The sequence below is a fragment of the Arachis ipaensis genome, chromosome B10 (assembly GCF_059453495.1).
Source record: "Arachis ipaensis isolate K30076 ecotype BB chromosome B10, ASM5945349v1, whole genome shotgun sequence".
In the NCBI taxonomy this organism is placed as follows: domain Eukaryota; kingdom Viridiplantae; phylum Streptophyta; class Magnoliopsida; order Fabales; family Fabaceae; genus Arachis; species Arachis ipaensis.
In genome coordinates this window covers 100,935,294-101,007,382 of record NC_142435.1, presented here as the reverse complement: position 1 = coordinate 101,007,382, position 72,089 = coordinate 100,935,294, and the positions used below count along the sequence as shown (strand labels likewise).

Below are 72,089 nucleotides of genomic sequence, written 5' to 3'. Positions count from 1 at the left end.
CCACTCGCTCCAAGTATAAGTTGAGACTCCGAGTAAGAGGCGATGGCGTTGCCCACTCGGTTCAGGTAAGAGTCAATAAGCCGGGTAAGATGAAGTGGTGTTATCCACTTGCTCTCGGGAAGAGTTCGAGACTCCGGATAAGATGCAAGGGTTGAGTTTTGTCACCGCTTGCTCCAGGTTGAGAACTGTAACACTGCCTGGGTAAGAGGCAAGGGTGAGGTTGTCCCTTTGCTCCAAGTACGCGGGTAAGATGCAAAGGTTGCGACGATGTCCCACTTGCTCCGTGTTTGGTGTTCTGTCCAGAGTTAGCTACCGGACATGTCGGGTTTGGCTTTATAACCGACAGATGAGACTCATCGGCCATAGGGCAGGCATACATCATATGCATTTGTTTATTTTATTTGAGTTTATATTATTTGGGTTTGCCAATTTGATTTACTATGTCTAATTGCTATATGTTCTACCTGCTGTATCTACATTCTATTTGTATTTTTCTTGTCTGTATTGTATGTCTATGCAACTAAGAGATCCCTCGTTTGGCGGAGGACTGACAATGGTTATTCCACCGGAGTTTGGAGGGTTGGAGGAGAGTGAGGTTGAGGTGTTGAGTTATAATTGGATTAGAACCTAAGTACATTAGATAGTTTACCTGATTTTTTGTATAAACTATAACTCTAAGTTTTTAATCTGAGTGTCAGAGTTCTAGGATCATCTCTGGCTTTTTTTGGGACCTTTTATATTAACTATGCGAGTACCTTTACCATGTTGAGAACCTCCGGTTCTCATTTCATACATATATTGTTGTTTTTCATATGCAGGTCGGGAGGCCCCGCACTGAGCATTTTGGAGATCTTCTAGAAGCGAAGAGCTATATTTTGAGTTTAGCATTATGTTATGCTTGTAAAAATATTTACACAGTTGTTCTCCGCACCTTGTATTTTGAAGTTTGTCCCTCTTAGAGGTTTAAATGGAGAAGTAGGTGTTCGTTCGGTAGTTTGGGTTGTATTTTGGATAATATACATGAATATATATATATTTTATACTCCGGCCGGCCTTAGCTTCATAGGTAAAGTCTGGAGCTTGTTATTTGTATCTTTGGAACTCTGGTCCCATATATATTATCCTCCCTTTAAAACTTTATCCGTTTTAAGCTTATCCAATCGTGAGTGAAGCGATTTCTGTTTCGTTTTTTATTAATTTCTCTTTCAAGGTTTCTAGTTACGTTTTCCTTCAATTATATTATATACGTACTTTTTTCTTTTAGAGGTTGTAGCGCCTCGCCACCTCTGATTTACGTGCTAGGCATAAAGCTCTGTGTGGTAAGGTGTTATAGTAATAAATCCTTAAAGACAGTGCCTAGTACATTTCGTGGTAAATTTGTTCTAATATTCTTTTAATTTATTTGTCTACAAAATTTTATTTGTATTTAAAGTAGCTAAAATATTATTTTAAAAATCCATTTTTCAACAATCTTAAGGATTGATTAGCGCTATTTTTTTTATTATAGATCATAATATTTTAGCCGCTACAAAAATTATTTTCGATGCTTTAAAAATTGATCATTTTGATGGAACTAATTTTAAACGGTGGCAAAATAAGATTACGAAAGTGTTGCATTTTTCTAAAATCAATTCCGTCTTAGTTGATCCTAAGTCGGATAAAGACATCAAAAATTATGATCAAGCTTTGAAAGATTGAAAAATGAAAAATAAATTATATAAACATACAATTTTAAGAATATTAAATAATGACTTATATGATATTTATTGTCATTATGTTCATGCTAAAATAATTTAGGATGTGTTAGTATAAAAGTATATTTATGAAGAGGAAGGTAGTAAAAAGTTTCTAGTTCATAATTTTAATGCATTTTAAATGGTAGAAGATAAAAATATTTCTTCTCAACTTAACGAGTTACTAAACTTGTAGATGAACTTGCTAAGGAAGAAGATGTTCTACCCAAAAAGTTTGTATATCAAACTCTTGTTGATAAATTGTCTGATTCATGGAAGGATTATAAATTAAGTTTTATGCAAAAGAGAAAAATCATGAATTTGCAAGATACCATACTGCATATTAAAATAGAGGATAAAAATAGAACTATACTAGTGAACAATATAATAAAGAAGTATATGTTAAAGTCAATACTGCTATAATGGTGGACAAAACCATTCGAACCATGAAAATAAATTTTATAATAAGGTCATTAGGCCTGATTTCAAGAAGCAAGAATTTAACCCTAAAAAATTATGCTTGTTTTATTTGTGACAGATTTGGACATTTTGCATTAACTTGTAGAATGAAAAAGAATAATAACCAAGGAGACGGAAGTAATAGTAGAAACAGAAGAGGAAAGGCAGTTGTAAACGTAGAAAATTATAAAGATAATGATGTCATAGTGGCAATGGTATCCGAATGCTATCAAGTGAAGGACTTCAAGGATTGGGTTGTGGACTCTGGTGCCACAAAGTACATTTGTGCTGAGAAGAAATTATTTTCTGAATTCCTTTCGATAAATAATGGAAATGAAGTTATTTATCCAGGGGATTCTATAGTAACGTTTCCGTTTTAGGTAAAGGTAAGGTGTCAATAAAAATGACATCTGAGAAAATTTTTGTATTGTCTGATATACTATATCTGTCAGCCATCAAACATTGACTAGTATCAGTCCACCTTCTCAACAATGCCAAAGTCAAGGTAAGATTTGATCATGATACTATCTTGTTGTCTAAAAAGATGCATATGTAAAAAAATATTACCAAAATGATGGTCTATTTATTTAAATAATAATAATAATAATAATAATAATAATAATAATAATAATAATAATAATAATAATAAAAAAGAAAAAATTTTAGCTTATATTATTTAGTTAATTCTTTTGATATTTGGCATATTAGACTTGAACATGTTAATGTACCGTATATTTTGAAATTAAAAGAAATGGGTTCAATTTACTAAGTTGAATAACTCTAATTTAAATAAATGTGATATATGTGTTAAAACAAAAATGACTAAGAAACTTTTTAAATAAGTTACTAAGCAAAGTGGATTATTAGAATTTGTGAATATTAACTTGGGTAATTTGAAACATACTCCTACTAGAAGTGAAAAAAGATTTTATGTTATTTTTGTTGATGATTGTTTTAGATATACAAAATTTTATTTGTTAAGAACTAAGGATAAAGCATACAATATATTTATTAAGTATAAAGGTGAATAGTGATGTCACGAAAACTTGTCTCTCAATAAATTTCCACCGGCAAGTGCACCGGATTGTCGTCAAGTAAAAACTCACAATAGAGTGAGGTCGAATCCTACGGGGATTGATTGGTTGATCAATTTTAATTGGAGGGGTGTTCTAGTTGAACTAAACAGATATGAGTGTGGAATTGCAGAAAAATGAATGGCGGGAAAAGTAAATTGCAGAATGTAAAAGGGCAGAAATTAATGTGCAGAAACATAAATGGGAATGAGGTGATTAAACATAAAAATGAATAAAAGAAATTAAAGAGAATGGATAGATCAGAGATGGGGAATTCATTGGGTTTAGGAGATGTTGCATTCTCCGGATCAAGTTCATTTTCATCTCTTCCTCAATCAAGACACTCATAGATTTTCTTGGCAATCTTAGGTGATTGGATTCCAATGTCTTGTCTCACCAATCTCTCTAAGCTTGAACAATTGCCCAATGTCTTTATTTAATTGTTCATGGAAAGAGATGAAGTATGGTCACTGATTATACCACACAAATTCATAGACCAAAGTATTGGTAGGATTACATGTCACGATATCCATCCAACCCCAATCTAATCCAATGTGAGAAAGCATTTCTAGCATGATCTCCTCATCCCTCTCTCAAGGATCCAAGAAAACCCAAGTATCAATAGCTTCTCTGTCAAGACAACTATTCAATTGAATTAAGATCTAAAACTTTCTAGCAAAATCAAGAGAAAAGAAAGAAGAAGAAGAATGAAAACTAGTATTGATCCATTGAAGTACAACAGAGCTCCCTAACCCAATGAAAGAGGTTTATTTGTTCATAGCTCAATTCAAAAAAAAAGAAAATGGAAAAGGAAAGAAAGTACATGAACTAGAAAGAAAATTACAAAGAAAAAAATAAACAGAGTTCTGAACTCCCAAAGCCCTTCTCAGGGCCTCCCGAGAGCTTTGGAGTCTCTAATCCTCCATGCTTCTGAGACACCTATCATCAACCAAACACATGCATCAAAGCTTTGCTAATTTCACAAGATTTTGCATTATTCATAATAAAAAAATAAATCTAGCATAAATCTCATGAAAATGCATAAAATTAGCAATGTTTGATTGAATCAAGGCATGCATGATATTCTCATCCAAATACTTACTTATAGCTCAAGAAAGTGCATAAAACCTAATGAAAACAAAAGAAAAATGGCTTGTGAAACTAGCCAAGATGTCCTGGCATCACAACACCAAACTTAAATCTTGCTTGTCCTCAAGCAAGTGATAGAACATAGGAAGAATGAAATGAAAATACAAGAGATACAAGTCTTTATTCAGAGAATTCAAATCCTTGGTTTGTGGAGTTTCATGCATGGCAATTTAGGTTCATGTCCTTACTAGTTTTTAGGCTCTTATACGCTCTTGAATTCTCACTCTATTGCCTTCTATGAGACTCTTATTCTTGATCCTTAACTTAGCTCTGTTTTTGTTTTCTTTCCTTCTTTAGAGCTTATTGCTTTCTGTAGCTAAGTGTTCTGTGTTGAGACAACTCTTTAGGATAGGCTTTCAGCCAACACTCTCGAACCAGTTGGTTCAAGGTGCTAGGTGTTGAAACACCCCTATGGACTTAATCACCTAAGTCTCTCCTCAGCACATACACACTACATGCACATGGTTTGTTATTCATTCCTTAGACCTTGGTGTCCAGCACCTCTTTGGGTTGCTAAATATTTTGTGACAAGGTTGCTCTTGATAGTGGACTTTCAGTTGATAATCCCGGGTTAGTTAACCCAAGTTATCAAGTGATAAAGCACTCCTAAGAACTTACTCATCCAAGCAGATCCTTGCACAAAAACACCATAGACACATGCCTCAAGGTTCAAACTATTGGTGTCCAGCTTTATTTTCTGCTCTTTTCTTTTTTTTTTCATTCTCTTTTTCTCTTTTTGGGATCTTATTAATTCATTTAAGTCTCATAGAATGCACTTCAAGCTCATAATTCAAGAGATATCTCAGCCTTGTACCTATTTGATGATCCAACTTAGCTAGCAAATACCACCACAACACTAGGACTTTATTCTACACATTGGATTTCACTCTTGTATTTCACAGCAAATTCTCATAAATTCTTTTATTGAGCTTAAAGACACAGCATACAATTTAGGCAGGATGAAAATGAAGCAGGTATTTAGACTAGCAACCCAAAATGACAATAAAGAAAGACACACAGAATGTAAAGGTTCATGCAAACAGGGCACAATACAACCTCTTGGTGTCTTCTTGTTTCTTCCTTATCATCATCATCCATAACTTTTGTATCCTTCTTTGTCTCCTTGGATAATGGTGCACAGTTTTTTCAAGAGATTGATTGAATTCTTGCAAAGTTATTGGAAGTTGCTTGATCCCCAAGTACTTGAGAGATGGTTAGCATGCATGTATGCTTGTGATTTTCTGAACTTAAGTTGGAGTGTGAACACCAAACTTAGTTCTTTGCCTAATGCAGCAGATTGAATACATGCAGAGAACCTCATGTGCTTATTAAAAAACAAACTATGAACTAGAAATTAAACAATTGTTAAGTAGTTTCTCTGATTGTTTGGAGCTAGTGACTAATTATGCTAAGGGTTGAAATGTGTTTTTTTAATGAAATTCTTTAGTGGAACACCAAACTTAGCATCCCACATTCACCCTTGATATGTTTTGGTGTGCAACACCAAAGTTAGCTCCTTGCAATACAGATAAATCTACTTAACTCTTTTTATTGAACTAACTAGGAAAAGAAAACTACCTCTAGTTGGGTTGCCTCCCAACAAGCGCTATTTTACTGTCATTAGCTTGACATTCTGTTCATGAATTTCTTCCTCTTCTTCCAATTTGTTAAGAGGAATGACCTCAAGTGGAAAGAGGGACCAGTTACCGCCCCATGTTTTGAGTTTCTCCTTCCAGCAAGCTTTCTTTTGTGATTTGCTTGATTGAACTTGCTTGCTAGATCAGGGGTTGGATTGCTTGTGGTTGACCTTTTCTTCTTCCTTGATATGGTCAATTGTAGCTTGGTCACAATCCTCTTTTCGATACTTTTGTTGGTTGCCTTCATTTCTTAGATATCAAGACTTGGGGTGCTGTAAGAGGTTTGGAGCATCCTCTTCATCAAAAACCTCTTGAATTGGTGGTTCAATAAACTCACTCTTTATGCAATTCTCTGTTTCATTGGAGTGTGGACTCCCTTGATTGACTTTCTCCCTTTCTACTGTATGATGTTGCATTGAGTCCTTTGGGAGTGAGTTTGCATGTTCTTTTGTCACCCTGAGTAGCCTCTGTGGGTATGGAGCCCTAGGCTTATATACTCTCACAACCTCCTCCTTCTTCATAGGAATCTGTTCTTCTGATTCCTCCCTTGTACCCACCATTTGGTCCTCATCCTCCTTGCTTAGCACTACTCTTCTTGTGGTATTATTTTCTTCCTTTAGCGAAGGAAAGAGATCAGTTAGTTCTCCATCATAGGGTTGTGCTATTTGTCTCATCTTTTCTTCATGGCCCCTTTGTGCTATTTTATCTTCTTCATTTATCCTTATCATTTTTTCAAGGAGGAGTTCAATTCTAACAAGTCTATCTTCTTCTCTTCTTTTTTTGAGTTTTTCAATGATGAGTTCTATTCTAGTAAGCCTATCTAAAGGAGGTTGTGTAGGTTGTCATGGTTGGTTGGGGTTGTCTTGTGAATGGAATTGGTTGATTTGTGGTTGTGTGTTCTGGAAGTGGTATGACTCTTGTGGGTAATGGAATGTATTTTGTGGACTGTGAAGAGAATTTTGTGTGTAGTGGAATGAATTTTGTGAATGGTGAAATGGATTGTATGGATCTGGGAAGGAATTTTGTGCTGAGGCATACTCAAATGATGAAGAATTTGGATATGTAAAATTGGGAGGTGAGGTTGGATAATTAAGAGGTGATGGCTCTTGATGAATGGGGTATGAATGAGTGAAATCTCTTTGATTTTGATCTTTCTAGCTACAATTTGAGTAGTGATCAATTTCATCAAAATATGGACTAGTTTGTGGCTCTGGAAAGTACCCCATTTCATGTTTTTGATACTCCCACCCACCATGAGCATAAAACGTGAATCATTCTGTGGTGGTGGAAAGTTTCCCATGAAATTTGATTGACCAGAATATGAGGGATGCTCCTTTCTTTCTTGCAAAAAGCCCTGTCTCAAACAATAATCACCAAAAGAAATTAGAATCTCCATTGTCATAAATGAGGGATTCTTAGTGAGGCAATCTCACAAACAGCTAGTAGATAAATGAACAAAGAAAAACTACTTAAATTGCAGAGAACGAAAATACACAACTGAAATTAAAACTAATCAACAAAAGAAAAAAAGTGTTCAATCTAGTTATCCTCCAATTTAATCATTGTCAATACAAAATCAATCTCCAGCAATGACGCCATAAACTTGATGTCACGAAAACTTGTCTCTCAACAAATTTCCACCGGCAAGTGCACCGAATTGTCGTCAAGTAAAAACTCACAATAGAGTGAGGTCGAATCCCACAGGAATTGATTGGTTGATCAATTTTAATTGGAAGGGTGTTCTAGTTGAACTAAACAGATATGAGTGTGGAATTGTTGAAAAATAAATGGCCGAAAAGGTAAATTGTAAAGAATATAAATGACTGAAAGTAAATTGCAGAATGTAAAAAGGCATAAATTAATGTGCAGAAAAATAAATGGGAATGGGGTGATTAAACATAAAAATGAATAACATAAATTAAAGAGAATGGGTAGATCAGAGATGGGGAGTTCATTGGGCTTAGGAGATGTTGCATTCTCTGGATCAAGTTCATTTTCATCTCTTCCTCAATCAAGACACTCATTGATTTTCTTGGCAATCTAAGGTGATTGGATTCCAATGTCTTGGCTTACCAATCTCTCTAAGCTTGAACAATTTTCCAATGTCTTAATTTAATTGTTCATGGAAAGAGATGAAGTATGGTCACTGATTATACCTCACAAATTCATAGACCAAAGTATTGGTAGGATTACATGTCACGATATCCATCCAACCCCCAATCTAATCCAATGTGAGAAAGTATTTCTAGCATGATCTCCTCAGCCCTCTCTTAAGGATCAGAGGAAACCCAAGTATGAATAGCTTCTCTGTCAAGACAACTATTCAATTAAATTAAGATCGAAAGCTTTCTAGCAAAATCAAGAGAAAAGAAAGAAGAAGAAGAATGAAAACTAGTATTGATACATTGAAGTACAACAGAGCTTCCTAACCCAATGAAAGGGGTTTAGTTGTTCATAGCTCAATTAAAAAAAATGGAAAAGGAAAGAAAGTACATGAACTAGAAAGAAAAGTACAAAAAAAAAAAAAATAAACACAGTTCTGAACTCCCAGAGCCCCCCTCAGGGCCTTTTGAGAGCTTTGGAGTCTCTAATCCTCCATGCTTCCGAGCCACCTATCATCAACTAAACACATGCATCAAAGCTTTGCTAATTTCACAAGATTTTGCATCATCCATAATAAAAAAAATAAATCTAGCATAAATCTCATAAAAATGTACAAAATTAACAATGTTTGATTGAATCAAGGCATGTATGAAATTTGTAATACCCGGTCTAATCGAAATTTAGTAAATAATAAGTTAAATAGGAGCGAATATGGTTGGAAGATTTGACAATCGGAATTTGATAATTTAAATATGATATTTGGATTCAGTGAATTTTTCCGAGTCGGAAAATATAGTTTTCTGCGTAAAAGTGCGTAGTGGAATTTTGACTGGTAGTACCGGCTGAGATCTGTCTGGTACTACAACTGAAGAAATTGATTATGGGTAACTAAGATTAAGAAATGAGGAATTATAATTAGGGAAGGTAGAAATATTTAAAGTGCGATTTAGAGCGCTAATCTTAAAGGTTTTGGCCCAAAATTGGGCCAATGGGCAAAAATAAGTGAACCGGGCCTAAGTGGGCCCAAGACCCAACATATATAAACATTAGTTGTGAGCATTTCAGCTCATTTTACCCTAAAAAGAAGGGTTGGGGCGCTGATTTGAGAAGAGAGAAGAGAAGAGAGAAAACCTAACTCTCTTTGATCTTCAAACCACCATAACTTGAGCTACGGAGCTCCGATTGACGAGCCGTTTGCGGCCACGTGCTGCTCTTCTCATCCTCTACAATTCTATCTAAGTTTGGTGGTGAGTATTTCATTCATCTCTGCCCAGTTTTCGAAATTCCCCACTGCTACACGTTTTTGGGTAGTTAGTGTTGAAATCTTGTGATTTTGGGTGTTTAGGGATACTCCAACATGGATTCTAAGTGGGTTCTATCCCTACTTCATATGGGCTGAGGTAAGAAGTGCTCAAACCCTTGTGATTTGTCATTTTTATGAGCCCTAGGTTGATGTATGTATGTGACATTGGTTATGTTAGTGTATTTGGTGATGTTGGTGCACAATTGGGAGATTGGTATTGCTTGAGGAGCTTTGGTAAGGCTTGGAGCTAAGGTTGGTGAAGAATTCCAAAGAAGAGGCTCAATTGGTTTGGCTACAAGAGGTACGGTTTAAGTTTCATTTAAATACCGTGTGTTGTGATGAGAATTCCTAGGCTAGATGCCCCTAGGATTAAGTTTGGATTGTGTAAATGGTTGGTGCTAATATGCATAGTTGATATGTAATGTGAATTAATGATTGGGTTGAGAATTGTGTGACCTTGTATGCTTGGTGTATTGAGAATTTGATGTATTGGGTAATGAGTATTGATTTGTGGTTTATGCATTTAAATTGTGAAAATTGGGCCGGAGGCCGTGAATTTTGGGCCGGAGGCCAGAAAGAGGTAAGAAAGGTAAGTCGATGTGTGCATTGTATGATGGCACAAGTGATTGGATGAATTTCAGATAATGAATATATGAATGATTAGGTTGGTTATTGAATAATAAGGTTTGAGAAGTTGAAGTGTGGAATTTGGTAATTTTGGGTGAAATTATGTAGACGAGGTATGTTTGGTTCGGTTGAGATATATTATGTGATCATATATGTGATTATGATTATTGATGCCTTGATGGTATGATGATGCATTAGAGATATGTATGTTGTGATATATGCTTGGGGAATGATTAAGGTTGATTTGTGGGTGAAATCACGTGATAGTGAGTATGATATTGATTACGTATATGATGGTTGATTGGAAATGGTATTATTGGAAATTGGGATGAGGAAGGATGTATGACATGATATTGTGTTTGTCCTTTAGCCATTTAATTGAGAAGTGTTAAAATGGTTAGATGTGGTTTTGGGAATTTTTGGTAAAGTGTCAATGTGTGAGTTGAGGATGGCTTGATGTGGATTTTGGTACATTTTGATTGATTTCAAAAAGGGTTGAAATTGGCATGTTTTGGTTGATTTTGAAAAGAGTTGAAAATGGCTTGTTTTGAAAATGGCACCTAGTGGTTTTGTATGAAAACATGGTTTTTGGGCATACTTTGACGGGACATAACTTGGACTACGAATCTCTGTTTTGTACCAAATCTGTTTAGAAATGAAATTGGATCCGGGATGTCCATGCCGTTTGAAGAACGGGTGAAAAATGATTTAAAATGAGAAAGTTATATCCATCGGAAGATTGGGGGTTGAATTTGTAAATTCTGCAGCTTTTAACTTAGAAAATTTTTAGCTGAATGACCCTCCACGCGTAGGCGCACTTGGCGCGTACGTGTCGTTCTTCACGAAGGCACTATCCACGCGTGCGCGTGGTGTGCACGGGCGCGTCGATGCGCTGCACCAAATGCCCAGCTATTTTCCCGAGAGTTGTGCCAGCGTTGTGCCAGTTTTGTGCCTGGGGCGCAAGAGCACCCACGCGTACGCGTGGCTGACGCTTGCGCGTCGTTTGGCTATTTTTCAACCCGCGCGTCCGCGCGTATGACGCTTGCGCGTTGATGAGTTTTGTGGCCATCCACGCGTGCGCGTGGAGTGCGCGTACGCGTGGCCCTGTTTTCATGCCAAAGTTGATTTTTGAGTTTTAAAAGCCAAATCTCATACTTCTAAGCCTCCGATCTCACCTCTTATGTATTAAATCATTCTGATATACCTAGCAATGAGCTAGGGGATGTGGTAACTTGCGAGTGAAGCAAGGGAAAAAGTTATGATCAATGATGATCAAAGATGATTATATGAGATATGGAGGATGACGGTGGAAGTACCGTGTATGCCATGAGCCGGAGGGCTATATTCATTGATAAATGGCCCGTTCTTGATTGGACCATGATCCGGATGGCTGAGTTATTGCCGGGTTACGGCAAAGCCATTATTGTTTATGGCTGAGTATAAATGCATATATGATTAATGAATGAATATGTTAAATGGATAATAATGAAAAAAATATTGAAATGTGATGTGCGACCCCGGGTAGTAGGCAGTGGCGTTGTCCACTTGCTCTGGGTATGAGACGGGAAAGGAGGATTATGATAAACGAGTTTAATCGTGGGGTTTTGAATAAATGTGTATTTGTGATACCTGGGTAGTAGCAAGGGTCGTGGTTCGTCCCGCTTGCTCTGGGTCATTGTCTGAGGATTGATAATAATGAAGGGTGATTATGAATAAATGTTTATTTGTGATACTTGGGTAGTAGCAAGGGTTGTGGTTCGTCCCACTTGCTCCAAGTTAATGTTTGAGATTTGGTAACAATGAATGTTGATAATATGAATTGAGATTGAATGAATATATGTTTGAGATGCCTGGGCAGTAGCAAGGGTTGTGGTTCGTCCCACTTGCTCCGGGCCAATGCTTGAGATACCTGGGTAGTAGCAAGGGTTGTGGTTCGTCCCACTTGCTCCAGGTTAGAGATTGCGACGCCTGGGTAGTAGCGGCAGTAGTGGTGAATCCACTCGCTCCAGGTTGAGCTTTTAGACACCCGCCTGGGTAGTAGCCGCAGTAGTGATTATTTCACTGGCTCTGGGTTGAGCGGGCAGTAGCAAGGGGGTTGTAGCTCAAACCTACTTGCTCCGCAAGGGGTGTTTCTGTCCAATGGTTAGCTACCAGGACATGTCGGGTTGGCTATATAACCGACAGATGATATCATCAGCCATAGGGCAGGCATTCATCATTTGCATATGTTTGAATTGTTTGGGTTTGCCATTTGTCTTGGATTTCTACATCATATATGCCATGTTACCTGACTATATGCTACTTGTTCTACTTGTATCATGTTTGTGTATTACCTGCCTGTATTGCTTGTGTTTGTACAACTGAGAGGCCCCTCATGCTGGTGTCGGTGGGTGTGAGGGTTGTTCTTGATGGGATGAATTGATGATGCGATTGCATGATGATGTATTGATATAGAACTGCTGAGGCAGAACAACTGGTGATGGTTTTGCTTATGATTCTGAGTCTGATTCGTGGAAGAGTCAGCGAGTTGGGAAACATGTGAAACATGAATTGAATTTAGCACTCCCTTATGACAGTTGCCTATTCATGGATTAGCGAGAACCTAGGATGAATAATTGGTGAAGAAGTTTAGGATGCTTAGTGAGTTTTTGTTGCAGTACATTGAATTTATTTGGCACTTTTACCGTACTGGGAACCCATGGGCCCGGGGTTCTCATTCCGTATATATCTCTTGTTTTTCAGATACAGGTCCAGATGCTCAGAAGTGAGTTGTGGGTCGTCTGAGAGACGGCGAAGATCTTTATTTCCTCTACTTTGTGTTTTGATTAGAATCTCTCCACCTTTGTTTTGGAAAGTTTATATTATGTATTGAACTCTTTGAATTTGCCTATAGAGGCTCTCATGTTTCCTTCGGGAGAGATTAGGATATACTGTTGTCAACTAATTTTATAATGTACTCTAGCCGACCTAAACTTCGCGGGTCGCGACTAGTAGCTATTTACTTATGTTATATATATCTATCTGTTATCTATCTCTTAATCTCCTCTACGCCTTGTCCGTATATCGTTTTCGGCTTCACGGTTTATCTTTTGTTGTCGAAACGTGAGAGATATGTTTTCGCGATTTTATTTCTACTCTTTTCAGGCTTCTCGATTAATACTCCTTTCGAAATTACCTATATTTATTTATTAAAAATCCACCTGAGAGTCGTACCACCGTAATATCATTGACTTATGACTCGAGCATAAGGATTTGAATATTAGGGTGTTACAAAATTCTCATCCAAATACTTACTTATAGCTCAAGAAAGTGCATAAAACCTAATGAAAACAAAAGAAAAATGGCTTGTGAAACTAGCCAAGATGCCTTGGCATCAAATAGAAAACCAACTTCGTAAGAAAATTGAAAGGTTAAGAATTGATAGAGCTAGTGAATATTAATCTAATCTTTTCAATGAGTTTTGTGAAAAATATGTTATAATACATGAGGTAACTCTACCATATTCTCCCGAATCTAATGGCAAAGGTAAAAGAAAAAATAGAACTTTAAAAGAAATGATGAATGCATTGCTTATTAGTTCAGGAGTACCTCATTCCATGTGGAAAAAGATACTATTTACATGCTATATACAAAATTGGGTACCACACAAAATGTTTAGCAAAATACCCTATGAACTTTAGTTTAATAAAATGTCTTGTTTAAATCACTTAAAAGTTTGGAGTTATTTATTTAAGGTTATGTTGCCGGATCCTAAGAAAAGGAAAATAGGTTTAAGAACATGTGATTGTGTGTTTATTGGATATCTTCAAAGTAGAAGTGCATATAGATTTCTTATTAAAAGTGATGTACTTGATGTTAGGAAATTATTTAATTTCTTAATTTGTTTGTGGGCAATACATATAATAATTATAATCACAAATTATGCTATTTCAAATTAAATGACTTATATAAAGGTGATCTCATTTATTGCTATAAATACTAAATTGAATAAGTCATAATTACTTTTGATTTGTAATTAAATGAGAATAAAACTGAATATTATCTTTTAGACTTAAGATATATTATCTTTTGGACTTTAGATACTATATTTATTTGGGTTTTAGGGTTTAATGGGTGCCATACTCAAATATAAATAATGCCTTCAGGATTTCGGTCCCCAACATACCAAAAGCTGCCTTTGTCGCCATTTTCTCATCAAAAGAGTCACAATTCATCCCTATTAGGGATATAGAAAGCTTTGGTTGAGGGAGATAGAAAGAGCCACAAGGTCCGAACTCTTTCAATCATGATTCATGTTTATGAATTCAGGTACACTTTTGCATTCAAGTATTTTCTTTTTTATAATGATTCAACATGGATAATCTTTAGGTTAAGGAATTCTGAAAAAATTCCAACAAGTGGTATCAGAGCCATTCATTGTTGAATTATTGAGAATAATTAACTAAGTAATTAATTTCTTTGAATCAAAATTCTCTTCTTTTAATTCCTGTGATTCAATCCTTTCGGTTTTGTATGGATTGAAAAAGGTTCATAACCGTTTTGCTCGGTTTTATATCGATTAATTCGTGTGTGTTTATGTTTATTTTGAATATATATGAATCCTATCTTTCATTATTCAATTTTGTGCCTAAATAAGGAGAGGATTCAATTTTTCAATAAATAATTTTGTTTATGCATTTTTTACGCTGTGGATATACACTTTTTGGCGCATAAATCTTAAAAGGTTCCTTTTTTATATACTAGTAGATGTCCTTGTATTATCTTTTGTGTTATTGTTGATCAAAGAACATGTATCTATACTAGATATATGTTATGAGGTTACATTGTGTATGAAATTTTATTTCTTTTGAGTTTTTGGTTTAACCCTTAAGAATTAAGGATTAGTTAACTCACATAGCCATATGATAAAAATATCTAAATCATATGTTTATTAATCTGTGTAAAGATGTTTTATTTTTGTGTGTGATATATATGCATACTAAAGCTCTTGTATAAGTCACTGTATATCACAAATATATGAAATTTGGTTTTGGATCGAAAACTAACCTCTTTGAATTCAATGTGGATTTAAGTTTTATACATATATAATTTCTGTACGTCGATATGTATAAAGTTAAATAATATTAAAGATTAAGTTTTCTTTTATTATTATTGTTTTTGGTGTTATACATATTTATTTTATTGAAAATTTAATTCCTTTTATGATATATTGTGAATTCAATTTTGTTTCACAATGATATTAGCAATTTTTTATATTTAAGTATAACTAAGGAGGTTACACAATATTCTATGGCTATTTTATATTGTCTTATAATTTTATGCTATATAAGCATTTTAATTTTGTTACATAAATTATTTTTTTATTGTTACATAAGGAAATTAGTAACAATTTAGATTATTATACCATCTATTTTATAAAGATTTGATTTTTGAATAAATTGATTGAACATTATGCTGCCAAAATAGCTTCTTTTGTGAAAATTTATTTATTTAAAATATTAGAAATATGGTGATATGTAATTTATGCGAATATTGATCAGTCCAAAGGAAGGTTTATATTTGGCCAAATTACATACACATATTAATCGTAAAGATATATTTAGATAACTAATTAAGAATAAAGCAATACTTATTATTTTTGCAGACAATAATCGGCTAAAACGGAAGGTCCAAAGAAAGGCTTAATGTATGATAGGAATTTTGTCAATATTTGATTACTGCAATGAGAGTGTCAGTTACAGTTAATTTTTTTCTATCCAAAGATTGAAAATTAATGTTGTTCTAGATATCTCAATATGAATTTTTTTTCCATTATTTAACTAATATTTATTGCGTATTTTCTTTGTTCTAATCCAGAAACTATGGCTTCAGCTGCCAATGTTTCTGGACAAATTAGCAGTATTCCTATGCTGAATGGTTCAAACTTTAAAGTCTGAAAGGATACCTTGAAAACTGTTCTCGGTTGTATGGATCTAGATATAGCTCTTCGAGAGGAGAAACCCACTTCCACTCCAGAAAATCTCAATGAGGTTAAAATAGAGAAGTGGGAGAGATTCAATCAAATGAGTATTATGATCATAAAACGCTCAATTCCTGAGGCGTTTTGGGGCTCAATTATTGAGGATAAAGATGCCAAACAGTTCCTGAAAGATGTTGAAAATTTTTTTTGCTAAGAATGAAAAGGCGGAGGCAAGCAGCCTTTTGAGAAAACTTGTCTCCATGAGGTATAAAGGTAAAGAGAACATAAGGGAGGACATTATGAAAATGTTTCATCTTGCTTCTAAATTGAAAGCACTAAAGTTAGAGTTGTTTGGAGATTTACTCGTGCATTTTATTTTGATCTATCTTCCTGTACACTTTGGGAAATTCAAAGTGAGTTATAACACTCTGAAGGACACTTGGTCTTTAAATGAGCTTATATCTCACTATGTGCAAGAAGAAGAGAGGCTGCAGCAAGATAAGGCTGAAAGTGCTTACATGGTTTCATCTCCTCAGTATAAAAGAAAGCATGATACAACTGTGAATGCACCTTTTCAGTAGAAAAAGTTTAAGAAACAGGTTCAACCTTCAACCTGTTTCTTCTGTAAGAAGGTAGGACACATGAAGAAGGATTGTACCAAATATGCCACTTGGCATGTAAAGAAGGGTATGATTCTTTCTTTCATTTGTTCTGAGGCTAGTTTAAGTTATGAACCTATTGATAATCGGTGGGTAGATTCTGCTGCTACTACTCGTATAAATGTTGCTATACAGGGTTGCCTGTGGAGCCGGTCGCCAAGTGATGCTGAAATATACATCTATGTGGCAGACGACAATATAGTTGCAGTTGAAGTTATAGGAACCTATAAATAGTGCCTTTAGAGTTTCGGTTCCCAACATACCAAAAGCTGTCTTTGTCGCCATTTCCCCATCAGAAAAGTCACAATTAGCCCTATTAGGGATACAGAAGGCTTTGGTTGAGGAAGATTGAAAGAACCACAAGGTCCAAACTCTTTCAATCATGATTCATCTTTATGAATTCAGGTACGCTTCTGCATTTAAGTATTTTCTTTTATAATGATTCAACATGGATAATCTTTGGGTTAAGAAATTCTAAAAAAATTTCAACACTTGAATCTAACACCATAATTGAATCTTATAATGCATTTTTCTTTGAGAATATATATCATAGTAAATCTAAGGATAAAAATGTTTCTAGCATGTCTTGTTTGATAATGTTATTGATGAACAAGATAATGAGATAAGAAAAAGTAAAAGAGCTAGAAAAGAAAAAAATTTTGGGGATGATTATGTTACTTTTCTTGTTTCTAATGATCCTTTGTCATATAATAATACTATGTCTTCTCTTAATGTTCTTTTTTGAAAAGATGTTGTAAATATGAAAATTGAATCTATTATGTTTAATCATACTTGGTAATTAGTTGATTTATCTCCTAATGAAAAATCTATTGGATACAAATGGGTATTTAAGAAGAAATTAAAATCACATGATAGTATCGATAAATATAAAGTTAGAGGAGTATTTAAAGGTTACAAACAAGAAAATGATATGGATTATTTTGATACATATTCTTTAGTTGCTAGAATTACATCTATTAAAATTTTATTTGCTATTGCATCTATATTTAAATTTGTTGTGCATCAAATGGATATGAAAATTGTGTTTCTAAATGAAGATCTTGTTGAAAAAATTTATATAGATCGACTCGAAGGTTGCATGGTAAAAAGTAAAGAGAATAAGGTATGTAAACTTGTCAAATCTCTTTATGGTTTAAAGCAAGCTCCAAAATAATGGCATGAAAAATTTGATGAAGTTATATTTTCTAATGAATATGTGACTAATGGATCTAATAAATGCATATATAGCAAATTTAATAATAGTGTTGGTGTTATTGTTTATGTATATGTTGATGATTTGTTAATATTCGGAACATATTTAGAAAAAGTAGATGAAACTAAAGTTTTATCTTCTCAATTTGATATAAAGGATATGGGTGTTGCAAATGCTATTCTTGGAATAAAGATAATAAAAAGAAATGATAGTTTTATACTATTTCAATCTCATTATGTTAAAAATATGCTTATGAAATTTGGATATTATAATTGCAAACATATATCTACACCATATGATTCAAGTTTACATCTATTTAAGCATAAAGATGATAGTGTATCTCAAATTGAATATACTCGTATAATTGATAGTTTGATGTATTTTATGAATTGCACTAGACGTGACATTGCATATGCTGTAAATAGATTGAGTAGATATACTTGTCATCCTAATAAAAGAAGTTATGAATTATGGCTTATTATATTCCGGTTATCCCTCTATTTTAGAAGGATATACTGATGCAAATTAGATTTCTGATTCTAATGAGATAAAATTTATAAGTAATTTTGTATTTATGTTAGCAGGAGGTGCAGTCTCCTAGAAATCTACCAAGTAAACATGCATTACTAGATCAATTATGGAATTAGAATTTATAGCCTTAGAGAAGGTAGCAACTGAATCCGAATAGCTAAGAGACTTGCACTACTACATTTTTAACATTTAGTAACATTTACTTCTTAACATTTGTTAAAATGTTAGTAATTATCATAAAATTAAATTTTAGGTAACATTTAAACTCAAATGTTAGTAAATACGTCTAAATTTTTAAAAAACTTCAAAAAAATGTTACCTATTCTCAATTAGCTAACCACGCGTGTTCTTACCCCTTACTTTTACTGTGAGTGTTCTAAAATGGTGAAACCACCTCTCCATCCTCCTCAATTTCTTGATCCGCTCTCTTCAATCTGCCGCTCCCCTCATCGATCTCATGGTTCGCAAATGGAAACCACAATCACGTGTTCTGTACTGAATTCACCTCTTAATCCTCTTCAATCTCTTCTTCCTCATCTTCGATCTCTCCTTCACCACTGTCATCGAAGCTTCCATCACCGCCATCATCATCATCAAGGTGAGATCTCTACTCTAGGATCTGAATTAGAAACTCTCAAGGTACCTAGAACTTAAGCTATTGTTTTATGTTTGTGTTCTTGTGTCTAGAGTTAATCTCATTGAATTAAATCTATGTCTTCTGAAAATTGTTTTTGTTAATCTCATGCTTTACTACTCATTTCAATCATTTTGAAAATGGAAAGGTTGATTTGATAGGTTTACAAGTTTTTCATGCTTCTTCACTTACCTGATTTTACAATAAGCTATTCATCAACATCATGCAATGAAGTTTCTTGTTGTAGATCGAAGAGAAACTTCAATTGCGCAGGTAACTTCTCTTATTTTTCATGAAATTTGTTTTTTTCATTTGGCTTCTCAATTATAGCTAAAAATTATAGTTAATGGATTTTCATTGTTATGGGAATGAATGCATATGTTGTGTTTGACGAAGAATTCAAATTTTTTTAGGATCAATTTTTTTACGAAAGTTCTTCGTGCCTTTGGGAATGCATTTAAATTGTTTGATGAAATACCTCAAAAAATTTTATGTTACTATATATCTTATATCTTATAAGTTTTCAATGGTGTATTTGTTTGTTTTGGTGGAAAGTTTCATGAATAAACTATATGTATAAAATTACACCTTGTGCTTATCATGAAAACTTCCATATCAATTTAGCCCCAACCAAATGTGCTCTCATTGTATTCAGATAAGTGTGCTGCCTAGTTAACTAACTAGTCAATTAATGGTTTCTAGCTTTTATGTTAACTCAAAAATATGCCAGTAGATAAATGCTAAACACAATTATTCTTAGTTTTCTCTCCTATTTTGGCAGAAACCTATAAGCCTATCATTGCAATTTTTTAATGTTAACTAATGGTGACTTACATTTAATTAATTTTGGCAATATTGGCAAGTGTTAAATGGTTGCAATTCTGAATTAGAGACTTGTTTATTAACATCAATGACTTATTGTTATGTCTTGATTGATGGCATAGAGAAATTTTATAGAGATTTGTAATATAAATTGAGCTTAAATTTGAACTTCAAGATATATGCACCCCACAATGTAACTTAATGTAATACAGTACGTATTTTTAGTATTTCTTTGTGTTTATAAAATTGTGCACTATCTTGATCATGCCTTGTCTTTTGAGAGAATAATTTGATTCTCTATTGTTGCTATTATCTATATAATTTGTAATCATTTTCTTTTTGTTGTTCTTGCATAATGGAGTGGAAAGTGAAAACATTAGAAGGCTAATATGGAAACACAAAGAGAAGTCAAGAGTTATTTGAACACCGCGAGCTATATTCCATTTCTCCTACCGGTATCGCATTCAGGTTGTTTACAAAATGTTTTGTATTTTTCTTTTTTCTTTCCTTTTTTATATATATTTTTTATATTTATAGTATTTGCAAAATATGTGAATGAATTCTAGTTCTCTTGTTCAGTTAGCTTCTTACACCTTCAATCCTCTTTAATCTTTACTTAATAATTAATTTGATTTATAATTATTAGTTGATTTAGGGTTTTTATCAGCTGCATCTGTTGTAGGAATTAATAAGAAGTTTTGGATCCCTTTTTGGAACTACTAATGCTGCTTATTTGATATAGCACGTAACTTATTTTCTCTGTTTGGCTAAAATACATTTAAGTTGGACAAAATTGACCAAAAAATGTAAAAATGAGGGTATATTGAAGTGGAAATTATTTTCTTGGATGATGCCACTAAGTGTCTAAGTGAGGTCTAATTTAGAGCAGCAAAAATGACAAACAAGAAAGATAAATCAACAGAAAGTTTAAGCCAAAAAAAAAAAAGCCGTGAATTTGGGACTAAATCAACATTAAGTTTAAGCCAAACAGTGTGGTAGAAGATGCTCATGAAGTGTTTGATATAATGCCTCAATGATTTTCAAAGTTATACACATATTTTTTCTGTAAAAATGTTGCTTCTGTTGTGTTGTGATTTGTGAGGCTGTGATAATCTGACCTAATAGCATGATTTCTAAGTAAATTTATTTGTAAGAGAATGTGAAAGGAAGCACTCATGTCTTTATACTTATGCACTATTTTTTCACCTTAGCTCATATTATGCATCTGAATAATATAAGAAAAACACGACGCTAGTTTATAATATAAAGAATTGTCCTCGTATTATTCCACTTGAACATTGGAAGATTCTTAATTTTATTCCTAGCTTCTTGCGAATTCCTCCATATATATAGCTTATATATTAAGCTCCTTTTTCTTCTTTATTCTTTCTCCCTTCCTCCTTGCTAGATACCAAGTTTTCAATCCGAATTGTCTGAATTAATTGGCACATCATCATTAGCTAGTAGAGTGAACAAACTTTCCCATAATCTTTTATTTAATTATCTTTCACTCTTGTATATTTTAATTGATGCATCATTTCTAGTTGTTGGGTAGTAGTAGTAGTAATGTTGATAAATTAATATATAGGCTTGTGAATTATTATAGTGCTATACTACTTACATATATAGTGACGCACAAAACTAAATATAAAATAATGTTTGGTCAACTCTTGGGCATATTTTAGATTACACGAATCTAATTAAGAATTAAAAAGATGATTATCTCGATATCAGTCAATCATACAGAACCCAATGGATATGGCTACTGTGCTGCATCATGTTGATAATGGTCATTATAAAAAGAAAAATCCAAAGAGAAGCATATAAAAAGAAAAGAAACTTACCATTGCATTTGAAAGCAAATTGAGGGCAAGCCACATGTCTCATGCTTATGATTTTTACAAGCCTAATCTTACTAGTGAATATCCAGTAAGCTTATCATTTTTTGTCACAAGATTTTACGTTTGGGATAATGTAATTTGAAAGATAATTTCACTTTGTTCCTTATTATTGTGATAATTAGATTATCCTTAAAAATTCATTAGTGTCTAAATATGACATTTGAATGAGCATCTAAGGATATCCATTGCAATAATACTCTTTATAATTTCTCTTGTAGGTTGTTGATGGAAAACTTTCTCAAACTTACTATCTTATGGCTCTTGATTCATGCTATAAACAACTCAGTCACAAGTAAGTGTCTAACTAATTTTATTTCTAGTGGTCTCTTGATTTTCTATGCACAGTATTTGCAATTTTTGTTATCAAAATATTAGTAATTAGCAATCACTTAACTCTATTCATCTTCAGATATGAGAAGCTCATTTTGGCTTTCTAAAATTTGGAATCTTCTGCATCCTTGCAGACAAGCCTTATCAAGGGACAAGTTTACAATGACTATATTCAAGTATTCATCTCTATATTCAAGTATTGAATAAAAAAGCTGTTTTATTGTTTGTGCCAAATTTCACTTTTTGAGTGTAGGTTGTTCTTTTGTTGAACTAATTTACCTTGTTATGAAAATAGTTTTTGATGCTAAGTGTTGCATTTTTTATTTACTCTTCTATTGGTTTGTGCATTTCTTGATGCCGTAGATTTAGTATTAAATATGTTTTACCAATGCTCAAAGTTCATATATAATTCTGATTTGATAGATGATTGTGTGTCAGAGGACTCTAGTACGGGTATTAATATTCATGATACACTTTTAGAAGGTTGTGACAATGTATTACTTCCTCCAGAAGTTTGGAACCAACTTAATGCATGGTAAGCTAGCTTGCTTAGTAAACATGTCAACTTTGGTTAATCTAAAATTTGAAAAAGTTTCTGGTTATCATTTATGCTCTTTCTTTTGCTATTTTATTTTTCTGGTTTGTTGTAGAAGTTTGCAAATGGTTACAAACTTGAATGCTTGAAGGTCAATAAACCTTTATCTAGTCTTTAATGTGAGCTTCTTGACTTTGTTTTTGCCTTTTGCTCAACTAGGTATGGTGGTGGACCTACATTGCCAAGGAAAGTTATCAGGGCAGGTCTTTCCCAAATAGAACTGGCAGTAGAGGTTTATCTTTTACGGCTTCAATTACTCATGTTGCCAAGAAATGATTGTATCAACATAAGAATAAGCAAGAAGAAAACATTGCTAATTACTCATGTTTTATGTACTGTGTATTACTTTTCTTTTTCTTTTTTATATGGAATGTTTATAGAGTTTAAAGTGCTATAAGTATTTTTTTTTCTCATTTTATTTGCATCACGAAGCAAACTTGTACAATGATTATTGATTAATGTAAGAGGCTATAAAAATTTCATTTTGTGAATTTAATGAAATATTTCATGTTGTAGTAATTAATTTTAGTATATTTATATTGTGTATAATATAAAATAAAAAATAGTATAATATAACTAAAAAAATATTACTAAAGATCTTTTGTAACATTTTTTAAGTGTTAAAAAAATATCTATGGTAACATTTTTTTAAGTGTTACAAAAAATATCTATGATAACATTTTTCTAAGTGTTACATAAAATATTTATTGTAACATTTTTTAAGTATTAAAAAAATATCTATGGTAACATTTTTCTAAGTGTTACCTGATGAGCGGATATTTTATACGCTTTTTGACATCATTTTCATATAGTTTTTATTATATTTTGTTTAAGTTTTATTATATTTTCATAGGTTTTATTGAAAAATTCATATTTTTGGATTCTACTTTGAGTTTGTGTATTTTATGATGATTTCAGGTATTTTCTGGCTGAAATTGAGAAGTTTTGGCAAAGTCTGATTCAGAGACAGAGAAAGGACTGCAGATGTTGTCAGATTCTGACCTCCATGGACTCGAAAGAGCATTTCTGGAGCTATAGATGTCCAAATGGTACGCTCTCAATGGCTATACAAAGCTAACATCCAGGGCTTTTCAGAAACATATAATAGTATATACTTTGCTTTGGAAATGAAGGCCCAAAACTGGCATTCAACGCCAGCCACCAACCCCATTCCTGGCGTCCAACGCCCAAAAGGAAGCAGCTGGCGTCTAACGCCCATTCAGAAGTCCAAAGCTAGCGTCCAATGCCCAAGAGGGAGTACCAACTCGTGGCTTCACTCAAAATCAGCCCAAACACTCACCAAGTGAGTCCGGAAAGTAGATTTTTGCACTACAGGACTAGTTTATCTTATTTTTATAATTCTTAGTTATCAAATTAGTATATGTAGAACAAAGATCACCCTTGTTCAGGACTTTTAACCAGATCTTCTTCCCCCACTTTTACTTTCGAACATTATTGTACAGTATGAATCACTAACCTCCTAGGTTAAGGTTAGGAGCTTTACTGATTCTTATGGATTAATAATATCACTATTCTATTTCAATCTATGCTTGATTCCATTCTAAGATGTATCTTCGTTCTTCATCCTAATGAATTGGGAGTGTAACTTGACCATCATCCTTATTTCACATGGGTTATTTTGAGTCCTTGACGGGATAGTACTAAACCACAAGCTTGATTATACATCTCTTAAACGGCTAATCCATGACTTCGTTGGGTACTTGGAGACATTAGTGCAGCTGAGGTATGGGGGGATTAGGGCCTTTGTGATATAGGCTAGAACCAGGACACAGCATTCTCTGATTCGAAAGATCCGACCTTGTCTGTGGCGCTTTAAGTAGGATCACCAAGGGAATGGACTGCAGGAGCTTCACCCCCGTTCAGATTGGATGACTGCTGACCGAACGTTTGATCTAAAGCAGAGGAGGCTAATGACCACTGACCTGGAATTAGTGATTTACATCCTGCCATAGAATGAATCATCAGAAGTTGGAGTAGATGGTGAGAAAGTTGATCCAGAAGGAAGAAGCATCTCCGAAGCCTCAACCGTTCTCTCATCACTGATTTCACATCTATCTAGTAACGTTTTATTTATTTAGCTGTTTTATGCATTTTTCACAACAACTATCATCTTTTCGAATCACCTGACTAAGATCTACAAGGTAACCATTGCTTTCTCAAACTAACAATCTCCATGGGATCGACCCTCACGCACCTGAAGTATTACTTGGACGACCCAGTGCACTTGCCGGTCTATCTGTGCGAATATTGCAGACTCAATTTCGTGCACCGAGTTTTTGGCACCGTTACCGGGGATTGTTCGAGTTTGACAAACCACTAGATTATCTTGTTGCTTAGATTAGGTACTTTCAATTGTGTCTTTTGTCTTATTTTTCAAAAACTTTTTCAAAATCCATCTTTTCTTTGTCTTTTGTTTGAGTCTAGTGTCAGTTCTTAAGTTTGGTGTCCTTTGTGTGCTCTTTATTTTCTTTAGAATTTTGAATTTGTTCTTGAGTGTTCTTATTGGTATTCAAGTTGTTCTTGTTTCTTTTCTTATTTTGATCTTAAAATTTTTAAAGTTTGGTGTCTTTTGCTGTTTTTCTTTTTAATTTTTGAAAAACTAGTTACTTTGATCTAAAAATTTTAAGTTTGGTGTCTTTTAGTTATTTTTCTCTTTCTCCATTAATTCGAAAAAAAATCAAAAAATATTTCTTTTATCTTTATTCAAATTTTCAAAAATCTTGCTTCATTTTTCTTATCTTGATTTAAAAATTTTAAGTTTGGCGTTTTCTTGTTAGTAAAGATCAAATTTTAAATTTCAAATCTTATCTTTTTAAATCTTTTCAAATCTTTTCTTTTAATTTGATTCTTTACTATCTTATCTTTCTTTTAAAATTTTAAAATTCAAAACTTTTTCAAATCTTTATCTTTTCTCTGGTTTATCTTTCTTTAAATTTCAAATCATTATCATATCTTTTCTTAATTTTAAATTTCAAATTCAAATATTTTTGAAAACTTCACCATATCTTATCTTTCCAACTTATTTTCAAATATTTATCTTATCTTGTTTCAATTTCAAAATTTTAAAATCAAATCTTTTTCAAATCTCCTATCTTATCTTAGTTTTAAATCTTTCTTAATTAGTTACTTGTTTTATCTTATTTTAATTTTAAAAGTTTGATATCTCTTTAATACTCTTCTTTTCTCTTCCCTCTTTTTCAAAACTTCCTAACTAATTCCTCTCTCTTCTTTTTCGAAAATCATCTTTCAATTTTCAAATCTTCTTAGTTAATTAGATTTTAATTTCCTTCTTGTTTTTCGAATTCAATAAATAAATAAAATAAAATAAACAAAAAAATTTTACTTTTAATTCTCCTTTTTAATTCTTTTTTGAGTTCTTCTTCCCATTCCCATACTTTCATTCTTCTTTCTTCTTCAAATCTCACAGGGAGTTCTCTATACTTTGACATAGAAACTCCCATTCTCTTTCTTTCTTGTTTTTCTTTTTTCTTATTTATGAGTAGGAACAGAGATAAAGAACCTATCTTTGATCCTGATCCTGAACTTGGGAGGACCATAAGGAGGCGTTTACAACAAGTTAAAGCACAACACTCCGGAGAAAACCTCACAGAACTTTTTGAACAAGAAACTGAAATACAAACATGGCAGCCGATCAGAATAATGGAGGAGATGCAAGGAAGGCTCTTGATAACTTCACTGCACCCACTTCTGACTTCTATGGAAGAAGCATCTTCATACATACTATAAGAACTGCAACTAATCAACCGGTTAATTAAGTGATTAATTGCCCAAAGTAGATTCCAAAAAGTTAGAGTGAGAATTTGAGGATTTAAAGGTGATTTTTGGACTCAGTGGGTTTTTCTGAGTTAGAAAATGTGCTTTCTGCGAAAAACCGTAAAAAACTGCGAATCGGTAGTTAAACCGGTTGAACCGGTTCAAGTCTGCCTAGTACCGTACGAGAAAAAGTAAAAACCATCAAAAACCTTAGAAAAATATTAGAAATAGAAAACCGGGCGTTAATTTTAAAGGTTTGGCCTGAAGTTGGACCAAACGGGCTAAAAATGCTAATGGGTTGGACCGGACCCAAGTTGGGCCCAAGCCCAACATATAAATACACTTAAACGAACCCATTTCAGCCACATTCACCCTCATAACATAAACACAAAAGCAGCTGAAGTGAGGAGAGAGGTGAGAGCTTTCCACCATTGTTACTATTCACCATCTTCTTCTCAAGCTCATATCTTGAGCTACAGAGCTCCGATCGCCGCACTATTTGCAGCTACGCGTTCCTTGTGAAGAGCTCTACAAAACCCATATAAGAAACTAGCAAGGTAAGCTTGAAATTCTCTCAGCTTCTCTCTTCAAAATTTTGGGTGTTTAGGGCTTTGGGTTAAATGAGTTTTTATGATTTTGGATGATTAGGTTTGCTCTAATCCTTGCTTAGCATTGGATTCTTGCTATCAAATCTGTTGGAAAAGATAAGAGACATTACACCCTTGTGACATTATGTTTAATTGGAACCCTAGGTTGATTTGTTGTGATTTATATGTATATAGCTTGATTATTGTGAGTTTGGAGCTTGTTGGTGCTTGTTAGAGTTGCATTGGTGGTTGGAATTTTTGGTTGAAAGCTTTTTTGGTGCTCAATTTTGATTTAAGGGCATATTAGAAATCGGCCAAGGTATGGTTTTGGTTTTCTCTATGTAGTATATAATATTCATGGACACTTAGGCTAGTGACCTATAGGATATGTTGGATTTATATGGTTGTTGATGATAGTTGATTGATGTTGTATGTTGGATTGATGTTGCTATGTTGAGAAATGATGATATTGAGATATGATGATTTATAATTTTAAATGATTTCATATTGATGGATATTAATGTAATGTATGAATGAGGTTGAAAATGAGAATTGATAGATAGATAAAGTGATGATTGGTGAATGTGTTGATAGAGGATTGATTTTAGAGTTATGTACTTGAGGTTTGGTAGTTGAAAATGGTGAATGGTAACCCAAGAGGGTAAATTGTACTGTAAATGGACATTTGACATTGATCTAGTTGGATGTGGCTTGTGGATTTGGTAGATTTGGGCATAGGTGAAAGTTGGGTAAAAGGGGATTTTTGGTGAACTTTGTCTGTTCATAACTTTTGCCTCAATTTTCAAAACTTGATGAAATTTATTTAGAATTAAAGATATTTGAAAACCCTTTAAATCGATATAAAGTTTGTAAAAATTAGAATTTTGCAGAGGAAATTATGATCAAACAAAGATTGGTGTTAAAAATCTGAAATGCTGCTAAGTTGCAGAATTTTATGATTTCTGATGTGTGCGCACGCACAAGGCTGTGTGCGCACAACCCTTCGAAAATCTTACTCTGTGTGGACGCACACACCTGTGCGCACGCACAGGCAGGGAAGTGCCTATTGGTTGCAGCGCTAGCATAGCTGGTGCGCGCACATATCAATGGAGAATTGCGACCTGTGCGAACGCACACACCCCTGTGCGCACGCACAAGTCGGGAAGGGGAGTTTGTTGGGGGCACTAGCACACCCTGTGCGAGTGAACAGACCTTATGGATTTCAGTATCTGTGCGTACACACACACCCCTGCGTGCATGCACACTTTTAAAATCTCCTGGGCGTGCGCTCGCACACACCCCTGTGCGGCCGCACACGCCCTGTTTCTCAAAATTTTCCTTGTTTTCAACTATTCTACCTTCCCAACACAGGTGTAAGCTTCTATAACACCATTTTAGGACTCTTGGGCCTAGTTTTGAATATTTAAAACATGGGAAAGAATTTAATGGATTTAGATGATATTATTTGGAAAACTTAAAAGAAGGAGGTCTAGGTTTCGGGTGTACTGGGGATGGTTTGATGGTATGTGACGAATGGTTGATGTATGAGATGAGAATTGAGGAACTGATGAGTTCGAAATGGAAATGTGAATTGACAGTGGTAGAGATGAGTCAAGGACTCGAAATGAGATGGTGGATCCATGACATACTGAAAATGTTTTCTAAAAACCACTGATGTATCATTTTGATATTGAGACTATGAGACGCTATGCGCCCAGCAGGGGCTGTGGTTGGATCCCGCCTGTCGAGGTAGCGGCGGCGGCGTAAGGGCGGTGGTTCGTCCTGTTTGCACTTAGATGCGAGGTCAGTGGCAAGAGTACCCCGCTCGCATCCCTTCGGATCATAAGAGCGTGCAGGCGCCGGTACCTGGACAGTGATCCGAGCACTATATCTCGGGGGTTCCCATATGAGGATTCCAAAGGGCGACGTTTCCATGTAGATGTGTCGGGTTGGCAGTGGAACCGACAATGTGATATCACAGCCAGTAGGACAGGCATTTATCATATGCATTTTCTATCTGTTTGTATGCTTTGACTATTTGAAATGGCTTGCCTATTTGTATAACATGCCTAATTGCTATTTGAATTAATTGCCACATATGCTTCTACTTGTGTTTTACTTGCATTGTATATTATCTGTGTTTTCTACTGGGATTGAGGAGGTTCGGAATGCGGTGGCGATGGGATCGCATGGAGGGTCGGTTGGTGAAGGCTGTGGGACAGCGGTATTTGGTTAAAATAGAAATTCTCCTAAGATAGATTACCCGGTTTATTTATATTAAGGCTTATATAATCATGCTTATTTGTTTTAGTATTCCATAAAGATTGAATCTTGTGATGGATATGGAGCTTAGGATTGCCTTTGGCGTCCCGGGGTCTTATATCCTACATCACTGGGCACTGTTACCATACTGAAAACCTCCGGTTCTCATACCATATTTCTGTTGCATTTTTCATATGCAGGTCGCAACCCACCTCGGTGAGTTGTCTAGTTGGTGACAGAAGTGGAGGATCCGGATATCTTTTCGAGTCTTTTTGACTTATTTTATATATGTCTCTCACTTTTGTATTTTTGTTATGCCCAGAGGCTTGTATTTGGGAGAACAAACTTGTATAAGTTGTTTTTACTGTCAGGTTTTGTATGTCTGTATATATGGCTAGCCCGCTTAAATTCCGCGAGTCGTGGCTAGATTATTATGATATTACACTATTATATTTTGATATATCTTATCTATATCTTGTGCTTTAAGTTAGATGCTTCGTTAGTACGCTTTGCGCTTTGTAAATCCTGTTTTTGAGCTATATCTTTCATCAGGCTTCTAGATTATACCATTCTTTCTATATATGTAATATGTATGAGCTTAGAACTGTCGTAATCTCTGATTAACCTTTGCTTTACGACGCGAGGTAAAGTTTAGGCTAATTAGGGTGTTACACCTACCATTAGAGCAAATAACTTTGAGCTTAAGCCTCAGTTAGTCTCTCTAATGCAACAGAATTACAAATTTCATGGACTTACATTGGAAGATCCACATCAATTCCTATCTGAATTCTTGCAAATCTGTGATCCTATTAAGACCAATGGAGTGGATCCTGAGGTCTACAGACTTATGCTTTTCCCTTTTGCTGTTAGAGACAGAGCTAGGATGTGGTTGGTATAAGAACCAGAGTTTTTCATAGTAAAATCATTTTAATAAAATAATTTTTAAGTGCCCAAAGTAGATTTAAAATTTATAAGTTTTAAATTGAAATTATAAAGGTGAAATTTGAATTCAATAGATTTTTCTGAGTTGGAAAACGTATCTTTTTCGAAAAGTTTTGTAAAAATGCGTACTGGCGCTTAAGCCGGCAGTATCGGCTCTAGTCTATCCAGTACTGCGTATTTTGGAAAATAAGATTTTGAAAATTGATTTATTGTTTTGAAAGGACAAAAATGATTTAGAATTGAAAACCGGATACTAATCTTAAAGATTTTGGCCCAAAGTGGGCCAAACAGACCAAAAACGCTAAGGGGTTGGACTGAGCCCAAATCAGGCCCAAGCCCCAACATATATATGCTCAATAAATGAGCATTTCAGCTTATTTCCACCCGAAAATAAGAAAGGGGGCGCTGCATAGAGAAGAGAGGAGAAGAGGGTGATGTTACTATTCATCATCACCTTCCGGGAGCCATAACTTGAGCTACGGAGCTTTGATTGACAAGCTGTTTGCGGCCACGCGAAGCTCTTATCGAGCTCTTTGATTCTATCTAAGAAAATCTGGTAAGAAATTATGTCTCAAGCTCCATTTTCTTGCCCTAGTTTCTGTGCATTTTTTGTTATAGTTTTTTAGTAGATTTTGTAATTTTGGTTGTTTAGGTGATCTCTAATAGCGGGTAACCGTTAGGCTTTGCTTCAATCCCCTTTTGACAAGGTAAAGTTCCTCATATACCCTTATAGTGTTGTATGTTGTGGTTTCTAGGTTTTGATTTGGTGATATATGTGTTGTTAGTTTGAGCTTTGGTGCTTTTGGAGTTATCTTGGGTTTTTGGTGGTTTTATGCGTGGAGGATAATTGGCCAAGGTATGGTTTCGATTTCCTCTATGTAATATATAATACTTCTGGAAGTTTAGGCTAGTGAACCATAAGATATGATTGAATGATGTTGGTGTATGCCTAATTATTTATGAAATTATGTTGTATGATGAAGAGGATTATAGGGAATGATGGAATGAATAACATATGTTTATGATACTTGTTGAAAGATATTGATGATTATGATGTGTGATGATATATTATGATGATGGTTGTGGGTTTTGAATCTTGTGGTTGGTGATGATATTGGATGGTGTTGATTTTGAGTTAATGTTGCATGAGGATGCATTATTGATGTTGAGCTATGATTGATGGTAGATTACTATTATGACGATGATGAGTGATAAGTGAAGTATTTCTGTATGAGGAATTATTGATGTGTGGTGTTGTTGCATATGGTTTCAGAGATTAATAGAAGGAATGATGATTAGGTGTGAAAATAGTAAAATTGTGAATTTTAGGTGTGGAATGAATTGGAAGACATAGGGATATAAATTAGACACATTAGGTTTGGTTTGGATGTAGAGCAATTGATTTTAGATTGAGAGGTTTGGTGAAATAGAGTTTTAATATTTTTGGTAAAAACGAATTTTTGGTGAACTTTGATGGATCAGAACATGAGCCTCAATTTTCAAAATTTGTTGAAATTTGCTTTTAATTAAAGTTCATTGAAAAATCTTTAAATGGATATAAAGTTTGTAGGGAATGGATTTTTGTAGAGGAAGTTATGATCATTCAAAGTTTGGTGTCAAAATCTGAATTCCGTGAAGGCTGCAGAATTTGTGATTTCTGGTTTGTGTGCGCACGCAAAGCCTTGTGTGCATGCACATCCTGTCTATTTTTGAAAGTGTGCACACGCACACATGAGTTTATGGCTACTGTTGGGAGCGCTAGCACGCTCTGTGCGCACACACAACCAACAAAGCTCTGCAAGCTGTGCGCATGCACACATTGGAAGGTGCACTCTGTTGAGGGCGTTCACACGCCTTGTGCGGATGAACAGAGTTGAGATTTTTTCCCTTGTACATACGCACACCTCTATAAATACGCACACGTCTTGAAAATTTTTCTAGGCGTGCGCACACACACCCCTGTGCGTACACGCACTGCCCTGTTTTTCAATCAAAACCTTGTTTTTAACTGTTTCACCTTTCTAGCAAGCTTGTAAACTTTCGTAACACTTGTTTAAAACCTTTTTTCCAGTTTTAGGATCTTGAATCAAGGGAAAAAATAATAAAAGGATAGAAAGGGTATCTTAGTTATGAGTTAGAGCCAATGACCTAGGTTTAGAAGGTTTGTGTAGCTTCTAGTTTTGAGTGGGGCGTGTTGAGTTGTGAAGTTTATGGGTGAAGAGATTTTTGAGAAGTTAGAAAATGGTGATGGGTATGACGAGTTGACGGCTTGGAAATAAATGAGGAAATTATTGGATTATATGGGAGTGTGCGGAGCCTATATCTCTGGCGTAGCAGATTTCTCTGCAGCATGATTAGTTGTTATTAAGAGTGTGCAGGGCCTATATCTCTAGCGTAGCAGATTTCTCTACTACATGAGTAGTTGATGCTTCCTTCTCTGCTGCATGAAGTGTGCGGAGCCTATATCCCTGGCGTAGCAGATTTCTCTGCTCCCTGAGTAGTTGTTGTTGTTTCCTTCTCTGCTACATGAAGTATGCAGGGCCTATATCCCTAGCGTAGTAGACTCTCTACTGCATGAGTGTGTGGGGCACCATATATATGGCGTAGCAGATTCGCAGCTGCATGAGTGTGCAGAGCACTATATCTCTGGCGTGGAAGAAAAGGCTACATCTGGAAGGATATGTCGGGTTGGCATTTACGAACCGACAAGTAATACCTGAGTGAGTCAGGGTCGATCCCACGAGGATTCTTGGTCTGAAGCAAGCTATGGTTATCTTGCAGGTCTTAGTCAGGAAAAATCTGAAGGTTGTGTTTTCATGAAAAGGGGAAAGTATTCATAATTTGTATTTGTAAATTGTAGTGGAGTCAGTTGGATTGATTTCAGGGCAATCAGTAATAGGAATATAGTTGAGGATTGGAGTTACTTTGTCTTTCTGAATTAACTCTGGCATTACTGTCTTCTTTGCTTGTGAGTGATCTCTTCAATGGCAGGCTGTATGTGATTGATGCAGGTTTGAGCAACCACCAATACTCCTCCGGATCTGAATCCTAGGGTTAGTGCGGATCCATCTCTGCTTGAGGGTGAAGCTCGTATAGTCCATTCTCCTTAATGATCTTTCTCGAAGCGCTACAGACAAGGTCAAATCTTCCGGATTGGAGGAATGCTGCACCTTTGGTTCTAGCCTCTACCACAGAGACCCTAATCTCCCCATAAATCCACTGAACTAGTGTCTCGAGAAGTCCCCAACGAAGTTGTAGATTAGCCGTCTGAGAGACGTATATTCAAGTTGGTGGTTCATCATTGTCTGATGAAAGACGCACTCTGAACCCATGTAAAATGTGATAACCTTATGCCATTTCAACGCATTCATATTGATGAAGAACGAATATACATCTTAGAATTAATCAAACACGGATCGAAGAAGATACAGTAATACTTTTATTAATTCATAGGACTCAGCAGGGCTCCTCCCCTCAACCTAGGAGGTTTAGAAACTCATACTGAAAGGAAAATACAATGTAAAACTCGAAATAATGCTGAATGATAGGCGTCCTCTCTTAAGAGAGATGTAAAATAAGTCTTGAATACTAAACAGATGACTAGTAAGGGTAAAACAACCTATCTAGTGCTAAAATCCACTTCTGGGGCCCACTTGGTGAGAATTTGGGTTGAGCTTTGGTGAGATTCACGTGCTATGAGGCTCCTAGGGTGTTGAACACTGGCTAGGGGGTCTTCTCTAGGTGTTTGGATGCTGGGCTCTGCTCTTTGGGCGCTGGACGCTTGGAAGGGGGTAGGAAGCTGACGTTGGATGCCAGTTTTGGGCCTTCTTATCTGAAGCAACATATAAACTATTATACATTGATGGAAAGCTCTGGAAGTCAGCTTTCCATATATGTTGAGAACTTTCCGTTTGGATATCTGTAGCTCCAGAAAAGCTCTTCCGAGTGCAAGGAGGTCAGATTTGGACAGCATCTGCAGTGCTTTCTCTGTCTCTGAATCAGACTTCTGCTCCAGCTCCTCAATTTCAGCCAGAAATTACCTAAAATTGCACAAAAATACAAAAACTCATAGTAGAATCTAAAAATGTGAATTTAACACTAAAACTTATAAAAATTTAATAAAAACTAAGCAAAACATACTAAAAACTATATGAAAATGATGCCAAAAAGCGTATAAAATATCCGCTCATCACAACACCAAACTTAAACTGTTGCTTGTCCCCAAGAAACTAAAAACATAGTAGGATAAAAAGAAAATTAATATACAATAAATTTCAAAGTTTTCAATGAAGCTTAGTTACAATTAGATGAGCGGGACTTAATAGCTTTTTGCTTCTGAATAGTTTTGGCATCTCACTATCCATTGAAACTCAGAATGGTTGGCATCTTTAGGAACTTAGAATCCAGATGATATTATTGACTCTCCTAGTTCAGTTCTTTTTTATTCTTGAACACAACTTTCAGTTTCTTGGCCGTGACCCTAAGCACCTTGTTTTCCAGTATTACCACCGGATACAATAATGCCAGACACTTTAACTGGGTGAACCTTTTGAGATTTTGACTCAGCTTTGCTAGAGTCTCCAGATAGAGGTGTCCAGAGTTCTTTAGCACACTCTTTTTGCTTTGGACCATGACTTTAACCGCTCAGTCTCAAGCTTTTCACTTGACACCTTCATGCCACAAGCATATGGTTAGGGACAGCTTGGTTGAGCCACTTATGCCAGGATTTTATTCCTTTAGCCCCTCCTATCCATTAATGCTCAAAGCCTTGGATCCTTTTACCCTTTCATTTTGGTTTGAAGGGTTATTGGCTCTTTGCTCTTGCCTTTTGGTTTAAAGGGCTATTGGCTTCTTCTGCTTGCTTTTTCTCTTTTTTTTTTCGCATGCAAGCTTTTTCTTTTTCTTTTTGCTGCTTTTTCTTGCTTCAAGAATCAATTTTTAGATTTTTCAAATTATCAATAAGACTTTTCCTTTTTCCTTATTCTTTCAAGAGCCAACATTCTAAAATTCCAACTTCAAATATGCACTGTTTATTTCATACATTCAGAAAACAAAAGCAATGCCACCACATTAAAATAATTAAACAATTCTTATTTTAAACTTGAAATTCATGTATCTCTCAATTCTTTTCAAATAAAAATTTTCTTTTAAGCAAAGTGAGAGATATATGGAACATTTTACAATTTCAAGACATCAATGCAAATGATCATGCAACAAGAATAATAGAACAGATAAAACATAATAGAAAACAGAAAAATAATAAAAGGAAAGGAAGTGAAAAGAGAATGAGTCCACCTTTAATGGTGGCGGCTAGTGCTCCTCCTTGAGGATCCAATGTGATGCTTGATCTTTTCTATGTCACTCGTTTGCCTTTGTTGTTCTTCCCTCATAGCCCTTTGATCTTCTCTTATGGCTCTTTGATCTTCTCTTATTTCATTAAGGGTGATGGAGTGCTCATGATGTTCTACCCTCAATTGCTCCATGTTAGTGCTTAGTTCTCCGAGAGAAGTCTGCCATTGATCCTAATAGCTTTGAGGAGGAAAATACATCCCTTGAGGCATTTCAGGGATCTCATAGTGAGGTGGCTACACAGGCTCATGTGCATGCTTTCTGGTTTGCTCCATCCTTTTCTTAGTGATGGGCTTATCCTTCCCAATGGAGATATCTCCTTCTATGACAATTCCAGTTGAATTGCATAGATGACAGATGAGGTGTGGGAATGCCAACCTTGCATTGGTGGAAGGCTTCTCAGCAACCTTGTACAATTCTTGAGGAATCACCTCATGTACTTTCACCTCACTTCCAATCATGATGCAATGAATCATGATGGCTCTGTCAATGGTTACTTTTGACCGATTGCTAGTGGGGATGATGGAATGTTGGATGAATTCCAAGCATCCTCTAGCTATGGGCTTTAGGTCAAGCCTTCTTAGTTGAATGGGCTTGCCTTGGGAATCCCTTTTCCCCTGTGCTCCTTCCACATAGATATCTGAGAGCACTTGATCCAATCTCTGATCAAAGTTAACTCTCATAGTGTAAGGATGAGGATCTCCTGGCATTAGAGGCAATTTGAACGCCAACCTCACACTTTCCGGGCTGAAATCTAAGATTCTTCCTCAGACCATGGTGATCCAATTCCTTGGATTTGGGTTCACACTAGTATCATGGTTTTTAGTAACCCATGCATTAGCATAGAACTCTTGCACCATGAGAATTCCAACATCCTGAATGGGATTGGTTAGGACTTCCCAACCTCTTCTCCATATCTCTCTTCGAATTTCTGGATACTCATTATTCTTGAGCTTGAAATGGACCTTAGGGATCACTTTCTTCTCTGCCACTACTTCAAAGAAGTGGTCTTGGTGGGCTTTGGTGATGAATCTCTCCATCTCCCAAGATTTAGAATGAGTGGCTACTGCCTTTCCTTTCCTCTTTCTAGAGGATTCTCCAACCTTGGGTACCATGAATGGTAATGGAAAGAAAAAAAGCTATGCTTTTCCAACACCAAACTTAAAACTTTGCTCGTCCTCGAGCAAAAATAAGGAAAAAAGAAGAATGGAGTATAAGAAGAAGGAAATAGAGGAAGATAAAGGGAGAGAAAAGGGCTCGGCCTTGTGGGGTGTATAAGGGTAGGAGAGGTGTGTGTACGAAGGGTTATAAATAGGGGTATTTATAGGAGTGGGGAAGGTGTAGGTTCGGCCATGGGTTGGGTTTTGGGTGGAAAATTTGATTTTGTAGTGGCTGGGGGAAGGTGGGAGTTATGATGGATTTGAGAAAGTGAAATAGATGTGATTGGGCTAGGGTTTATAGGGAAGTGTGTATAGGAAAGTGTGAAAGTAAGTGGGGTAGGTAAAAAATGCTGTGAGACCCACTGGTCCTGAGAGGCTAGGAAATCCAGATTCTCTCCTTCTCTACATTGGCGTTTGAACACCTAGGGGCTGCTCCCTGGCTGGCGTTCAACGCCAGCAATGCTGCCCATGAGGGAAGTTGAACGCCCAGCAGGGATAACCTGGCTGGCATTCAATTTTAACACTCCATCCAGAGTGTTCTATTTTCACTGCTGTGAAATTCTGCCTCTGTTCTGACTGCTGCATATGATCATGACTCTAAAAATAACTGAAAAAAAATCAAAATGAAAGAAAATAAAAATAATTAATTAAGGTTGGGTTGCCTCTCAACAAGCGCTTCTTTAACGTCATTAGCTTGACTATTAGCTCCTTACGGAGGTGAATATGGGCTTAGATTTTTGCCCCTTACAGTGAATTTTCTTTCTGTCCTCTCATGAATGAGCTCCACATGCTCTAGAGACAGGATACAACTCACTGTATGTGGTAAAGCTAGCTTCTTAGTGAAGACAACTCTCATGCCAGGTGAGAGGTCTTCAGTTGGAACTTTCTTGTCCCTCCAGCCTTTAGGTACTTTCTTCTTAGTACCTTTGTGCTTAGAGCTTGTTGAAGGCTGCCCAACACCAAACTTAGAATTGATGTCTGAGGGCTCTGTAAAGCTCTGCACAGAAAGAGAGGGTTGGAACACTAGGTGTTGCACAGTTGTCTCTCTTTTAGATAGAGAATTGGGGTAAGGCATCTTGAACAAGATGTGATCCTCCCCTATTTGTCGGGTCAGTTCTCCCTTAGCCACATCAATGATAGCATTGGCAGTGGCTAGGAAAGGTCTTCCAAGGATGACAGAGTCATCCTCATCCTCTCCTATGTCCAAGAGTTTTCAGGGATGTAGTTGTCTTCAACTTTCACCAAGACATCCTCTACTAAGCCATATGACTTCTTCATTGTCTTGTCTGCCATCTCTAGTGAGATGTTTGCATCTTGTACCTCAAGAATTCTCAGCTTATCCATTACAGAGAGTGGCATGAGGTTTATACTTGACCCTAGGTCACATAAAGCCTTTTCAAAGGTCATGGTGCCTATGGTGCAAGGATTCAAAAAGCGTTCAGGATCTGGAAGTTTCTGAGGTAGCCTCTGCTGAACCAAAGCATGGAGTTCTTTGGTAAGCAGTGGAGGTTCTTCCTCCAATGGTCTTGTACCAAATAACTTGGCATTCAGCTTCATAAGAGCTCCTAGGTACTGAGCAACTTGCTCTTCCCTAGTGTCTTCATCCTCATCAGAGGATGAGTAGTCATCAGAACTCATGCACTGCAGAAGTGTATGCAAAGGAACCTCAATGGTGTTTATAGTTTCTTTTAGTTCTGGGATAGAGGTTTCTTGAGAGGGAGTTAAGCACTCAAATGGTGTGCTTTTACTAGCGTTCAACGCCAGCTCTGATAGCTCTTTGGGCGTTGAACGCCCTTGCTGTCCACCCTTACTGCCGTTAAAGGCCAGTCCCTCTAGTGTTTTGGGCGTTGAACGCCCAACAGGGATATCCTTGCTGGCGTTCAATGCCAGTTTTCCTGGGTGTGTGGGCGTTGAACGCCCAGTGAAGGGTTCCTCACTGGCGTTCAGCGCCAGAAAGCCTACCTGGTTGGGTGTTGAATGCCTAGTCAGGGGTTCCTCACTGGCGTTCAGCGCCAGAAAGCTTGGGTATTTGGGCATTGAACTCCCAGCCAGTGCTCCCTGGCTGGAGTTCAACACCAACTCTACTGCTAGGATGGGCGTTAAATGCCCAGTGAGGGGTTCCCCACTGGCGTTTAGCAACAGGCTTGCTGCCATTGAGGGCGTTGAACGCCTAGTGAAGGCTTCTTCACTAGCGTTCAATGACTTTCCATTCTCCTCTGATTCGGCCTCTACCTCCATGGCTATGGCCTTGCACTCTTCTCTTGGATTCACCTCAGTGTTACTAGGAAGAGTGTCTGGAGGAGTCTCAGGGATCCTCTTGCTCAGTTGACCAACTTGCACCTCCAAATTACTAATGGAGGACCTTGTTTCATTAATGAAACTATGAGTAGTCTTAGAGAGGCTGAAAAGCAAAGTGACTAAGTCAGAAAGGCTTTGCTTAGAGGTTTCCATATTCTCTTGAGAAGATAGGAATGGTGGTCTGTTATTGAACCTATTCTGGTTCCTACCACCTTAATTGTTGTTGAAACCTTGCTGAGGTTTCTGCTGATCCTTCCATGAGAGGTTAGGATGGTTCCTCCATGAAGGGTTATAGGTGTTTCTAGAGTATTCTCCCATGTAATTCACCTTCTCCATGGTAGGTTGATCAGGATCATAAGCTTCTACTTCAGGAGAAGCTTCCTGAGCACTGCCAGCTGCAGTTTGCATTCCAATCAGATACTAAGAGATCATGTTAACCTGTGGGGTCAAGATCCTATTCTGATCCAATATGACATTCAGAGTATCAAGTTCATGAACTCATTTCTTTTGAGATATCCTATGATTTACAGTATTTCTTTCAGAAATACATGAATTGGTTATTTGCAACCATTTCAATGAGTTCTCTTGCTTCTGCAGGTGTTTTCTTTAAGTGGAGTGATCCACCTGCAGAGCTATCCAATGAAATTTTGGACATCTTAGATAGACCATTGATGACAAGTCATCTTAGTCTAGTTTCACTAGCCTTTTTCTTTTGTTTTCAATTGAATTATGCACTTTCTTGAGCCAAAAGCAAGCCAATTGGGTAGATTTTCATGTTTCCTTTGATTTAATCAACCATGTATGAATTCATGCTATTTCATGAGGTTTTATGCTATAATTGTCACATATTATGAAAGAATGAATATCTCATGATTTTGAGCATAGCTTTGATGTGTTTGGTTGATTAATGATAGGTGAAGAAAGCTTGGAGAAAGGTTGATGCAAGAAGGAATAGCTAGGAGGAAGAGAGAACAAAACGTTTGAGCAAAAGTTTGCCTCAAACTTTAGCTCAAACTCTTGGATTAATTGAAAATGAACCAGGAAGCAAAAAGCTGGACCAAAAGTTAGCCTCAAACTTTTTGGCTAACTTTTGGGCAAAAGCTGGAGCAAAAGTTAGCCCCTAACTTTTTGGCTAACTTTTGGCATGAAAAACACTCCCTGGATGAGCAAAAGTTTGCGCCAACGTTAGCCCCTAACTTTTTGGCTAATGTTGGCACATGAAAAACACTCCCTGGGCTAGCAAAAGTTTGCGCCAACGTTAGCCCCTAACTTTTTGGCTAACGTTGGCGCCATGAATAAGCAATGGGAGGCCAACGTTGGAGCAAAATTTAGACCCCTAACTTTTGCCCCAACGTTGGTATCAGCAAGGAAGGGTGCTGATGTGAAAAGTTGGAGCAAAAGTTAGACCCTAACTTTTACTCCAACTTTTACTCAAGCTTTCATAATTCCAACCTGGTTCAATTCGGTTCTTCCCCAAACTCCAAGAGCAATCAACCAAGGCCTCTCTCAACCCAATTCCATCAAGAGCAAAGGCCCAATTGAAGGCTTGAAGACCATTTGAAGAACGTGTATAAATAGCATAAGATTTAAGTTTTTCAGAGAGCTTCCCTTTTAGTTTTTCAGAATAGCTTTCTTTTGAGTTTTGCTGAGAGCTCACTTTTATTTTTCTTAGCATTGTTGTTTAATTGAAGAGAATTTGGGAGGAGAATTGATCTCTCTTCTTCTTTGTTCTTGCCCAGCACTCTTTACTTTTCTTGTCTTGGATTTTGGGTGGAGAATTGAAGAAATTCTGTTTCAATCTCACCTTGGGATCTTGTTTAATTTTCTGCTTAATTGAATTTCAGTTTCGGTTACTTGCTTCTTCATCTACTTTCTTTGCAATTTACAATTTCCTTTGCAATTGTGCTTGTTGGATCTAGGAAGGCATTGAGATCTAGACTTGGTTTTCTAGTCTCTTGGGTCCTGAGATCTGAATTCCAATTTTACATCCTCTGTTTACTGCTTTCCATGCTCATTTACTTTTCTGTTTTAGATCCGATTCAATCCAAGTCATCCTTTACTTCTCCGTTTGTTGCAATTTTACTTTTCCTTGTTTAATTTCTGCAAATCCAATTCCCAATTCCCTTTACAATTCAAGCCATTTACATTTCTTGCACTTTAAGATTCTGCAATTTACATTTCTTGCGTTCTAAGTTTCTGCCATTTAATTTCTTGCTCTTTAAGATTCAGCACTTTAAATTCCAGTTCTCTTTAAATTCATGCAATTCACCCATTTCCTTTACTTTCTATGCAATTTAAATTCTGCAAATCACAAATCTCTCAACCAAATCTTGATTCGCTTGACTAAATCAACCACTAAACTAAAATTGCTCAATCCTTCAATCCCTGTGGGATCGACCTCACTCTCGTGAGTTATTATTACTTGATGCGACCCGGTGCACTTGCTGGTTAAGTTTGGGTGTTTTGGAGAAATTCGTTTTTCCACGAAAATATCCCATCAAGTTTTTGGCGCCGTTGCCGGGGATTGATTAGATTGACAATGATTAAGTGAGGTGGTAATCTAGATCAAGCACTTTTTCTTTTCTGTCCTTTAATTTTCAATTAACCCACTAACTGTTTGACTATTTGCTTAAGCTAACTAAAACTTCATTCTAGCAATAGATTGAAGTGTCACTGGTTTGTGTGTTTCTTATGTTCTGCTTGTATGTCAGGTACAAGAAGAAATACACCCATCTTTCATGAACAAGACAAAAGAACTCTTAGACGGTTAAGAAGAGCGGAAAGAGGGAAAAATATTGTTGGAGAAGAGGAATCAGAAGAAGAATTCCAAGATATGGAGGAACATTCAACCAATCCACCAGGTGGAGCAGACAACAACAATAACAATCCACCCCAGAGGAGAGTTTTAGCTTCCTATACTTTTGCAAATCCTAGACATTGTGGAAGTAGCATCTTAACTCCAAATGTCAATGCAAATAATTTTGAACTAAAGCCACAACCCATCACTTTGGTTCAAAACAATTGCTCTTTTGGTGGAGGACCACTTGAAGATCCGAACCAACACCTATCCACCTTCTTGAGGATTTGTAACACTGTTAAAACTAATGGTGTGCCTCCTGACAGCTACAAGCTATTGCTATTCCCATTTTCTCTCAGAGACAAGGCCACTCAATGGTTGGAATCCTTTCCAAGAGACAGCATCAATAATTGGGATGATCTGGTAACCAAGTTCCTTGCCAAATTTTACCCACCTCAAAGGATCATAAGGTTGAAGACTGAGGTACAAACATTTACACAAATGGAGGCTGAACCCATCCATGAGGCATGGGAAAGATACATGGCTCTAATCAGGAAATGTCCTCCTGAAATGTTCACTGAGTGGGATAAGCTGCAGAATTTTTATGAGGGCTTAACATTGAAATCTCAAGAAACTTTGGATCATTCAGCTGGAGGTTCCTTGCAACTCATGAAAACTGCAGAGGAAGCTCAAAATCTCATTGATATGGTGGCTAACAACCAATATTTCTTTGCTCATCAAAGAAACCGCCAACCATCACAAAGAAGAGGAGTAATGGAGCTAGAAGGAGTGGACTCAATCTTGGCTCAAAACAAGATGATGCAGCAGCAAATTCAACAACAATTTGAACAAATGGCCAAGAGGATTGATAGTCTCCAAGTTGCAGCAGTTAACACTAGCCAACCATCAACTACATGGGGACAAAATGAAGAAACTCAAGAAGAACAACAACAAGAGCAAGTACAGTATATGCACAACCAAGGACCAAATGAAGTGTATGGTGATACATACAATCCATCCTGAAAGAACCACCCAAACCTCAGATGGGGAGATAATCATACCCAAAACCAACAACCATGGCAGAGGAACTCAAACCAAAACAACCCAAGAAGCAACCAAAACCACAACCAGCAGCAGACTAACCAAAACCCCTACAGAAAACCTCAAAACAACTACCCCAACCCCAACCAGTACCAATCTAATAACCAACCCACCAACCAAAATGCCTACCATCCACCACCCACATCTCATAACCCACCTCAAGTATCACCTGAAGCCCAAAGAATCACTAACTTGGAGGCCGTGATAGACAAAATGTTGAAACACCAGGAAATGACAACCAAGAATCATGAAGCCTCCCTGAAGAGCCTAGAGAGGCAGATGGGGCAAATCTCCAAACAGATTTCTGTTGAGAGACCCTCAAGCTCTCTGCCGAGTGACACGATTCCAAATCCGAAGGAAGAATGCAAGGCGATACAATTAAGGAGTGGGAAAACATTGATGAGCAATAATGACACTATAAAGAAGCAAGCAGAGAGCAGCAAAAGTGCAATAGAAGATGAAGAGCAAACAAAGGCAGATGAAGCCAAGGATCAAGTTGTGATGCCAAGCAAGAGAATTGAGAAACTCAAAGAGAAAGACAACCAGCCACACGGTTCAACAGAAGTGACTCAGGGACAGCAGCAAATAGGAAAGAGCATCACACCTCCACTGCCATATCCCCAGAGGTTCAACAAAGAAACCAGGGACCAGCATTTTCACAAGTTCCTTGAAACTTTCAAAAAGCTGGAAATCAATATTCCTTTTGCTGAAGCACTTGAGCAAATGTCTCTGTATGCCAAATTTTTGAAGGAGCTTATCAACAAGAAAAGAAGTTGGGATGAGAAGGAAACCATACTGCTCACTGAGGAATGCAGGGATTTGATTCAAAAAGGGTTTCTCCCTAAGCTTGAAGATCCAGGGAGCTTTTTGCTACCTTGCACCATTGGGGAATTAACCATCACTAAAGCAATGTGCGATCTAGCAGCAAGTATCAACTTAATACCATCCTCCTTGGTAAAAAAGCTGCATATAGAGGAAGTTAAACCAGTACAGATATCTCTAGAGCTAGTAGATAAGTCAACAGTATACCTCAGGGGTATGATTGAAAACCTTCTGGTCAAGGTGGACAATTTCATATACCCTGCAGATTTTGTGGTTCTAGATTCAGAAGGGGATGATGGTGACTCTATTATTCTGGGAAGGCCATTCTTGGCCATTGCTAGAGCTATCATAGACATAGAGGAAGGAGAATTAACTCTTAGAATGCATGATAAGAGTGTCACTCTGAAGGTGTTACCAGAAGCACAGTTTCGTAATGAGAAGAAAAACTATATGGAACTTGACAAGGAAGAATCACAGTTAAAGGAAGAAAGCAACAAGGCGATTCACAACAACACCCCAAGGCAAAAGATTGTGCAAACTGATGAAGAAGTCCAAGAGAATATTGGAGTATTAGCCACTGAAAGGATGAAAGATCCCCAAGGTAAGCCTACGGCCAGAAAAGAAAGGTCAACGAAAGAAAGGATGAAACGCAGAAACAAAACAAAAAGGGGTTGGAAGAACAGGAAGATTCCAACAGAGGGGCTTTCCAAAGGTGACAAAGTGCAACTGACATATCAACAGCTGGGAGCAAGCCAACAAACTGATGACTATTACACTGTCAGCAACATACTCTCATTAGAGCACGCTGAAATTGAACACCAGAGAACAAAGAGGAGGATCACAGTCAGGGGAGACAAGCTGAGGCACTACAATCCTCAACCACCATAAAAGAAAACCCCAATGTCAAGCTAGTGACAATAAAAGAGCGCTCCATGGGAGGCAACCCATGATTTAAGATTTATGTCATTTTAAATTCAATAAGCTATGATCATCTGAGCATGAAATTTGTTTTCATGGACTAACTCAATGAATGCAAAAAAATTTTTTTCATATGCTAAGACTTCTAAAGTTTGGTGTGCCTTCAAGCACACCAAACCAGTGTTACAAATATTTTCACGTTATATGCCTAGCATATGACCAAACACTAAGTTTGGTGTTTCTCTTCTCATGAAAAAAAAATCATGCATCAATGATCATACATTATCTCTTATTGAGACTTATCAATTAAAAAGAAATCATAGTCTGTGATGAAGGCATCAATTGTGACTTACCACTAGCATCTCACATTTACCCCTTAAGCAAGATACAAGTTTGGTGTTCACCAAACTTTGATGCACGGATTTAGGGACACAATTGATCCTTCATGAAAAAAAAAAAAGAGAGAGAGAAAAAGGAAAATTATGATGAAAACATTTCTTATAAACATTTGACTAAGAATGACATTGGGATTTCAATTTCACTAGTTGGAGGGAGAACCACATATTTTCAACTATATGACCAAACATTAAGTTTGGTGTCCTCCAAGGAAAGTCATGGTTCAAATGGATATAAGGAATGATGATTCATATAGTGTTAATGAAAAGAAGCACTATTGCCACGGTTTGATATAGCTAATGTGTGTTGTCTTGTTGTGATGACTAGGTGGTCAAAGAACACTTTATGAAAGAGACAAGACAAAGGAAAGCATAGCATGAGGACAAAATTTCATCACATGCCTCAAAAAGAGAATCTGCCACTCCTTGAAATGATCACGGCAGAGACAATTGAAGAAGGAAGCTTTGTCTTCATTCATCCTTACATGCACACCTTTGATTCACATAGTATCTAATTGCATCCTAGCCCTTCATTGTTCATTTAAATGACATACCACCTCCAAGCCATGCATGTGACCGAATCCTTGCACTCCAACCATTTAAACCTCCCTTCATCATTTCTCATCATAACAAGCTCGGCCTCAAAATTTCATCTTTCTCCAAGACACACATCAAAATCTCTAACAATCTTCACACCCCCTTTAACCTCAAGAGTCTCAAACAACCAAGTGATCATGGCCTCTTCCTCAAGAACCAAACGAAGAAGAGGGAAAGATCCCATGGTGGAGGAGAGCACCCCTGAATATAACCAATGGAGGGAGAAGAATTACGAGAGGAAGAAGAGCCACAAGAGGAGGAGGAACAGCAGCACATTCCTCTACATAACAATCTGGACATGACTCAAATGCAGGAAGCAATTGGAAGATTATCACAACAGTACATGAGAATTCAAGAAAGGCAAGAGGAATACCATTCACTATACATGAAAAACCAACAAGCACAAGAAGAACGGGAGCTAAGAATGATGAACAAACAAAGTGAATTCGAGTCAAGATTCCTTGTGATGCAAGAAGAACATGCTTTTCAATCTCATGAATCATTTGGAAAGTTGGAACAAATGCAAGCTGAAAATTTGAGGGCTCTCAAAGAGTTCACAACACTCCAAGATGCAAGATATGAAGTCCAAGCCGACTACAACATAAATAGTCAAATCAAGCTGAACTATATTGGAGAGCATCTGCACAACATGGATCCAACTTTTCCAACTTTTGATGAATTCTTCAAAAGGAGAAGTGAGATAGAAGTAAGCAATGCAATGAAGCTTGAAGATAGAGTAGAGGAAGCAATGAATAGAGCTGGTTTCTGGCGGGATCAACAGACAACAGACATGGACACAGGGAACACCAGCAACCAGGTGTATGAAAGAAGAAAGAAAAAGCATGACAAATAAAAGGTGGACTTGCTCCTTGTTCAGCACTAAGAAAGCATGCATTGTGTCTGTTTTAAGTGGTCCTTGCATCTTTAAGTAGTTGTCATAATTAATAGTCTTTGCATCTTGTTTGTTTCTCTTAGAATAAGTAAGCTAGTCTATGTATGTGCTTGTGTATTTACTTTCACTTAACAAAAAGCATGCTTTGTCCCCTGCATTTTCAATTCAATAAAAGAAATGTTTGAATGTGAAGTGAGATAGTTCTCTGTTAGATAGAAGTAAAATAAAAGTAAGTGGTGGTATGTGTGTGATTGTATAGTAGCTACTGTCTATGAATCTCAATCGAATAAAAATCCTTGGTTAGAAAGAAAAACAAAAAGAAAGAAAAAAGGGGAGAAAAAGAAATAGCCAAAAAGTGGCAGAACAAAAGAAAAACAAAAAGAAACAAAGCTGGACACCAATAGCTTGAACCTTAGAATATATGCCTGTGGTGTTTTTGTATTAGGATCTGCTTGGATTATTAAGCTCTTTGGAGTGCATCAACACTTGATGACTTGGGTTAACTAACCCGGGATCATCAGCTGAAAGTCCACTATCAAGAGCAACCTAACTACAAGGCATTTAGTAGCCCAAAGAGGTGCTGGGCATCAATGTTCTAAGAAGGAATGTGAGCCAAGTGTCTATAGTGAATAATGTGTCAAGTATAAAGAAAAGGAAATGAACTTGCTACACATGACACTCAAATAAAGCTTATGAACAAGATAATAGCCAAGGATAAAGGAATAATGAGAGGTCATAGCAGTATGTTACTTGAAGCTTGAAGGAGGCTTTCTAGGCTTAAGAGTCAATAAGAGGTGAGTGTGTACATATCCACATAAAACTCCATGAACTACCAATAACACTCTACTAGCATGAACATCCTCTTCTATTTCATTTTTTCTTCTCAATAAATCATTTCTTGCTTAGGGACAAGCAAGCTTTAAGTTTGGTGTTGTGATGACAAGTCATCTTAGTCTAGTTTCACTAGCCTTTTTCTTTTGTTTTCAATTGAATTATGCACTTTCTTGAGCCAAAAGCAAGCCAATTGGATAGATTTTCATGTTTCCTTTGATTTAGTCAACCATGTATGAATTCATGCTATTTCATGAGGTTTTATGCTATAATTGTCACATATTATGAAAGAATGAATATCTCATGATTTTGAGCATAGCTTTGATGTGTTTGGTAGATTAATGATAGGTGAAGAAAGCTTGGAGAAAGGTTGATGCAAGAAGGAATGGATAGGAGGAAGAGAGAACAAAAAGTTTGAGCAAAAGTTTGCCTCAAACTTTAGCTCAAACTTTTGGATTAATTGAAAATGAACCAGGAAGCAAAAAGCTGGACCAAAAGTTAGCCTCAAACTTTTTGGCTAACTTTTGGGCAAAAGCTGGAGCAAAAGTTAGCCCCTAACTTTTTGGCTAACTTTTGGGCAAAAGCTGGAGCAAAAGTTAGCCCCTAACTTTTTGGCTAACTTTTGGCATGAAAAACACTCCCTGGATGAGCAAAAGTTTGCGCCAACGTTAGCCCCTAACTTTTTGGCTAACGTTGGCACATGAAAAACACTCCCTGGGCTAGCAAAAGTTTGCGCCAACGTTAGCCCCTAACTTTTTGGCTAACGTTGGCGCCATGAATAAGCAAGGGGAGGCCAACGTTGGAGCAAAAGTTAGACCCCTAACTTTTGCCCCAACGTTGGTATCAGCAAGGAAGGGTGCTGATGTGAAAAGTTGGAGCAAAAGTTAGACCCTAACTTTTACTCCAACTTTTACTCAAGCTTTCATAATTCCAACCCGGTTCAATTCGGTTCTTCCCCAAACTCCAAGAGCAATCAACCAAGGCCTCTCTCAACCCAATTCCATCAAGAGAAAAGGCCCAATTGAAGGCTTGAAGACCATTTGAAGAACGTGTATAAATAGCATAGGATTTAAGTTTTTCAGAGAGCTTCCCTTTTAGTTTTTCAGAATAGCTTTCTTTTGAGTTTTGCTGAGAGCTCACTTTTATTTTTCTTAGCATTGTTGTTTAATTGAAGAGAATTTGGGAGGAGAATTGATCTCTCTTCTTCCTTGTTCTTGCCCAGCACTCTTTACTTTTCTTGTCTTGGATTTTGGGTGGAGAATTGAAGAAATTCTGTTTCAATCTCACCTTGGGATCTTGTTTAATTTTCTGCTTAATTGAATTTCAGTTTCGGTTACTTGCTTCTTCATCTACTTTCTTTGCAATTTACAATTTCCTTTGCAATTGTGCTTGTTGGATCTAGGAAGGCATTGAGATCTAGACTTGGTTTTCTAGTCTCTTGGGTCCTGAGATCTGAATTCCAATTTTACATCCTCTGTTTACTGCTTTCCATGCTCATTTACTTTTCTGTTTTAGATCCGATTCAATCCAAGTCATCCTTTACTTCTCCGTTTGTTGCAATTTTACTTTTCCTTGTTTAATTTCTGCAAATCCAATTCCCAATTCCCTTTACAATTCAAGCCATTTACATTTCTTGCACTTTAAGATTCTGCAATTTACATTTCTTGCGTTCTAAGTTTCTGCCTTTTAATTTCTTGCTCTTTAAGATTCAGCACTTTAAATTCCAGTTCTCTTTAAATTCATGCAATTCACCCATTTCCTTTACTTTCTATGCAATTTAAATTCTGCAAATCACAAATCTCTCAACCAAATCTTGATTCGCTTGACTAAATCAACCACTAAACTAAAATTGCTCAATCCTTCAATCCCTGTGGGATCGACCTCACTCTCGTGAGTTATTATTACTTGATGCGACCCGGTGCACTTGCTGGTTAAGTTTGGGTGTTTTGGAGAAATTCATTTTTCCACGAAAATATCCCATCAACCATCATAGAACACGGTTATGATAGACCACTCTGAGAGCATGTCAGGAAGACATCTCCTGATCAATTGCTTGTATCTTTCCCAAGCTTCATAGAGGAATTCACATTCTCTTTGTCTGAAGGTTTGAACTTCCACTCTAATCTTGCTCATCCTTTGAGGAGGAAAGAATTTAGCTAGAAAAGCATTAACCAGCTTTTCCCAAGAGCCTAAGCTCTCTTTTGGTTAGGAATTCAACCATATCTTAGCTCTGTCTCTTACAGCAAAGGGAAAGAGCATAAGCTTGTAGACTTCAGGATTAACTCCATTAGTCTTTACAGTATCACAGATTTGTAAGAATTCAGCAAAGAACTGATGTGAATTTTCCATAGGAAGTCCATGGAACTTGCAGTTCTGCTGAAGAAGAGAGACTAACTGAGGCTTAAGTTCAAAATTGTTAGCTTCAATGGTAGGTACAGAGATGCTTCTGCCATAAAAGTCAGAGGTAGGTATGGTGTAGTCACCAAGAACCTTTCTGGCATCATTTTGAGGTTCGGCCATGTCTCCCAGTTCTTGTTCAAAACTTTCTGAAAGATCTCTTCCGGAGTATTGTGCTTTAGCTAGTTGTAAACACCTCCTTAGAGTTTTCTCAGGTTCAAGATCAGGAGTCAAAAGGGGTTTTTTATCCCTATTCCTAGTCATAAACAAGAAAAGAAAAGAAGAAAAAGAAGAAAGCTTTTTGTGCTACTTGGACAAAAGAGCTTCCAGTGAGATGTGAAAAAAGAGGAAGAAGATAGAAAAGTGAATGACGGAAGATGAGAGAGGGAGAGTAATTCAAATAAATAGAAGTAAATAGAAGAAGAGGTATAAATAAATAAGATAAATAAGAATCAAAATATTTTTATTTTTATTTTATTTATTAATTAATTTTCAAAAATTAAGTTCATAATTTAAAAAGAATTGAAAATTAGTTAATGATTTTCAAAAATAGAAAAGGAAAAGGAGTAGAATTTTCGAAAATTAAGAGAGAAGAGTTAGTTAGGAAGTTTTGAAAAAGAAGAGAGAGAAGATAAGTAATTAATTAAGAAAATATTTGAAATTAAAATAAGATAAGAGATAAGCTAAGAAAAGATTTGAATTTGAAATTTGAAATTAGAAAAAGATAAGAAAAGATAAGATGAAAAATTAAAAAGATCTGAAAAAGATTTGATTTTAAAATTGGAAGTTAGAAAAGATAAGATAAGAAACAAAAAAGATTTGAAAAGATTTGAAAAAGATAAGATTTTAATTTTGAAAAGATTTGATTTTTGAAATTTTGAAAACTGAGATATGATAAGATAAGAATTTAAAATTGAAATCTGAATTTTTAATTTAAAATTTTTGAAAATTTAATAAAAGTAAAAATAGAAAAGATATTTTTTATTATTTAATTTAATGATAAAAGAGAAAAACAAGTAAAAGACACAAGACTTAAAATCTTTAGATCTAGTGCACCTTATTTTCGAAAATTTTGGAGGGAAACACAAAGGAACACCAATCTTAAAAATTTTAAGATCAAAATACAAAGAAAACACAAGAATATTTTGAAGACTAACAAGAACAACAAGAACAAGACTCAAAAAATTTAAAGAACACAAGAACATAAAAAGGACACCAAACTTAAAATTTTTAGAAAGCTAAACACAAATTTTTGAAAATTAAAAGAAAAACAACAAGAAGACACCAAACTTAGAAACTTGACACAAGATTTAACTAAAGAAAATATTTTTGAAAAATTTTTAGAAAGAAAAACTCAAAGAGGACAAAAATCTTAACCAAGAACACAAATAAAAGACTCAAATAGAAAGCTAATGATGCTTGAAAATAAACTGCTTGGAAAAAGTTTTTTTGAAGAAGTTTTAAAATTTTTGTAATTGAAAAACAGAAAACATGAAAGACTCAACCAAGAACTAAGATTAACCAAAGAAAAAAAATATTTTTTGAAAAAGTTTTCTAAATTTTTTGAAAAAATAAAGAAGAGGAAAATAAAAATAAAAGACTCAATTAAAAATTATCAAGAAATAAAGTACCTGATCTAGCGAGCAAGACAAACGTCGTTTGTCCAAACTCAAACAATCCCCGGCAACGGCACCAAAAACTTGGTGCACGAATTCCAACACTTTCATACAGCTGTAACAGCAAGTGCACTGGGTCGTCCAAGTAATACCTGAGCGAGTCAGGGTTGATCCCACGAGGCTTGTTGGTCTTAAGCAAGCTATGGTTATCTTGCAGGTCTTAGTCAGGAAAAATCAGAAGGTTGTGTTTTTATGAAAAGGGGAAAGTATTCATAATTTGTATTTGTAAATTGTAGTGGAGTCAGTTGGATTGATTTCAGGGCAATCAGAAATAGGAATATAGTTGAGGATTGGAGTTGCTTTGTCTTTCTGAATTAACTCTGGCATTACTGTCTTCTTTGCTTGTGAGTGATCTCTTCAATGGCAGGCTGTATGTGATTGATGCAGGTTTGAGCAACCGCCAATACTCCTCTGGATCTGAACCCCAGGGTTAGTGCGGATCCATCTCTGCTTGAGGGTGAAGCTCGTACAGTCCATTCTCCTTAATGATCCTACTCAAAGCGCCACAGACAAGGTCGAATCTTCCGAATCGGAAGAATGCTGCACCTTTGGTTCTAGCCTTTACCACAGAGATCCTAATCTCCCCGTAAATCCGCTGAACTAGTGTCTCGAGAAGTCCCCAACGAAGTCGTGGATTAGCCGTCTGAGAGACGTATATTCAAGCTGGTGGTTCATCATTGTCCGATGAAAGACGCACTCTGAACCGATGTAGAATGTGATAACCTTATGCCAGTTCAACGCATTCATATTGATGAAGAACAAATATACATCTTAGAATTAATCAAACACGGATCGAAGAAGAAATAGTAATACTTTTACTAATTCATAGGACTCAGCAGGGCTCCTCCCCTCAACCTAGGAGGTTTAGAAACTCATACTGAAAGGAAAATACAATGTAAAACTCGAAATAATGCTAAATGATAGGTGTCCTCTCTTAAGAGAGATGTAAAATAAGTCTTAAATACTAAAGAGATGACTAGTAATGGTAAAATAGCCTATCTAGTGCTAAAACCCACTTCTGGGGCCCACTTGGTGAGTATTTGGGCTGAGCTTTGGTGAGATCCACATGCTATGAGGCTCCTAGGGTGTTGAACGCTGGCTAGGGGGTCTTCTCTGGGTGTTTGGACGCTGGGCTCTGCTCTTTGGGCGTTGGACGCTTGGAAGGGGGTAGGAAGCTGGCGTTGGATGCCAGTTTTGGGCCTTCTTATCTGAAGCAACTTATAAACTGTTATACATTGCTGGAAAGCTCTGAAAGTCAGCTTTCTATAGATGTTGAGAACTTTCTATTTGGATTTCTGTAGCTCCAAAAAAGCTCTTCTAAGTGCATGGAGATTAGATCCGAACAACATCTGCAGTGCTTTCTCTGTCTCTCAATCAGACTTCTGCTCCAGCTCCTCAATTTTAGCTTGAAAATTCCTGAAATTGCACAAAAACATAAAAACTCATAGTAGAATCCAAAAAAGTGAATTTAACACTAAAACCTATAAAAACATAATAAAAATTAAGCAAAACATACTAAAAACTATATGAAAATGATGCCAAAAAGCGTATAAAATATCCGCTCATCACACACCACGGTGAGTTGTTTCGATGGTGACAGAGTGGAGGATCCTGGATATGTTTTAGAGTCCTTTTTTATTATTTTGTATTAATCTCTCACTTTTGTATTTATTTTTCCTAGAGGCTTACTTTGAGAGAGAAAACTTGTATAAGCTGTTTTAATGGTACACGGAATCGTGATCTCAACACTTCTTCACAACTCCCCGTAACTAACCAGCAAGTGCACTGGGTCGTCCAAGTAATACCTTACGTGAGTAAGGGTCGATCCCACGGAGATTGTCGGCTTGAAGCAAGCTATGGTCATCTTATAAATCTCAGTCAGGCGGATTCAAGTGGTTATGGGGTTTTGATAATTAAAATATAAATAAAACATAAAATAAAATAGAGTTACTTATGTAATTCATTGGTGGAAACTTCAGATAAGCGTCTGGAGATGCTTTGTTGCTTCTGAACCTCTGCTTTCCTATTGCCTTCTTCCAACCATGCGTTACTTCCTTCCATGGCAAGCTGTAAGATCCTCTCAATGAAAATGGTCCTCAACGGTTTCTGCACGGCTAATCAACTGTCGGATTTCTCGTCTCGGATTAAAAATACCAGGTACAGCTACCGCACGGCTAATCATCTGTTGGTTCCCGCTAGCGTTGGAATAGAATCCATTGATCCTTTTGCACACTGTCACTTGCGCCCAACATTCGCAGGTTTGAAGCTCGTCACAGTCACTCCTTCCCAGATCCTACTCGGAATATCACAGACAATGTTTAGAATTTCCGGATCCCAGGAATGGCTGCCAATAATTCTAGCCTATACCACGAAGATACTAATCTCACGGACTCAGTCCGTGTATTAGATACCCAAGAGAATATACTCCAGCTGTCATCCAATGACTACGCTGAACATCATGTAGACTGCTTTGTGGTTGTTAGGCACGCGATCTTGGCTAAGCGAGTAACGAAGATTGGGTGATTGTCACGGGTCACCCCTTCATTCTGACTTAACTAAATTAAGTACAATAGTATATCTTGGAGAAGAAGTAGGCGTGAATTGAATAAAAAACAATAGTAATTGCATTAATTCATGAAGAACAGCAGAGCTCCACACCTTAATCTATGGGGTGTAGAAACTCCACCGTTGAAAATACATAAGTGAAAAAGATCTAGGCATGGCCGTGAGGCCAGCCTCCAAACGTGTACAATAGCATCAGATGGTAAGAGTCTCGATGCGAATACAATAGTAAAAAGTGCTATTTATACTAAACTAGTTACTAAGGATTACAGAAAATGAGTAACTAAGTGCAGATAGTACAGAAATCCACTTCTGGGGCCCACTTGGTGTGTGCTTGGGCTGAGCATTGAAGCTTTTTTGTGCATAGGCTGTTCCTGGAGTTAAACGCCAGCTTTGGTGCCAGTGCGTTTAACTCCGATTCTGGTGCCAGTTTGGGCGTTTAACGCCAAGATGTTTTAGGTTGTCTTTGAACGCCAGTTTGGGCCATCAAATCTCAGAAAAAATGGACTATTATATATTTCTGGAAAGCCCAAGATGGCTACTTTCCAACGCAATTAAGATCGTGCCAATTGGGTATCTGTAGCTCTAGAAAATCCACTTTGAGTGCAGGAGGGTCAAAATCCAACAACATCTGCAGTCCTTTTTCAACCTCTGAATAAGATTTTTGCTCAAGTCCCTCAATTTCAGCCAGAAAATACCTGAAATCATAGAAAAACACACAAACTCATAGTAAAGTCTAGAAATATGATTTTTAAATAAAAACTAATAAAAATATAATAAAAAGTAGCTAAATCATACTAAAAACTATGTAAAAACAATGCCAAACAGGATATAAATTATCCGCTCATCACAACAGCAAACTTAAATTGTTGCTTGTCCCCAAGAAACTAAAAACAAAATAGGATAAAAAGAAGAAAATATACAATAAATTCCAAACTTATCAATGAATTTAGTTCCAATTAGATGAGCGGGACTTGTAGCCTTTTTGCTTCTGAACAGTTTTGGCATCTCACTTTATCCTTTGAAGTTCAGAATGATTGGCATCCATAGGAACTCAGAATTCAGATAGTGTTATTGATTCTCCTAGTTCAGTATGTTGATTCTCGAACACAGCTACTATATGAGTCTTGGTCGTGACCCTAAGCATTTTGTTTTCCAATATTACCACCAGATACATAAATGGCACAGACACATATCTGGGTGAACCTTTTCAGATTGTGACTCAGCTTTGCTAGAGTCTCCAGTTAGAGGTACCCAGAGCTCTTAAGAACACTCTTTTTACTTTGGACCACGACTTTAACCGCTCAGTCTCAAGCTTTTCACTTGACACCTTCACGCCACAAGCACATGGTTAGGGACAGCTTGGTTTAGCCGCTTAGGCCAGGATTTTATTCCTTGGCGCCCTCCTATCCACTATCGCTCAAAGCCTTGGATCCTTTTTCTACCCTTGCCTTTTGGTTTAAAGGGTTACTGGCTTTTTCTGCTTGCTTCTTTTTTTTTTTTCTTTTTTTTTTGCCACTTTTTTTTCTGCAAGCATTGTATTCACTGCTTTTTCTTGCTTCAAGAATCAATTTTATAATTTTTCAGATTATCAATAATATTTCTCCTTTTTCATTATTCTTTCAAGAGCCAACAATTTTAACATTCATAAACAAAAAAGTCAAAAATATGCACTGTTCAAGCATTCATTCAGAAAATAAAAGGTATTGCCACCATATCAAAATAATTAAACTAATTTCAAGATAGAATTCGAAATCATGTACTTCTTGTTCTTTTGTAATTAAAAACATTTTTCATTTTAAGAAAGGTGATGGATTCATAAGACATTCATAGCTTTAAGACATAGACACTAATGATCATGTAATAAAGACACAAACATAGACAAAACATAAAGCATAATTTTCGAAAAATAGAAAAATAAAAACAAGGAAATTAAAGAACGGGTCCACCTTAGTGATGGCGGCTAGTTCTTCCTCTTGAAGATCTTATGGAGTGCTTGAACTCCTCTATGTCTCTTCTTTGCCTTTGTTGCTCCTCTCTCATGGCTCTTTGGTCTTCTCTAATTTCATGGAGGAGGATGGAATGCTCTTGGTGCTCCATCCTTAGTTGTCCCATGTTGGAACTCAGTTCTCCTAGGGAGGTGTTAATTTGCTCCCAATAATTTTGTAGAGGAAAGTGCATCCCTTGTGGCATTTCAAGAATTTCATAATGAGGGACTTCCTCATGCTCTTGTTGAGGTCCATGAGTAGGCTCTCTTGTTTGCTCCATCCTCTTCTTAGTGATAGGCTTATCTCCTTCAATGAGGATGTCTTTCTCTATGACAATTCCAGCTGAATTGCATAGGGTACAGATGAGATGAGGGAAGGCTAACCTTGCCAAAGTAGAGGGCTTGTCCGCCACCTTATAGAGTTCTAGGGATATGATCTCATGAACTTCTACTTCCTCTCCAATCATGATACTATGGATCAAGATAGCCCGGTCTATTATAACTTCAGACCGGTTGCTAGTAGGAATGATAGAGCGTTGGATGAACTCCAACCATCCCCTAGCCACGGGTTTGAGGTCAAGCCTTCTCAATTGAACTAGCTTCCCGCTTGAGTCTCTCTTCCATTGAGCTCCTTCCACACAAATATCCCTAAGGACTTGGTCCAATCTTTCATCAAAGTTGAACCTTCTAGTGAAAGGGTGAGGATCTCCTTGCATCATTGGCAAGTTGAATGCTAACCTCACATTTTCCGGACTAAAATCCAAGTAATTCCCCCGAACCATTGTGAGCCAATTCTTTGGGTTCGAGTTCATACTTTTATCATGGTTCTTAGTGATCCATGCATTGGCATAGAACTCTTGAACCATTAAGATTCCGACTTGTTGAATGGGATTGGTGAGAGTTTTCCAACCTCTTCTTTGAATTTCATGTCGGATCTCCGAATATTCACTCTTTTTGAGCTTGAAGGGGACCTCGAGGATCACCCTTTTTTTGCCACAACTTCATAGAAGTGGTTTTGATGGACCTTTGAGATGAATCTCTCCATCTCCCATGACTCAGATGTGGAAGCAATTGCCTTCCCTTTCCTCTTTCTAGAGGTTTTTCTGGCCTTAGGTGCCATTGATGGTTATGGAAAAACAAAAAAAAATCTTAGCTTTTCCCACACCAAACTTAGAATTGTTGCTCATCCTCGAGTAAAAAAAGAAAGAAAGGAGTAGAAGAAGAAAAAATGGAGGAGATGGAGGGTAGTAGTGGTTTCGGCCAAGGGGGGTAGTAGTGTGTATGATGTGTGAAATTGAAGGTAGTGAGGAGGGGTATTTATAGGGTAAGAGAGAGGGGGAATTCGGTCATGAAGGGGTGGGTTTGGGAGGGAAATTGTTTGAATTTGAATGGTGAGGTAGGTGGGGTTTATGATGGATGGATGTGAGTGGTGAAGAGAATATAGGGAAGAGAGTTATGGAAAGGGGTGAAGAGGAGAGAAGAAGAGGTGGGGTAAGTGAGTATCCTGCGGGGTCCACAGATCTTGAGGTGTCAAGGAATTCTGCTTCCTACACCATTCTGGCGTTCAAACACCCATTGTGTGCCAATTCTGGCATTTAATGCCAGCTCTGCTACCTTTCCTGGCGTTAAACGCCAGTCTGCTGCCCATTTCTGGCGTTTAACGCCCAGAATACTGCCAGGCTGGGCGTTAAACTCCCATTCTGCTATCCTTACTGGCGTTTAAATGCCAGTAAGCCTGTCCTCCAGGGTGTGCTATTTTTTATGCTATTTTTCATTTTATTTTTTATTTTTCAATTCTTTTTGTGGCTTCACATGATCATCAACCTAAAAAAATATAAAATAACAATGGAAAATAAATAAATATAATTAATTAACATTGGGTTGCCTCCCAACAAGCGCTTCTTTAATGTCAATAGCTTGACAGTGAGCTCTTAGAGAGCTTCACAGAGACTCAGAGCTTGATGTTGGCCTCCCAACACTAAACTTAGAAGTTGGGTGTGGGGGCTCTGCTTGACTCTGTATTGAGAGAAGCTTTTCATGCTTCCTCTCCATAGTTACAGAAGAAGATCCTTGAGCCTTAAACACAAGGTAGTCCTCATTCAATTGAAGGACTAGCTCTCCTCTGTCCACATCAATCACAGCTCTTGCTGTGGCTAGGAAGGGTCTTCCAAGGATGATAGATTCATCTTCATCCTTCCCAGTATTTAGGATTATGAAGTCAGTAGGGATGTAATAGCCTTCAACCTTCACTAATACATCCTCTACAAGTCCATAAGCCTATTTCCTTGAATTATTTGCCATCTCTAATGAGATTCTTGTAGCTTGTACCTCAAAGAACCCTAGTTTCTCCATTACAGAGAGTGGCATGAGGTTTATACTTGAACCAAGGTCACACAGAGCCTTCTTAAAGGTCATGGTGCCTATGATGCAAGGTATTAAGCACTTTCCGGGATCTGGTTTCTTCTGAGGTAATTTCTGTTGAACCAAGGTATTTAGTTCATTGATGAGCAATGGAGGTTCATCCTCCCAATTCTCATTACCAAATAACTTGGCATTTAGCTTCATGATTGCTCCTAGATACTGAGCAACTTTCTCTTCAGTAATATCTTCATCCTCTTCAAAGGAAGAATACTCATAAGAGCTCATGAATGGCAACAGTAAGTTTAGTGGAATCTCTATGGTTTCTGTATGAGCCTCAGATTCCTTTGGTTCCTCAATAGGGAACTGCTTAGTGGCCAGCGGACGTCCATTAAGGTCTTCCTCAGTGGAAATCACTGCCTTTCCTTTCTCTACAGGTTCTATCATGTTGGACGTGTTTATGGCCTTGCATTCTCTTTTTAGATTATCTTCTGTATTGCTTGGGAGAGTACTAGGAGGGATTTCAGTAACTCTTTTACTCAGTTGACCCACTTGTGCCTCCAAATATCTAATGGAGGACCTTGTTTCAGTCATGAAATTGTGAGTAGTCTTACTTAGATAAGAGATTATGGTTCCTAAGTCAGAGAGGCTCTGCTTAGAATTCTCTGTCTGTTGCTCAGAAGATGATGGAAAAGGCTTGCTATTGCCAAACCTATTTCTTCCACCATTATTATTATTGAAGCCTTGATTAGGCTTCTGTTGATCCTTCCATGAGAAATTTGGATGATTTCTCCATGAAGGATTATAGGTGTTTCCATAGGGTTCTCCCATGTAATTCACCTCTTCCATTGCAGGATTCTCAGGGTCATAAGCTTCTTCTTTAGAGGAAGCTTCCTAGGTACTGCCAGATGCAGCTTGCATTCCAGTCAGACTCTGAGAAATCAAATTGACTTGCTGAGTCAATATTTTATTCTGAGCCAATATAGCATTCAGAGTATCAATCTCAAGAACTCCTTTCTTCTGAGTTATCCCATTATTCACAGGATTTCTTTCAGAAGTGTACATGAACTAGTTATTTGCAACCATTTCAATGAGTTCCTGGGCTTCTGCAGGCGTCTTCTTCAGATGAAGAGATCCACCAGCAGAGTGGTCCAATGACATCTTGGACAATTCAGACAGACCATCATAGAATATACATAAGATGCTCCATTCTGAAAGCATGTCAGAAGGACACCTTCTGATCAATTGCTTGTATCTTTCCCAAGCTTCATAGAGGGATTCACCTTCCTTCTGTCTGAAGGTTTGGACTTCCACTCTAAGCTTGCTTAACTTTTGAGGTGGAAAGAATTTGGCCAAGAAAGCATTGACCAACTTTTCCCAAGAGTTCAGGCTTTCTTTAGGTTGTGAGTCTAACCATGTCCTAACTCTGTCTCTTACAGCAAAGGGGAAAAGCATAAGCATGTAGACCTCGGGATTAACCCCATTGGTCTTAACAGTGTCACATATTTGCAAGAATTCAGCTAAAAACTGATGAGGATCTTCCAATGGAAGTCCATGAAACTTGCAATTCTGCTGCATTAGAGAAACTAATTGAGGCTTAAGCTCAAAGTTGTTTGCTCCAATTGCAGGAATTGAGATGCTTCTTCCATAAAAGTCAGAAGTGGGTGCAGTAAAGTCATCAAGCATCTTCCTTGCATCTCCACCATTGTTGTTATTTTCGGCTTCCATAACTACTTTTTAGAAAATTTCTGTTAGGTCCTCTCCAGAGTGTTGTGTTTTAGCTTCTCTTAACTTCTTCTTCAAAGTCCTTTCAGGTTCAGGATCAGCTTCAACAAGAATGTTCTTATCCTTGTTCCTGCTCATATGAAAAAGAAGAGAACAGAAAAGAATAGGAATCCTCTATGTCATAGTATAAAGATTCCTTTATGTGAGTAGAAGAATAGAAGAAATAGAATGAAGAAGGGAGAAGAAGAATTCGAACACAGAGAAAGGGAGAGGGTTCGAATTATAAGAAGAAGAGAAGTGTTAGTAAATAAATAAATAAATAGAAAGAGATGAGAGAGAGAGAGTATATTCGAATATTACTTAAAAGAAAAGAAAATATTTTTGTTTTTATTTTAATTATTGGTTAGTATTCGAAAATTAAGAAGGAAAATAAAATAAAATCAGAACTTAAAACAATTAGTTAATTAAAAAGAATTTAAAAAAATGGTTAGTGACTTTCGAAAATTGGAGAGAGAAAAGTAGTTAGGTGATTTTGAAAAAGATATGATTGAAATAGAAAACTTTTAAAATCAAACAAAAAGTCAAGTAGTTAATTGAAAAAGATTTGAAAATAAATTTTGAAAAGATATGATTGACAATCATTTTGAAAAAGATTTGAAAAGGAAATAAAAAAAGATTTGATTTTTGATAAAGTTGATTACTTGACTAACAAGAAACTAAAAGATATGATTCTAGAATTTAAAGATTGATCCTTTCTTAATAGGCAAGTAACAACTTAAAGTTTTTGAATCAAAATATTAAATGTTGGTAATAAATTCGAAAATATGAAATAAAAAGTAAGAAAAAGATTTTGAAAATCAATTTTAAAATTTTTGAAAAACAGGAAAGAAAAATGAAAAAGATTTAATTTTTTGAAAAAGATTTGAAAAGATAGAATTTTCAAATTGAAATTTTCACTTGACTAACAAGAAACAACTAAATTTTAAAACTTTTTGACTAAATCAATTCAAAATTTCAAAATTTATGAGTGAAATAAGGGAAATATATTTTTTTTATTTTTGAATTTTTAATGATGAGAGAGAAAAACACAAAAATGAAACAAAACATAAAAATTCAAGATCAAAACAAAAAATGCATGCAAGAACACTTTGAATGTCAAGATGAACACCAACAACACTTTGAAGATAATGATGAACATCAAGAACATATTTTTGAACATTTTTAAGAAAAGAAAAATATGCAAGACACCAAACTTAGAAATTTTCAATGGTTAGACACTAATAATTAAAAAAATGCATATGAAAAATAAGAAAAGACACAAAACAAGAAAAACCAAAGATCAAACAAGGAAAATCATCAAGAACAACTTGAAGATCAAGAAAGAACACATGCATGAATTTTCAAAAATTTAAAGAAAAATTAAAAAAATGCAATTGACACCAAACTTAAAATTTGACACAAGACTCAAACAAGAAACACAAAATATTTTTGGTTTTATGATTTTATTAATTTTTTTTACTTTTCGAAAATATTTTGGAATAAGAAAAATAAGAAATTCAAAATTTTTAATAAGAATTCCAAGAATCATGCAATGCTAGTCTAAAGCTTCGGTCCAAAAATTTAGACATGGCTAAATAGCCAGCCAAGCTTTATGTGAAAGCTTCGGTCCAAAAGATTAGACATGGCCAAATGGCCAGCCAAGCTTCAGCAGAGCATTACATACAACAGCCAAATTGATGGGAATCAAAAAGCTCCTACAATGATAAGTGAAAGCCTCAGTCCAAAAAAATTAGACATGGCTTAGCAGTCAGCCAGGCTTCACATATCATTTGAAACTCTAGAATTCATTCTTAAAAATTCTGAAGAACAAATATATTTTTTTGAATTTTTCAAAAATTAAAAATAAAAAGCTTAAACATAAAATAAAATTACCTAATCTAAGCAACAAGATGAACCATCAGTTGTCCAAACTCGAATAATACCCGACAACGGCGCCAAAAACTTGGTACACAGAATCGTGATCTCAACACTTCTTCACAACTCTGCGTAACTAACCAGCAAGTGCACTAGGTTCGTCCAAGTAATACCTTACGTGAGTAAGGGTAGATCCCACGGAGATTGTCGGCTTGAAGCAAGCTATGGTCATCTTGTAAATCTCAGTCAGGTGGATTCAAGTGGTTATGGGGTTTTGATAATTAAAATATAAATAAAACATAAAATAAAATAGAGTTACTTATGTAATTCATTTGTGGGAACTTCAGATAAGCGTCTGGAGATGCTTTGTTGCTTCTGAACCTCTGCTTTCCTATTGCCTTCTTCCAACCATGAGTTACTTCCTTCCATGGCAAGATGTAAGATCCTCTCAGTGAAAATGGTCCTCTACGGTTTCTGCACGGCTAATCAACTATCGGATTTCTCGTCTTGGATGAAAAATACCAGGTACAGCTACCACATGGCTAATCATCTGTCAGTTCCCGCTAGCGTCGGAATAGAATCCATTGATCCTTTTGCACACTGTCACTTGAGCCCAACATTTGCAGGTTTGAAGCTCGTCACAATCACTCCTTCTCGGATCCTACTCGGAATACCACAGACAAGGTTTAGACTTTTCGGATCCCAGGAATGGCTGCCAATAATTCTAGCCTATACCACGAAGATACTAATCTCACGGACTCGGTCCATGTATTAGATACCCAAGAGAATATACTCCAGCTGTCATCCAATGACTACATTGAACATCATGTAGACCGCTTTGTGGTTGTCAGGCACGCGATCTTGGCTAAGCGAGTAACGAAGATTGGGTGATTGTCACGGATCACCCCTTCATTCTGACTTAACTGAATTAAGTACGAGAGTATATCTTGGAGAAGAAGTAGGCGTGAATTGAATAGAAAACAGTAGTAATTGCATTAATTCATGAAGAACAGCAGAGCTCCACACCTTAATCTATGGGGTGTAGGAACTCCACCGTTGAAAATACATAAGTGAAAAAGGTCTAGGCATGGCCGTGAGGCCAGCCTCCAAACGTGTACAATAGCATCAGATGGTAAGAGTCTCGATGCGAATACAATAGTAAAAAGTGCTATTTATACTAAACTAGTTACTAGGGATTACAGAAAATGAGTAACTAAGTGCAGATAGTGCAGAAATCTACTTTCGGGGCTCACTTGGTGTGTGCTTGGGCTGAGCATTGAAGCTTTTTCGTGCATAGGCTGTTCCTAGAGTTAATCGCCAGCTTTGGTGCCAGTTTGGGCGTTTAACTCCAATTCTGGTGCCAGTTTGGGCGTTTTACGCCAAGATGTTTTAGGCTGTCTTTGAACGCCAGTTTGGGCCATCAAATCTCGAGCAAAGTATGGACCATTATATATTGCTGGAAAGCCCAAGATGTCTACTTTCCAACGCAATTGAGAGCGCACCAATTGGGTCAGAATCCAACAGCATCTGCAGTCCTTTTTTAGCCTCTGAATCAGATTTTTGCTCTGGTCCCTCAATTTCAGCCAGAAAATGCCTGAAATCACAGAAAAACATACAAACTCATAGTAAAGTCCAGAAATGTGATTTTTAAATAAAAACTAATAAAAATATAATAAAAAGTAGCTAAATCATACTAAAAACTATGTAAAAACAATGCTAAAAAGGGTATAAATTATCCGCTCATCATTTAACTTTCAGAATTCTGTACTGTCTGTGTATAGCTACCCAGCTTAGACTCCGCGAGCCGTGGCTAGATATTTATACTATCATACTCTTATATTTTGTTATATTATATCTATTTCTTGTGAGTTAAGTTGTAGCTTCGTGTGTACGGTTTGCGCTTTTCAAATCCTGTTTTTGAGCTGTATCCTTCATCAGGCTTCTCAAATATATTATTTCTTCTATATGTGATATGTATAAGCCTTAGACTTGTCGTAACCTTTGATTAACCTTTGCTTTACGATGTGAGGTAAGGCTTAGGGTAATTAGGGTGTTACATTTAGTGGTATCAGAGCGGTTCGTCCTTGTGAGCTTGAGGGATGGACCGATTGTGCTTCAATGCATACTCTGTGTCTTTTTCTTTGTTGCTATTAGGTTATCTTTTTTATATTGCATAGCATGCTTGTTTGTGAGTGCCTTTTTGGGATAATTGAAGCACTAGGCTTTTGATATTGAGACTGATCACCTTGATATCGATTGTTTGGTGTATGGTTTAGGGTATGTGTTCATGAGGAGAGGATAGAAATGGGCAACCGGCCGATAACCATGTCGAGTTCATGGTGGCAATGGCTAATCTTGCGAATACCATAGAGGCGAATGCTGTTGCGACTCTGCAAGCTGTACAGAGGTTAGGTCAACCAACTAGAAACAGAAATGGTGATGGAAACAGGAATGAGAATGTGGAAGGAAATGGTGATAACATGGGAGGTGCTCCGATGACCTTGGCTACCTTTCTCAAGGTTCATCCACCATGTTTCAGAGGTTCAACCAATCCTACGGAAGCGGATAATTGGTTCCAGGCCATGGAGTGTATCCATTTTTGGGAGAGGCTCAGCATTGGTGGCAAGGAGAATTCCGCTTGCTACAGTTTTAGAATGCCGACATTCCTTGGGATGTATTCCAAACGGCTTTCTACAAGAAGTACTTTCCTAAATTGGCAAGGGAAGCGAAGGAGTTGGAGCTTATGCAGTGATGCACCACTATTTCGTGGTATATTTTGTACTTAATTGAGTGGATTTTATCCATTAAACTCACACTTATTCATATAATTCGCATGTTTTACATTTTCCTTCCTAATTTTGTGCTATGATTGAAAACATGCTTCTTTAGCCTTAAATTTACTAATTTTAATCCTCTCTTATTACCATTCAATACCTTGATATGTGTGTTAAGTGTTTTCAGGCTTTATAGGGCAGGAATGGCTTAGAGGATGGAATGGAAGCATGCAAAAATGGAAGGAACACAAGAAACTAAGGAGCTGACCAGTGAGGAACAATGCGCATGCGCACCTGACGCGTACGTGTGAGAAGTGAGATTGCACGGCAATGCGTGCGCATACCTGACGCGTACGCGTGACACACGAAGATGACCATCGACGCGTACGCGTGACTGACGCGTACGTGTGACATGCGCCACGTGCAGAAATTACATAAAGCGCTGGGGGCGATTTTGGGCTGGTTTTAGACCCAGTTTCGGCCCAGAAAACACATATTAAAGGCTGCAGAGTGGGGGAATCATTCATTCAGATAATTTTAGGTTTTAGATATAGTTTTTTAGAGAGAGAAGCTCTCTCCTCTCTCGAGGCTTTAGGATTATTTGGTTTAGTTATTCTCAACTTCAGACCTCTATCTTAGTTTAATTTAGTTTCTCTTCTACTTTTAATTGTTCTAGCATTCTAGTTTATTTATTTCCTTTGTTGATTACTTTATGTTGCTATTTTAGTTTATGAACTCTCATGTTAGATTTGATTTTCTATTTAATGCAATTTGAGGTATTTCATATTTATGATTGCTTTCTTCAATTTATGTTATTGATGCTTTCAATTGGTTGTTTGGATTTTACTATCTCTTATTGCTTTTCTATGCTTTTATAGTGTGCCTTCCAAGTATTTGATAAAATGCTTGGGAGGATTTTAAGTTAGATTTTTATATTCTTGGCTTTGGTTGAGTAATTGGAGACTCTTGAGTTATCAAACTCCTTTGTTGATTGATAATTGAAAGTTGCTAGTTGATTTGGATCCCTCTAAAACTAGTCTTTCCTTAGGAGTTGACTAGGACTTGAGGAATCAAATTAATTCATCCACTTGACTTTCCTTCATAGTTAGAGGTTAACTAAGTGAGAGCAATGGACAATTGATGTCACAATTGATAAGGATAACTAGGATAGGACTTCTAATTCTCATACTTTGCCAAGAGCTTTCTTAATTATCAGTTTATTCTCTTATTGTTTACATTCCTTGTTCAACCTTTCAAAAACCCAAAAATATACTTTTCCATAACCAATAGTAACATACCTCCCTGCAATTCCTTGAGAGACGACCCGAGGTTTAAATACTTCAGTTTAATTTTATTGGGTTTGTTTTAGTGACAACCAAATTTTTGTATGAAAGGATTATTGTTGGTTTAGAAACTATACTTGCAACAGAAATTTATTGTGAATTCTTTACTAGCAAAAATCCGTTCATCATGCAGCTGAAGCAAGGTTCTTTGTCTGTGGCGGACTATACTAGCCGATTTGAGGAGCTCTGTAGGTTCTCTAGGGTGTGTCAGGGTGCCCCGGAGACCTATGAAAGTTGGAAGTGCATTAAGTATCAAAGGGGCTTGAATGATAACATCATGACTGCTGTGGCTCCTTTGGAGATTCAGATCTTCTCTGATCTTGTGAACAAGGCGAGAGTTATTGAGGAATGTGCGAAGATGGTAGCCTCGTCGAGGGACACTCGTGGAGGAAACACTAATAGGGAACATGACGATTACCTTGCACCGAGGGGACAAACCTTTAAAGGAAATGAGACCTTTGGAAGGGACAACGATGCTCAGTTTCACCATTTGAGGGGAGGTCATCTGTGTTTTACTTGTGGCAAGCCTGGACACATATCCAAGTACTGCCGCCGAGGGAGGAACCGAGATGTAAGTAGGAGTCAGCAACCAGGCCCAATTTTTACTACGGATGCAGGAGAGGTGACGGAATCGAATCCGCTGATGAGAGGTAAGCACATAAGGTTGTTGTGATATGTTATTAGGACCTAGTTGGCTTAGTTTTATCTTAGAGAAGGTTGTCGTAAGTTTGGTCGAACTTAGAAATTCGTTGGAGGGACCAAGAGAAGCAGGCTTTTGATGCATGTAGCCGAGTAATTCGGATTCTTAATGACGATAATCAGAGTGACGCAGCATAAGGAGAGAGAGAATATCGACACGGTAGAGCGCTTCGAGGAGGATATATCGAGTAATTCTAATTTTCGAGGGCGAAAATTTTTTAGGAGGGGAGGATGTAAGAACTGGAGTTTTTCACAGTAAAACTGTTTTAATAAAATAATTTTTAAGTGTTCGAAGTAGATTCAAAATTTAGAAGTTTTAAATTGAAATTATAAAGGTGAAATTTGAATTCAATAGATTTTTCTGAGTTGGAAAACATATCTTTTCCGAAAAGTTTTGTAAAAATGCATACTGGCGCTTAAGCCGGCATACCGGATCTAGTCTATCCAGTACCGCGTATTTTAGAAAATAAGATTTTGAAAATTGATTTATTGTTTTGAAACGACAAAAATGATTTAGAATTGAAAACCGGGCACTAATCTTAAAGGCTTTAGTCCAAAGTGGGCTAAACGGACCAAAAACGCTAACGGAAAACCGGGCCCAAGGCCCAATATATATATATATGCTCATTAAATGAGCATTTCAGCTCAATTCCACCCCAAAATAAGAAAGGGGGCGCTGCATAGAGAATAGAGGAGAAGAGGGTGATTTTACTATTCATCATCACCTTCCGGGAGCCATAACTTGAGTTACGGAGCTCCGATTGACAAGCTGTTTGCGACCACACGAAGCTCTCGTCGAGCTCTTCATTTATATCTAAGCAAATTTGGCAAGAAATGGTTATAGTTTTGGTGATTTTGTGATTTTGGTTGTTTAGGTGATCTCTAGTAGCGGGTAATCATTGGGCTTTGCCCCAATCCCCTTTTAATAAGGCAAAGTTCCTCATATAACCTTATAGTATTGTATGTTGTGGTTTTTAGGTTTTGATTTAGGTGATATATATGTTGTTAGTTTGAGCTTTGGTGCTTTTGGAGTTATCTTGGCTTTTTGGTGGTTTCGTGCATGGAGGATAATCGGCCAAGGTATGGTTTCGGTTTTCTCTATGTAATATATAAATGTTTGGAAACTTAGGCTAGTGGACCATAAGATAGGATTGAATGATGTTGGTGTATGCCTAATTATTTATGAAATCATGTTGTATGATGAAGAGAATTATAGAGAATGATGGAATTCATAACATATGTTTATGATACTTGTTGAAGGATATTGATGATTATGATGTGTAATGATATATTATGATGATGGTTGTGGGTTTTGAATCTTGTGGTTGGTGATGATATTGGATGGTGTTGATTTTGAGTTAATGTTGCATGAGGATGCATTATTGATATTGAGCTATAATTGATGGTGGATGACTATTATGACAATGATGAGTGATAAGTGAAGTATTTATGTATGAGGAATTATTGATGTGTGGTCTTGTTGCATATGGTTTGAGAGATTAATAGAAGGAATGATGATTAGGTGTGAAAATGGTAAAATTGTGAATTTTAAGTGTGCAATGAATTAGAAGACATAGGGATATAAATTAGCCACATTAGGGTTGGTTTGGATGTAGAGCAATTGATTTTGGATTGAGAGGTTTGGTGAAATAGAGTTTTAATATTTTTGGTAAAAATGGATTTTTGGTGAACTTTGATGGATCATAACTTGAGCCTCAGTTTTCAAAATTTGTTGAAATTTGCTTTTAATTAAAGTTCATTGAAAAATATTTAAATGGATATAAAGTTTGTAGGGAATGGATTTTTGTAGAGGAAGTTATGATCATTCAAACTTTGGTGTCAAAATCTGAATTCTGTGAAGGCTGCAGAATTTGTGATTTCTGGTTTGTGTGCGCACGCACAGCCTTGTGTGCACGCACATCTTGTATGTTTTTGAAAGTGTGCGCGCGCACACTCTTGTGTGCACGCAGACACGAGGTTATGGCTACTGTTGGGAGCGCTAGCATGCTCTGTGCGCACATATAACCAACGAAGCTCTGCAAGCTGTGCGCACTCACAGCCTTGTGCGCACACACATGTTGGAAGGTGCACTCTGTTGAGGGTGTTCGCATGCCTTGTGCGGATGAACAGAGTTATGATTTTGCCCCCTGTGCGTACGCACACCTCTATGCATACACACATGTCTTGAAAATTTTTCTGGGCGTGCACACGCACACCCCTGTGCGTACGCACACTGCCCTGTTTTTCAATCAAAACCTTGTTCTCAACTGTTTAACCTTTCCGGCAAGCTTGTAAACTTCTGTAACACTTGTTTAAAACCTTTTTGCCAGTTTTAAGATCTTGAATCAACGGAGGAAATAATAAAAGGATAGAAAAGGTATTTTAGTTATGAGTTAGAGCTGGTGACCTAGGTTTGGAAGATTTGTGTAACTTCTAGTTTTGAGTGGGGCATGTAGAGTTGTGAAGTTTATGTCTAAAGAGATTTTTGAGAAGTTGGAAACTGGTGATGGGTATGACGAGTTGAAGGCTTGGAAATAAAGGAGAAAATTTTTGGATTATATGGGAGTGTGCGGAGCCTATATCTCTGGCGTAGCAGATTTGTCTGCTGCATGATTAGTTGTTGTTAAGAGTGTGCATGGCCTATATCCCTAGCGTAGCAAATTTCTCTGCTGCATGAGTAGTTGTTGTTGTTTCCTTCTCTGCTGCATGAAGTGTGTGGGGCCTATATCCCTGGCGTAGTAGACTCCCTACTACATGAGTGTGCAGGGCACTAAATCTCTGGCGTAGCAGATTCGCTGCTGCATAAGTGTGCAGGGCACTATATCTCTGGCGTGGCAGAAAAGGCTACATCCGGAAAGATATGTCGGGTTGGCATTTACGGACCGACAAGTGATATCACGAGCCAATAGGATAGGCATTCATCATATGCATCTCTTATGTGCTTGTTTTCTTTGATTCCTTGAGTGTGTCTAACTGTGTAATACGCATATTTGCTTCTTGAATTACTTGTTATATATGATTACTACCTATGTTTTACTTGCTTGCATTATCTGTGATTGTATGGTGTTGAGGACGTTAGGTAGGCGGTGGCGATGAGGTCGCTCGGAGGGTAGGTTGGTAAAGGCTGTGGGACAACGGTGACTAGTTTTAGTTAGAAATCCCTAAGATTAGATACCTTTGTTTATTATTTAGGGTTTAAGTTATTTATTTCGTTAAGCTTGAATATCTGGTTGGTATGAAGCTCTAGAATTGCCTCCGGCGTCCAGGAGTCTTTATATCTTACATTACTGGGCACTACTACCATACTGAGAACCTCTGGTTCTCATTCCATACTTTGTTGTTATTTTTTAGATGCAAGTTGCAATCCACCTCGGTGAGTTATTTCGATGGTGACAGAGTGGAGGATCCTGGATATGTTTTGGAGTCCTTTTTTATTATTTTGTATTAATCTCTCACTTTTGTATTTATTTTGCCTAGAGGCTTACTTTGAGAGAGAAAACTTGTATAAGATGTTTAAACTTTCAGAATTATGTACTGTCTGTGTATAGCTAGCCGGCTTAGACTCTGCAAGCCGTGGCTAGATCTTTATACTATCATACTCTTATATTTTGTTATATTTTATCTATTTCTTGTAAGTTAAGTTGTAGCTTTGTGTGTATGGTTTGTGCTTTTCAAATCCTGTTTTTGAGCTGTATCCTTCATCGGTCTTCTCAAATATATTACTTCTATATATTATATGTATAAGGCTTAGACTTGCCGTAACCTTTGATTAACCTTTGCTTTACGATGCAAGGGCTTAGGGTAATTAGGGTGTTACAGTTGGATTCTCAACCCAAAGAAAGCCTAGACTCTTGGGAAAAGTTAGTCAATGCTTTCTTGGCAAAGTTCTTTCCACCTCAAAAGATGAGCAAGCTCAGGGTGGAAGTTCAAACCTTCAGAAAGAGGGTGAATCCCTCTATGAAGCTTGGAAAAGATATAAGCAACTGATCAAGAGATGTCCTCCTGACATGCTCTCAGAATGGACTATCCTAGGTATTTTCTATGATGGTCTATCTGAGATATCCAAGATGTCAGTGGACCACTCTGCTGGTGGATCACTCCACTTGAAGAAAACGCCTGATGAGGCACAGAAACTCATTGAAATGGTTGCAAACAACCAATTCATGTACACTTTTGAGAGAAACCCTGTGAACAATGGGGTAGCTCAAAAGAAAAGAGTCCTAGAGGTTGACACTCTGAATTCCATATTGGCTCAGAACAAGATCTTGACTCAACAGGTCAATATGATCTCTCAGTATTTGACTGGAATGCAAGCTGCAGCTGACAGCCCTCAAGACACCTCCTAGGATGGAGATGCCTATGATCCAGATCAACCCATAATGGAAGAGGTTAATTACATGGGAGAACCCTATGGAAACACCTACAACTCCTTATGGAGAAATCATCTTAACCTTTCATGGAGAGATCAACAGAAGCCTCAGCAAGGCTTTAACAATAATCAAAGTGGAAGAAACCAGAATAGTTTTAATAATAAACCATTCCCTTCTTCTCATTAAAACATGGAGACTTCTAAGCAGAGCCTTTCTGACTTAGCAACCATAGTCTCTGAACTCTCTAAGACCACTTATAATTTTATAACAGAAACTAGGTCCTCCATCAGAAATCTAGAGGTACAAGTTGGTCAGCTGAGCAAGAGAATTCTTGAGACCCTTCCTAACACTCTCCCAAGTAACACTGAAGTAAATCCGAGAGAAGAGTGCAAGGCCATCACTGTAGAAGTTGGGGCCGAATCTAAAGGGGATGCTCTGACATTGAACGCCAGTAAGGAAGTCCCTACTGGGCGTTCAGCACCTAAAGTGGCACAAAAGCTAGCGTTGAATGCCAGTAATGGGGTAGCTGGGCATTCAATGCCCACTCAAGACTTCCCTATTGAAGAACTGAAGGAAACTAAGACTCAAAAGGGGACTATAGAAGTTCCATTGAATGCCTTATTGCAAATCATGGATTATGAGGATCACTCCTCCTCTAATGAGGAAGAAGAATATAGGGAAGAGCAAGTTGCTCGGTACCTAGGGGTCCTCATGAAGCTAAATGCCAAGTTATTTGGAACAGAGACATTAGATGAAGAACCTCCAGTGCTCACCAAGGAACTCAATGCCTTGGTTCAACAAAAACTACCT

General features: G+C 36.8%; 1 non-coding gene and 1 pseudogene across 1 annotated transcript; both read left to right on the top strand.

The window, feature by feature from the left end:
* Positions 1-42,419: 42,419 nt before the first annotated feature.
* Positions 42,420-44,729, top strand: LOC148581082 (uncharacterized; annotated as a pseudogene).
* Positions 44,730-59,669: 14,940 nt separating this feature from the next.
* LOC148581081 (small nucleolar RNA R71) lies at positions 59,670-59,777 on the top strand. The gene has a single exon (XR_015896570.1). It is a non-coding gene; the product is annotated as a small nucleolar RNA R71 (small nucleolar RNA).
* The last annotated feature ends 12,312 nt before the right edge of the window (positions 59,778-72,089 follow it).